General features: G+C 43.1%; 2 protein-coding genes and 1 long non-coding RNA gene across 9 annotated transcripts; 1 reads left to right on the top strand and 2 right to left on the bottom strand.

The window, feature by feature from the left end:
* Positions 1–23,621: 23,621 nt before the first annotated feature.
* Positions 23,622–44,308, bottom strand: LOC149982622 (uncharacterized). Its single transcript, XR_016497366.1, has 2 exons — positions 43,988–44,308; positions 23,622–25,010 (listed from the first exon to the last, which is right to left on the bottom strand). It is a non-coding gene; the product is annotated as an uncharacterized LOC149982622 (long non-coding RNA).
* On the top strand, positions 43,177–54,454 carry LOC110528269 (tribbles homolog 2). 2 transcript variants are annotated; one of them, XM_021610196.3, is made up of 4 exons: positions 43,177–44,034; positions 45,187–45,483; positions 50,775–51,067; positions 51,748–54,454. In XM_021610196.3, exons 2-4 carry the CDS (start codon positions 45,187–45,189, stop codon positions 52,217–52,219), a joined length of 1,062 nt encoding a protein of 353 aa, XP_021465871.3. In that variant the 5' UTR covers positions 43,177–44,034; the 3' UTR covers positions 52,220–54,454. The 2 variants fall into 2 exon arrangements, with proteins under 2 accessions (XP_021465871.3, XP_021465872.3); XM_021610197.3 differs by having other exon boundaries at positions 43,234–43,501.
* A 339-nt stretch (positions 54,455–54,793) lies between these two features.
* maf1a (MAF1 homolog, negative regulator of RNA polymerase III a) lies at positions 54,794–62,770 on the bottom strand. 6 transcript variants are annotated; one of them, XM_090241557.1, is made up of 7 exons: positions 61,268–62,770; positions 60,936–61,064; positions 60,437–60,599; positions 58,212–58,333; positions 57,835–57,978; positions 56,901–56,987; positions 54,794–56,720 (listed from the first exon to the last, which is right to left on the bottom strand). In XM_090241557.1, exons 1-7 carry the CDS (start codon positions 61,348–61,350, stop codon positions 56,693–56,695), a joined length of 756 nt encoding a protein of 251 aa, XP_090097683.1. In that variant the 5' UTR covers positions 61,351–62,770; the 3' UTR covers positions 54,794–56,692. The 6 variants fall into 6 exon arrangements, with proteins under 6 accessions (XP_090097683.1, XP_090097684.1, XP_021465873.1 ...); XM_090241558.1 differs by having other exon boundaries at positions 54,794–56,717; XM_021610198.3 differs by having other exon boundaries at positions 57,835–57,954.
* Between the last annotated feature and the right edge of the window lie 9,319 nt (positions 62,771–72,089).

Here is a 72,089-nt window from a genome sequence, read left to right as displayed (position 1 = left end):
ATGACAGAATATACTTTTATAAAGAATGTCTTCGGTGAGGTAATTGGTATTACCGAAAATAAATACAAAAACTTTGGCAGCCATGGCAAACCAAAGAAGTTTATTCTACCTGTAAGATTTATGTGAAGATTATTCCATTTAATTAGATCTGCTTTCATATTTTTCAGTAATGGAATAAAGTCATCCTTATATATTTGGTGTTTGTTTCCACTTATTAAGCATCCTAAGTATTTCAAGTGGTTCACTTAAAGGATTGCTGTAGATCGTTTTTGTTTTTCTTTATCCTTATTGCCTTTAATTTGTTTTTTTCCACATTAATTTGACTGCCTGTCTGTGTGTCTGTGTAGCCAGTGGGGCTGGAGCAGTATTTGCATGGCATTACCTCAGTCCCACTCCTCTGACACGTATCACATTCCTAGAAGAGAGTTGACTTTCAGCCACACAGACAGACTCACTCGCTTGCACCTGAAAGTGAAGGGGGGCAGCTTACGCAATGGCCTGGGGGATTGCTCAACCTCTCCCTCAACGCCAACAGGAACTGTGTCGACACACCGGGAGAGAAAACAAAAGCCAGAGCAAATAAGTCACTATAGTAACTATCAACACATGAAACCAGCAATTCAATATTTAAATGGGTCCCTCCTCCCTCTCTTCCCAAAACGAATCATTGAGAGGTTGCTGCACTAGCAGACTAGCCCGAGGCATGTTACTGTAGTTAATAATACAGGTTTCACTGTCTGTGCTGGCTTGTGGTGCATCTGTATGGACAATCTGAGTGTGTCTGGTGTGATAAATACTCATCATCACCATCATCCTCTAACCTCTTACAACCATCCAACCATGTCCTCACAGACATTTCAGGAAAGTCACACTGAGTTACAAGAACGCATCACGACAGTGGTCTGTGTAGGCCCCTTGAGGACACCCAAACCCATCTGATCCTACTCTGTTGTTTCTCGTCTGGAAGTGTTCTACACAAGGATGCTTGAACAAAGAAGAAGACCATCCAGGAGGTAAAGTGAATACCACGTCAGTGACATTAACACAATTACACCTTGCTTATTTGTTTAAACCCAGAAGTTCAGTGAAACTATGTTGTGAGGTAATAGCAGGTTGCTGAGTTTTTCCTCATAACAGGATGTTTCCTCATAATAGGGATGCTCCACAGAATTGACTTCTACCTCTGATTGCTAAAACTTCTATTTAATTAATCAGGAAAAATAAAGGCTCAAATTATCACAGGCTTCAACTAATGACAGAACCATCACCTTTCAGAATCCTACTTCTCCACAGTTCGCTAAACACTAGTGTCATTTTCATTAAGTGTATGTGATTATGTTGGAGTTACATCATGCGGTGCTTTACTAACTCTCCCCAGTGGGAGTTCCCAACAAGACAATAAAGAGACTTTTATTCAACTGTCAAAAGCGAACAAGGCCTGCAATTTGAATCAAACAGAGTGCCGATGGAAGAGGAAGATTATTTTTGACCCTGGTGTATGACCCTCTATTGAATTGACATACTGCATTACAGAGTGTTTCATCAGAGTTCCATTCCCAAGCCTGCGTTAACTGAAATGGCTGCCACTACCATAGCAGTCATCTGGGCAAGGGGAGTTGATTATTGTATAAGGAATGAGGGTGATATAAGCCTGAAATAATATGGAGAATGGGGTTGGGGGAGGAGAGGAGGTGGTGTGCAAAAAGTGGACACTTTATAAGTTAATTATTGTATATGGGAACTACAGTAACAGTACAGCTCTATTTTATCAACTGTAATCTCTGAAGTATATCATAACCTATTCATATCAGTGCATTTATTAGTATCTAGTGGATATCAAATCCCTTCCATCAATCAATCTTTAATTCTCAACTGGGAATTAATGCTGTACAACCAAGCTGACTAGTCATTATTAAAGCTGTACACTGGATGATCTCCTTCAGTTCCAGGACATTTCTCATGTATCTGTCCATACCCACCCAGCTATGCGGACAAAGTTTTTGCTTCCTTTTCCTGCCTGGTTTGCGACCCAGCTTCATGGGCAACAGGGAGTCCGATGCTGTGGCAACTGAGGGGAAGGAGCTAGGAGGAAGGAAGAGACGAGGAAATGAATCAAAGCTCAGATAAAGCACATATAGTTATATGGATTTCCTGCTCCTAGCAGGATGAAGCTCCCAGCACTGAGATGAGATGACTGATAGTTATTTTCTAATGAACGGCATTAATAGTGGGGCTTGCAAATACTTCCGACTTCTCGTTATTCAGCCCCCATTGATTTTGGTACACTGTTTGACCCAGTTAGCATAAGAACATGGCATAAGCCATGGCAAAATGTGTAGAATCCCAGAAAATTTGCTTTAAACCTGCAATTTTTTCTCTCAGCCCCTATAGCCAATAGCCCTATAGCCCTATAGCCCATATAGCCCATAATAGCCCTATAGCCCATAACAAAATGTGTAGAATTGTAGGTTTCTAGCTATTATCTGTACAGTCCTCGAGCAGTGAATTTTAAACAAAGAAGGGCACCTATACATAGACGAAAATAAGAAAAAAAGCAGACATTGAATATACCTTTGTGCATGATGAAGTTATTAGTTACATGTTGGATGTTGTATCAATATCTACACACAATACCCCATAATGACAAAACAAAAACAAGTTAAATTTTTGCAAAGTTATTAAATATAATAACTTTGCGCCCAAGATGGCGTAGCAGTGAAGACGTGTTTTGTTCGTGTCTCGTGTACTTTTGTATTTTTCGTATTTTTTGTATATATATTAAAATTTAATTTTCAATCTCTTTTCAATTTTTAATTTGATTATAACTTCCGGTAACCTGCCTCACCCAATGTGATACGGTATCACTATTTTTAATTTTAGAACACATTCAAGAACCTCCAGAAGCTAACCAGCTAATTAGCTATTCAGTCATTGTTAGCCTCTGCAAGCGGCTTTTACCTTCTGCACAGATACCAGCCCTGTTCTTAGCCTGGATAATACTCGCCAGTCTACTAGTATCGGACTGTCTCTCCACAACAACGCCGGATTCCTGCAGTAATCCCTGGACCACTACTTCTGATCTTCACAGCTAGCTTGCAGCTAGCTAGCTCACAGCTTGCAGCTAGCTAGCTCACCGTGGCACCCAGTACCAAAGCGATCCCTGAGGCCCACCTCCCGGGCCTACTCAGCTGTTCACCCGAACCCCACTCATACACGGCTAGAGCCCGATACTCCACCGGATCCTTGCTGTAAACTTTGGACCTTGGCACCGGATCACAACTGCTACCGATTGGCTATAGTGGCTAACGCCACTGCCACGAAGCTAGCACCAGTTAGCCGTGAGCCAGGCGCATCTCCCGGCCAGCAAACTAAATTCTACAATACCTCTTTCGCCATCTGGCTTGGATTCTCTGTCGACACGGCGCCCCGCCGCACCACCACGACTGGTCTGCCGACGAATACTCCATCCGCTGTGCCTTCAACCGGCCTCCGACGGAGGGCTACTAACTTTAAACGCCTTGTCGCCTGCTAACGTAGTGGTGGGTTCCCAGTTCCATCTACTGCTGCCCCCTGGACACTATGATAACTTGGCTACATAGCTGATGCCCGCTGGACTGTCCATTAATCACGGTACTCCATTCTGTTTATTAATAGTTTTATCTGTCGGCCCCAGCCGCGAACTCAGGCTCTGTGTGTAGTTAATCAGACCCTCTCTGCCTAGTCATCGCCATTTTACCTGCTGTTGTTGTGTTAGCTGATTAGCTGTTGTTGTCTCACCTGTTGTTTTAGCTAGCTCTCCCAATCAACACCTGCGATTACTTTATGCCTCGCTGTATGTCTCTCTCAAATGTCAATATGCCTTGTATACTGTTGTTCAGGTTAGTTATCATTGTTTTAGTTTACAATGGAGCCCCTAGTTCCACTCTTCATACCTCCTTTGTCCCAACTCCCACACATGCGATGACCTCACCCATTACAACCAGCATGTCCAGAGATGCAACCTCTCTTATCATCAGCTTTGTATTCTTTGTCCCCAACGCTCTAGGCAACCAGTCTTGATAGCCTTTAGCCGCACCCTCATACTACTCCTCCTCTGTTCCGCGGGTGATGTGGAGGTAAACCCAGGCCCTGCATGTCCCCAGGCACCCTCATTTGTTGACTTCTGTGATCGAAAAAGCCTTGGTTTCATACATGTCAACATCAGAAGCCTCCTCCCTACGTTTGTTTTACTCACTGCTTTAGCACACTCTGCCAACCCTGATGTCCTTGCCGTGTCTGAATCCTGGCTTTGGAAGGCCACCAAAAATTCTGAGATTTCCATACCCAACTACAACATTTTCCGTCTAGATAGAACTGCCAAAGGGGGAGGAGTTGCAGTCTACTGCAGAGATAGCCAGCAAAGTAATGTCATACTTTCCAGGTCCATAAACAAACAGTTCAAACTACTAATTTTAAAAATTACTCTCTCCAGAAATAAGTCTCTCACTGTTGCCGCCTGCGAATGGACCACCCTCAGCTCCCAGCCGTGCCCTGGACACCATTTGTGAATTGATGGCCCCCCATCTAGCTTCAGAGTTTGTTCTGTTAGGTGACCTAAACTGAGATATGCTTAACACCCCGGCAGTCCTACAATCTAAGCTAGATGCCCTCAATCTCACACAAATCATCAAGGAACCCACCAGGTACAACCCTAAATCTGTAAACAAGGGCTCCCTCATAGACGTTATCCTGACCAACTGGCCCTCCAAATACACCTCCGCTGTCTTCAACCAGGATCTCAGCGATCACTGCCTCATTGCCTGTATCCGCTACGGGTCCGCAGTCAAACGACCACCCCTCATCACTGTCAAACGCTCCCTAAAACACTTCTGCGAGCAGGCCTTTCTAGTCGACCTGGACCCATTCTGTATACTTCTGGACCTTCCTTGGACACTGTGCTACCTAACCTCCAAACGAGCTTCAATGCCATACAACACTCCTTCTGTGGCCTGCAACTGCTCTTAAACGCTAGTAAAACGAAATGCATGCTTTTCAACCGTTCGCTGCCTGCACCCGCACGCCCGACTAGCATCACCACCCTGGATGGTTCCGACCTAGAATATGTGGACAACTACAAATGCCTAGGTGTCTGGTTAGACTGTAAACTCTCCTTCCAGACTCATATCAAACATCTCCAATCCAAAATCAAATCTAGAGTCGGCTTTCTATTCCGCAACAAAGCCTCCTTCACTCACACCGCCAAACTTACCCTAGTAAAACTGACTATACTACCAAACCTCGACTTCGGCGATGTCATCTACAAAATAGCTTCCCATACTCTACTCAGCAAACTGGATGCAGTTTATCACAGTGCCATCCGTTTTGTTACTAAAGCACCTTATACCACCCACCACTGCGACCTGTATGCTCTAGTCGGCTGGCCCTCCCTACATATTCGTTACCAGACCCACTGGCTCCAGTTCATCTACAAGTCCATGCTAGGTAAAGCTCCGCCTTATCTCAGTTCACTGGTCACGATGGCAACACCCACCCGTAACACGCGCTCCAGCAGGTGTATCTCACGGATCATCCCTAAAGCCAACACCTCATTTGGCCGCCTTTCCTTCCAGTTCTCTGCTGCCTGTGAATGGAACGAATTGCAAAAATCGCTGAAGTTGGAGACTTTTATCTCCCTCACCAACTTTAAACATCTGCTATCTGAGCAGCTAACTGATCGCTGCAGCTGTACATAGTCCATAGGTAAATAGCCCACCCAATTTACTTACCTCATCCCCATACTGTTTTTATTTATTTACTTTTCTGCTCTTTTGCACACCAGTATCTCTACCTGCACATGACCATCTGATCATTTATCACTCTAGTGTTAATCTGCAAAATTTGTAATTATTCGCCTACCTCCTCATGCCTTTTGCACACAATGCAGACTCTTTTTTTCTTTTTTAAACTGTGTTATTGACTTGTTTATTGTTTACTCCATGTGTAACTCTGTGTTGTTGTCTGTTCACACTGCTATGCTTTATCTTGGCCAGGTCGCAGTTGTAAATGAGAACTAGCCTACCTGGTTAAATAAAGGTGAAATAAAAAAAAAATGAAATACACCCAGCCACTACAAAGTTCCAGTAACATAAAACACAAGGCCAAATCTACACTGGAGTTGCTTACCGAGAAGACAGTGAATGTTTCATTTCCCATCCTTTGTGGGCTTTGCCTGTCAAGCAGCAGAAGGGCGCATTTGCCGATATACAGTGCCTTGCGAAAGTATTCGGCCCCCTTGAACTTTGCGACCTTTTGCCACATTTCAGGCTTCAAACATAAAGATATAAAACTGTATTTTTTTGTGAAGAATCAACAACAAGTGGGACACAATCATGAAGTGGAACGACATTTATTGGATATTTCAAACTTTTTTAACAAATCAAAAACTGAAAAATTGGGCGTGCAAAATTATTCAGCCCCCTTAAGTTAATACTTTGTAGCGCCACCTTTTGCTGCGATTACAGCTGTAAGTCGCTTGGGGTATGTCTCTATCAGTTTTGCACATCGAGAGACTGACATTTTTTCCCATTCCTCCTTGCAAAACAGCTCGAGCTCAGTGAGGTTGGATGGAGAGCATTTGTGAACAGCAGTTTTCAGTTCTTTCCACAGATTCTCGATTGGATTCAGGTCTGGACTTTGACTTGGCCATTCTAACACCTGGATATGTTTATTTTTGAACCATTCCATTGTAGATTTTGCTTTATGTTTTGGATCATTGTCTTGTTGGAAGACAAATCTCTGTCCCAGTCTCAGGTCTTTTGCAGACTCCATCAGGTTTTCTTCCAGAATGGTCCTGTATTCACCCTGTGTTCAGGGTGATGAGCTGTGTTGCTTTTACGCCAAACATAACATTCTGCATTGTTGCCAAAAAGTTCAATTTTGGTTTCATCTGACCAGAGCACCTTCTTCCACATGTTTGGTGTGTCTCCCAGGTGGCTTGTGGCAAACTTTAAACAACACTTTTTATGGATATCTTTAAGAAATGGCTTTCTTCTTGCCACTCTTCCATAAAGGCCAGATTTGTGCAATATACAACTGATTGTTGTCCTATGGACAGAGTCTCCCACCTCAGGTGTAGATCTCTGCAGTTCATCCAGAGTGATCATGGGCCTCTTGGCTGCATCTCTGATCAGTCTTCTCCTTGTATGAGCTGAAAGTTTAGAGGGACGGCCAGGTTTTGGTAGATTTGCAGTGGTCTGATACTCCTTCCATTTCAATATTATCGCTTCCACAGTGCTGCTTGGGATGTTTAAAGCTTGGGAAATATTTTTGTATCCAAATCCGGCTTTAAACTTCTACACAACAGTATCTCGGACCTGCCTGGTGTGTTCCTTGTTCTTCATGATGCTCTCTGCGCTTTTAACGGACCTCTGAGACTATCACAGTGCAGGTGCATTTATACGGAGACTTGATTACACACAGGTGGATTGTATTTATCATCATTAGTCATTTAGGTCAACATTGGATCATTCAGAGATCCTCACTGAACTTCTGGAGAGAGTTTGCTGCACTGAAAGTAAAGGGGCTGAATAATTTTGCACGCCCAATTTTTCAGTTCTTGATTTGTTAAAAAAGTTTGAAATATCCAATAAATGTCGTTCCACTTCATGATTGTGTCCCACTTGTTGTTGATTCTTCACAAAAAAATACAGTTTTATATCTTTGTGTTTGAAGCCTGAAATGTGGCAAAAGGTCGCAAAGTTCAAGGGGGCCGAATACTTTCGCAAGGCACTGTACTATTAGCTGACGATGTTTACTTTGCAAGCTTCAGAGGGGTTTAGTTAAAAGTAGAAGGCACATTTCAGTTGAAGGCATTGAGTTGTACAACTGACTAGGTATCCCCCCTTTCCCTTTCCCTTACTGGTAGAAACTTTGTACAGTTGGCTGAATACAGTGGTTAATAGACCTAATGTACTTTTTTCTCCAACCAAACTAGGCCTACCTAGCAAAGTTAGCTAACATTATTCCTTTTTCAACATTGCTTTTAGGTTGTTTAATCACAGCTACATTGATTAATGGATCACTTCAAATTCGCTAGCTAGCTAATAACAGATCACGTCAATATGGCTAGTTAACAAGCTATCTTTCAGGGGATGAACTAGATGGCAATATTTGTTCGCCATCTACAGTGGTGATGACAGTAGTCCGACTGACAACTTTGCCAATGTCAAGCTCTTTCCAAAAGCCTAATCTCTGATGAAGCAAGCTAAATTACACGCTGTTTGCTTAGCTAGCTGGCTACATGCCAAATGGTTAGGCTACCCTCACCTATATGAAAATACATGATAAATTGATGTTTACTGATCATGAAAAGCATGCAGATATCTGCTGTATAACTCTGATAGAGCTAAATGTGAAAAAATAGGAAATATGTAGTTCTGACTATGTGTTTTAAGAGGTGATGACATTAAAACCAAATACATTGAACACAAATATAAAAGGCAACATGTTAAGTGTTGGTCCCATGTTTCATGAGCTGCAATAAAATATCCCTGAAATGTTCCATACACACATTTAACTAAAATTGTGTGCACAAATTTGTTTACATCCCTGTTAGTGAACATTTCTCCTTCACCAAGATAATCCTTCCACCTGACAGGTGTGGCATATCAAGAAGAACCTGATTAAACAGCATGATCATAACACAGGTGTACCTTGTGCTGGGGACAATAAAGTGGCACTCTAAAATGTGCAGTTTTGTCACACAACACAATGCCACAGATGTCTCAAGTTTTGGGGGAACATGCAATTGGCATGCTGACTGCAGGAATGTCCTCCAGAGTTGTTGCCAGAGAATGCAATGTTCATTTCTCTACTATAAGCTACCTCCAACGTAATTTTAGAGAATTTGGCAGTACATCCAACCGGCCTCACACCCGCAGACCCCATTTATGGCGCTGTGTGGGCGAGCGGTTTGTTGAAATCGACATTGTGAACAGAATGCCCCATGGTGGTGGTGGGGTTATGGTATGGGCGGGCATAAGCTACGGACAACGAACACAATTGCATTTTATCGATGGCAATTTGAATGCATAGAGGTATTGAAAAGATTCTGAGGCCCATTGTTGTGCCATTCATCCGCCGCCATCATCTCATGTTTCAGCATGATAATGCATGGCCCCATGTCGCAAGGATCTGTACACAATTCGTGGAAGCTGAAAATGACCCGGTTCTTCCATGGCCTGCATACTTACCAGACATGTCACACATTGAACATGTTTGGGATGCTTTGGATCGTGTTCAGGTTCCCGCCAATATCCAGCAACTTCTCACAGCCATTGAATAGGTGTGGGAAAACATTCCACAGGCCACAATCAACAGCCTGATCAACTCTATCCGAAGGAGATGTGTCGCACTGCATGAGGCAAATGGTGGACAGACCACATATTGTCTGTCTGGTTTTCTGATCCTTTTTTAAAAAGGTATCTGTGACCTACAGATGCATCTGTATTCCCAGTCAGGTGAAATTTACAGATTAGGGCTTAATTAATTTATTTAAATTGACTGTAACTCACTAAAATCTTTGAAATTGTTGCATGTTGCGTTTATGTTTTTGTTCAGTATAGTGATAACTTTTATTTAACAATTTCTTGAAAATGGCACGTAGATGTCAATGGTTTTAGCGGAGCTGGGGTCTCCTTGTCGAGCACTCTGCACTGTATTGTGACATTTTATTGATAAGGAAACAGGAAATAGGCAACACTGTCTCCACCTATAAATCCACAATAATTGAGAATTTCAATAAGCATTTTTCTACGGCTGGCCATGCTTTCCACCTGGCTACCCCTACCCCGGTCAACTGCCCTGCACCCCCCACAGCAACTCGCCCAAGCCTCCCCATTTCTCCTTCACCTAAATCCAGATAGCTGATGTTGTCACGACTTCCACTGAAGTTGGTTCCTCTCCTTGTTCGGGTGGCGTTCGGCGGTCGACGTCACCGGTCTTCTAGCCATCGCCGATCCACCTTTCATTTTCCATTTGTTTTGTTTACATTACTTGACGTGCATCTAACCCTCTGTTCCCCCCATGTCTGTGTGAGGAAGTGTTTGTTGTAAAGTGTATGTGCACTTCAGACTGGTTTGCGACGGGTTATTTCAACAAGTATTTTGTCTTTCTGGGTGAAGTTTGTTTTGCTGAAATTAAACCGCTCCGGTTGTTACACATTTCTGCTCTCCTGCACCTGATTTCCCTGCAGCCAGTTACGCACCTCTTACAGATGTTCTGAAAGAGCTGCAAAATCTGGACCCCTACAAATCAGCTGGGCTAGACAATCTGGACCCTCTCTTTCTAAAATGATCCGCCAAAATTTTTGCAACCACTGTTATGAGCCTGTTCAACCCCTCTTTCATGTCGTCTGAGATCCCCAAAGATTGGAAAGCTGCCGTAGTCATCCCCCTCTTCAAAGGGGGAGACACTCTAGACCCAAACTGCTGCAGACCTATATCTATCCTACCCTGCCTTTCTAAGGTCTTCGAAAGCCAAGTTAACAAACAAATTACTGACCATTTCGAACCCCTCCGTACCTTCTCCGCTATGCAATCTGGCTCCCGAGCTGGTCATGGCTGCACCTCAGCCACGCTAAAGGTCCTAAACGATATCTTAACTGCCATCGATAAGAGACAATACTGTGCAGCCGTATTCATCGACCTGGCCAAGGCTTTCGACTCTGTCAATCACCATATTCTTATCGGCAGACTCAACAGCCCTGGTTTCTCAAATGACTGCCTCGCCTGGTTCACCAACTACTTCTCTGATAGAGTTCAGTGTGTCAAATCGGAGGGCCTGTTGTCCGGACCTCTGGCAGTCTCTATGGGGGTGCCACAGGGTTCAATTCTCGGGCCGACTCTCTTCTCTGTATTCATCAATGATGTCGCTCTTGCTGCTGGTGATTCTCTGATCCACCTCTACGCAGACGACACCATTCTGTATACTTCTGGACCTTTGGACACTGTGCTAACTAACCTCTAGACGAGCTTCAATGCCATACATCTCTCCTTCCGTGGCCTCCAACTGCTCTTAAACGCAAGTAAAACTAAATGCATGCTCTTCAACCGATCGCTGCCCGCCCGTCCAGCATCACTACTCTGGACGGTTCTGACCTAGAATATGTGGACAACTACAAATGCCTAGGTGTCTGGTTAGATTGTAAACTCTCCTTCCAGACCCACACTAAGCATCTCCAATCCAAAATTAAATCTAGAATCGGCTTCCTATTTCGCAACAAAGTCTCCTTCACTCATGCTGCCAAACATACCCTCTTAAAACTGACTATCCTACCGTTCCTTGACTCCGGCGATGTCATTTACAAAATAACCTCCAACACTCTACTCAACAAATTGGATGCAGTCTATCACAGTGCCATCCGTTTTGTCACCAAAGCCCCATATACTACCCACGACTGCGACCTGTATGCTCTCGTTGGCTGGCCCTCGCTTCATACTCGTCGCCAAACCCACTGGCTCCAGGTCATCTACAAGTCTTTGCTAGGTAAAGCCCCACCTTATCTCAATTCACTGGTCACCATAGCAGCACCATTCCCGCAGCACGCGCTCTAGCAGGTATATTTTACTGGTCACCCCCAAAGTCAATTCTTCCTTTGGCTGCATATCCTTCCAGTTCTCTGCTGCCAATGACTGTAACGAACTGCAAAAATCGCTGAAGCTGGAGACTCTTATTTCCCTCATTAACTTCAAGCTCCAGATGTCAGAGCAGCTCACAGATCATTGCACCTGTAAATAGCCCATCCAACTACCTCATCCCCATACTGTATTTATTTATTTATTTTGCTCCTTTACACCCCAGTATCTCTACCTCCACATTCATCTTCTGCACATCTACCACTCCAGTGTTAAATTGCTTTTCAAATCTAAAATCGGAAGAAAAATACCTTCTACCGATCAAAAGATATAGCTGTTTTACAAAGTGCATCAATTACATTTCCTCTAACTTTTTATAAACAACTAAAATGTTGACGACTTTCCCAAGAATGTTAGAAAAAAAATTAGAGTGTATGGAATCTTCCTCTACCTCTCTGCTATACAAATCTGGAATAAAAAAAAAAGATATATCAGGTACCAATCTAAAGATACAGCTGTTTTAGTAACCACATTAAAACAGTTTTCCCCAACTTTTTCCAAACAGCTAAAACTTTGCAGCACTTTAGACAAAAACTTAGAAGGTACGACATCTTGGTCTACTTCTCTGCTATTCAAATCTGGAATCAGAACAGAATGATCTACTACCAATCAAAAAGTTAAGCTGTTTGTCAGAGTTTAGAGTGACAAAAATGTGCCTGTCTGTAAAGAGAAGGGCGGTGGATAGTTGATCCTGCTGCTTTGATTGGATAGATGTCTCCTTTCACTCGCTTCACCCGGTCACTTCTCCTTGTATGTTTCGGTCTGATCATTTAGATTGCTGCTGCCTCCTGAAGCCTGCTACAATGATACATCAATAGGCGAGGACGTTTTCTAGCAAGCTATCAATGTCCATAATATCTAACAAGCGAAGCGAGAGGAGGGAAAAAAGAAGAAACTTGTCCCTGCAGATACAGGGATACAGTCAGATACAGATACAGTCACACACAAACACGCACACGCCTCTGCATGCTGCTCCTAATCTGCTGCTTTTTTGGTCCATGAACCTGCAGGGAGTTCTTTACCAACATCTACTTAGGCATAATAATACATGAGTATCAACTGTCAATTTACAGATACGATTATGAGTGGGTCCCAGGTTGTCACACCCCGAATAACATCACTTTAGATTAATCTGATACATAGGCTAAAGGGGGAAAACTTCTTTCAGGGTTGTTGTTTTTTGCATGTGATAACTTATTTCAGTTTTCACATGCAACAACTGCAGTTTAGACATATTAATTTGAATAAGAGTTGTGTAGCCTATTCAGTTCAGTCAGCATCAGTGATTCATATTTTCTTGCAACTTTCTGAAATGACACAGGAATATCCGTGTGTGTGTGTGTGTGTGTGTGTGTGTGTGTGTGTGTGTGTGTGTGTGTGTGTGTGTGTGTCTAAACTTTGTGTAGCAGTTAGCAATGATACTTATGATAACCTTCCTCTGGTGGAGATGGAAAGGCTTTCCCAAAACCTTCTCAAGCCTATGCTGCTGAAATAATGATATCCTGATTATTTGCATCAATCCAATGGTCATTTGTTTGCTAAGCCATTTGTTTGCAAACAATCATATGAGCACAACAGAAACATTGCTCTCTTGCATTAAAGGGTAACTACACCCAAAAATCTAAATTTGTTTTATTTTTTCCCAGACTTAAAAAAAAGGTCTCCTGATGTGGTTTAAGCATTCTTGTAGACTTAGAACATCCAATGTGGTTTTATTTAAAAGGTGTGATTTTGAGAGCAATTTCTTTTTTTACTTGAACAAACGGAAACTTGGAAAACTAAACAGAGAAAATTGAATCAGGTGTGTATATATGCTACGCTCAGTTAATTTATGTCCCCCCCCGCCCCGGGGGACAGAGGTGCTCCGAGGGAAGGGGTAACGCCTTTCCGGCCAGTGGGTCCCTCTTCCCACTGATCCCCCTCCAGCCCAGAGAGGACTTCATGAACATCCCGCTGTCATCCAAATATGTTCTAATATGTATTTTATTTAATGCCTCATTGTCTTCTGTGCTCTATTATGACAGTTATCATATACTGTGGTATTTTGGTAGGAGAGTGTATAAAGGTGTAGTGGTCCGAGTGTAGCTATTTCTGATTAAATGTGTGATCTAACTGCCCCACAATCCAAAGTAATACGGTTGATATAGTAGTATATCAAAGTAATTAGAACAGTTATTTTACTTGACTATATGTAACTGCTTTGCTTTAAATAGTCAAATAAAACTTTTAAAACGTTTTACACTACCACAAAACTCATTTTAAAGACCAAAAGCAAGCCCCACTACGTTACTTCATGGAAAGTTACCATCTAAGTTAGTTATTATACAACATTTGAATGACCTTGTCATGAGATATCAAATGGACTTTTGACTGATCTCAAAGTGCTAGACTCATATCAATCTGTCAAATGTGTCAAAGTGCTAGTCAAGTAAAGTGTCTCTGAATAGTCTTTCTTACTTTTGCTTTTGTTTTCGCCATGGATTGTACAGCCCTCATTGCATAGTACTCGTACTCCCCATGCAGTTCTGGGGCCTGTTCTATCCGCCACTGCTTGATCTCGGTGGCCTGGTTACTCACAGGCAATCATGTGAGCAGAGAGTAGAAATGCTGGCTAAACCACAGAACTCAGCCCCACCACTCCACTCCAGTAGCCCCCCTTTCCTGCAGGCAGGGCCTTGTGGTTGCCAGTGAGACTGTGAGACTGTGAGGGGGGCTGAGGAGGGAAATCCTGACAGAGATTCAGATGGGAAGTGTCCCAGATAATTGCATCCTGATTCCTGACTATTGTCCCTGCCCTATCTCCAGGGTCCTTAGTGACATCCCCTGACCACAGACGACCTGTGGGGGAGAATCAATTATGTCGAGCCACTTTAAATCTACATCTAGATACCCACTAATGTCAGCTTATCTGAATCACAGAGAACAATTAAGCCAAAATAGTCATCTTCTCCTAAATACAGCTTGGAATGCACCCAATTAGCAACTAACTCTTATTAACTATTAGCAATATGAGTATGACAGATAGAGGGAAAGGTGCCAGGTGTAAAAGTATATGTAAAACCCACAGAACTGTATACTTTAAAGCAACATCCTCATTGGGGAATCACACAGACCGTGACATGCCTACCCAGCGAGAGGACCCACACCTACTGTTGAGCTCATCTAAAACACATATATAGTCAATATGGGGTCAACACCAAACCCTACTACCCACACTAGAGACATTTTAATCTGTACCGCAGTTACAGAAAGACTTCGTAATTTACAGTTTATTAGGTACACCAACCTGTTCACGGAAATGGCATCTCAGAACGCACAACTCATTGATCCTTGTCATGGATGGGCTATTGCAGCAGACCACCACACTGGGTTTCACTACTATCAGCTAAAAACAAGAAGAAGTGGCTCCATTGGGCACACGATCACCAACACTGGACAATTGAGGAGTGGAAAGACATTGCCTGGTCCGATGAATCCCGGTTTCTGTTGCATCATGCTGTTGGCAGAGTCAGGATTTGGCATAAGCAGCATGAGTCCAAGGCCCCATCCTGCATGGTGTCAACATGTACCCAATAAACTGACCACTGAGAGTATATCGTTACATCATTCCACACACTGACACCTTTCTGTAGTCTTCGACAGTCACTGACCAACATCTGTTAAGTCAGAGTGGCTCAATACTAGCCAGTAAATGTAAACTTTTTCAAATCAAAGAAAAGGAAAACCCAGTGTTAAAGACTATTGGATCTGAGAATCTAAAGAAATCAATAGCTAGATATTTGGGGAACTATACTGATTTGATCACAAGCCTAGGGAATCTGTCGGAAATAATGAGTGAGAGAGAAAGGCCTGTAAAATCCCCCAAATACCTCTGTTTTAATGATCAGAGTGTATCCAGACCAAGCTGTTGCTCTGTCTCTTGGTATAGCCCAGCATTAATGGCAGACCACCATTGAGTCAGAAAACTTGGCCCCTGATTTCATCACATTTTGTTATGAAAAGCATGTGATTCAGAGAGAAAACGCAGCCGACTCAAGGCCACCTTCGTGCCTGGGTGTGGAAATGCATTTGAAATGTCGCTCTCAGTATAGCGATAGCGCCGATGCACCAGCCAGCTGGGGGCCGTTTATAATGCACATCTATTGAGTCCCAAATGGCACCCTATTCTCTATATTATGCACTACTATATACGGAATAGGATGCCATTTGGGACACAGCCATAGTGGGTGAACTCTAGCTTGGACTGAAGGTTAGTGAGCCACGGCAACAAATACATTTCATTTGGTTGACCCCAATCCTGCCTTGTACTACAGTGCCAGTGAAAATTCCATATTCATTTTGTGTTCTGTTGAAAATAGGGAATTGCTGATGTGTCATGTGTAAATCTTGTGTACTTGTTTGTGGTTTGCCGTAATGGTAGAAACACAAATAGAGCAGACTAGAGGGAAATGTGTGGCCTTATCAGCCAGAACCAAAATACCTTTCTCAGTATTTCACTGGGCCTTAGTTAATTCTCCATTGACTTGGGCATCCACTGGCTCTCTTCTAGTACACCCAGGCTCATTGGCTTCTATGCCAGTTTAGTATGATTTCATTTAGCCCACGTTATGATTTTATTACAGTCATAAGGCTCTCATTGAGATTGTATCTGTTGCCCTCGACTACCGGCTCTGCTCGCTTGCGAAAGGTCATTTCAGTTTCAGAGGCCTCATGCTATGTTTACACAAGACTCGAAGACATGTGTTTGACATGACTCACATAACCACGTAGGCAGGAGTTCTTTGTGAAGACAGGGGTTTATTGTTTTGATAGAAAAGGGCAAAAGACAGTACTAGGGGTATCAAAAACAGATTGTCTGTACCTTTCCATTGGCTAAAGTTAAGCAATAGCCTGCAGCAGGAGAATTAAAAGGTTCAAGCAGTTGTTCAAAGTTCATAGACTTTTCTTCTTTCTTTTGATGGTACCAAAAAAAAGTTACATGAGAAAAAAGAAAGTCTAATAATATATCAAAGAAATGTGTATTTGTCACACGCTTCGTAAACAACATGTGTAGACTAACAGTGAAATGCTTACAGTACTTACGGACCCTTCCCAACAATGCAGTGACAAAAAAAGAGAAATAATAAAAACATGAATAATAATAAATACACAATGAGTAACGACAACTTGGCTATATACACGTGGTACCAGTACCGAGTCGATGTGCTGGGCTACAAGGTAATTGAGTTAGATATGCACATGTAGGTAGGGATAAAGTGACTAGGCAACAGGATAGATAATGAACAGTAACAGCAGCGTATGTGATGCGTCAAAAGAGTTAGTGCAAAAAGGTTCAATGTAGATACTCCGGGTAGCTATTGGCTAACTATTTAGCAGCCTTATGGCTTGGGGGTAGAAGCTGTTCAGGGTCCTGTTGGTTCCAAACTTTGGTCCAGTTTGCCATGCAGTACCAGAAAGAACAGTCTTGGGTGGCTGGAGACCATTTTTAGGGCCTTCCTCTGACACCGCCTGGTATAGAGGTCCTTGATGTCAGGGAGCTCGGCCCCAGTGATATATTGGGCCGTACACACTACCCGGTCAGATGCCAAGCAGTTGCCATACCAAGCGGTGATGCAGCCAGTCAAGATGCTCTTAATGGTGCAGCTGTAAAACCTTTTGAGGATCTGAGGCCCCATGTCGAATCTTTTCAGCCTCCAGTGGGGGAAGAGGCATTGTTTTGCCCTCTTGCAACTGTGATGGTGTGTGTGAACCATGATAATTCATATGTGATGTGAAAAACAAGGAGCTCTCGACCTTCTCCAGAAGAGCCCCGTCGATTTGGATGGTGGCGTGCTCAGCCCTCCATTTCCTGTAGTCCACGATCAGCTCCTTTGTCTTGCTGACGTTGAGGGAGAGGTTGTTGTCCTGGCACCCCACTGCCATGTCCCAGTCCTCCTCCCTGAAGGCGGTCTCATCGTCATCAGTGATCAGGCCATCACAGTCATGTCGTAGGCAAACTTTAAGGGGAATTTCACCCTTGGGGAATCTGGGCATGTTATCGTCATGTCTGAGGCATCAACACAAATTTGACAATGGAGCATCTATTAGCTACATGGAGACATTCAACCATACATGTTTCAACCGGAATATAGCAAATAGGATTCAAAACAAAGAGTTGGAGTTCGCTAACGTTAGAAGCTCAGCTAAAGTCGATGCCAGCAACAAGAGGGCAGATTACAAATACGGTGCCTAGTTAAGTAAGTTATTTTTCCTGCAAGCCACCTGGCTAACTAACTTAATTTAATCTACTGAAACCCATATTTTGTATTTCTGGCTAACATAGTACTGTGTTACAGTGGGGGGTAATCAAATTATTTTTCTGTTTGCAAACTTAGCTAGCTATGTAGCTAGCTATGTAGCTAGCTAACCAGCTAAGTAAGCTAGCTAAACAACTACCGGTAGCCATATCTATGACTAAAAATAGAAGAGGTTTACAATCGGAGATCTTTTGTATCTTGATTGTAAAACCTCTTCTCTTTTTAGTTGTAGATATGGCTAGCTATTAAACAAAAAGCTACAATTTTACAACCAGCCACCTAATGCTAGGTTTGCCAGCAAACGTTAGCACATGACTGGAGTTGACTAGCTAGTTAGCCTGATGCCTGTTAACGTCAGCAACTGTAAATAATGTTACTAGCTAGCTATGTAACATCATTGACAAGGGTTGACATTGGTTATGATGACAATCTTGGATTAAGGTTACCAGACTTCTGAAATGAAAACCGGGGCCATTTCCAGTTCAGCGGTCAGTATATCATTAAAATATCCAATGTTATTATCTATGAAATAAAAAAGTGGGACAATTCCGGTTTCATGTATTTAGTCTAACAGGCACACTGTGATAGAGAAAACAACTATATTACAGAAACATTACAGACAAGACAGAACTGTCCAATCTGAACAGCCATTCAGTGGTCCTGCTAGTCTGGGTAGAACTGATCTGAACAGGCATTCAGTGGTCCTGGTAGTCTGGGTAGAATAAGAGCAGAAGAGAACATGAGCAAAATTGAAAAAACAGACGCAAGAGTAAATGTGAAATACTTAACATAATAAAGAAATAAGATGATGATGAAATTGGTAACTACATAATATACATATACCAACCTAATCTGTATATTTCTCAGAAGAATGTATTTTCTTCAGGATTCCACTGTCTTTGGCCAGCTTCTCCATGAACTTCTGGCAGGGGAGGTTGAAGTTTGTCTTCACAATAAGCATGACCTTGATGGTAGGAACAGTGAAGCGATTTCTTGCTGCTGTCCAAATATCATTGGGGTGGCAGGTAGCCTAGTGGTTAGAGCGATGGCCTTGTAACCTGGCCTTGCAAGATCAAATCCCCGAGCTAACAAGGTAAAAATCTGTCTTTCTGCCCCTGAACAAGGCAGTTAACCCACTGTTCCTAGGCCATCATTGAAAATAAGAATTTGTTCTTAATTGACTAACCACCTAGTTAAATAATTAATTTGGGAGAACACTCTCTTGACATTACTTCCAGGTAAGCACATGACAACAGATGCTAATCTAGCCAGATTAGTGTGTGGGATGTCTTTCTCTTTGAAGTGGGTAACCTTCTTAGATTTTTTATTTTAAAGTAAAGGCCTCGGTGTAACGCTCATTCCTTCGACGATATTTATTTATTTTATTTTATTTAACCTTTATTTAACTAAGCAAGTCAGTTAAGAACAAATTCTTATTTACAATGACGGACCTTTTTTTTCACCTTTATTTAACCAGGTAGGCTAGTTGAGAACAAGTTCTCGTTTACAATTGTGACCTGGGCAAGATAAAGCAAAGCAGTGCGACAGAAACAACAACACAGAGTTACACATAGAATAAATAAGAATACAGTCAATAACACAATAGAAAAAAAGAAAGTCTATATACAGTGTGTGCAAATGGCGTGAGGAGGTAAGGCAATAAATAGGCCATAGTAGCAAAGTAATTACAATTTAGCAGATTAACACTGGAGTGATAAATGAGCAGATGATGATGAGCAGATGATGGTGTGTAAGTAGTGATACTGGTGTGTAAAAGAGCAGCAAAGTAAATAAAAACAATATGGGGATGAGGTAGGTAGATTGGGCTATTTACAGCTACAGCGATCGGTTAGCTGCTCAGATAAGTCTCTAACTTCAGCAAGTTTTGCTATTCGTTCCAGTCACTGGCAACAGAGAACTGGAAGGAAAGGCGGCCCTGCCTTGTTCAGGGGCAGAACAACTTTACCTTGTCAGCTCAGGGATTCGATCTAGCACCCTTTCAGTTACTGGCCCAACGCTCTAACCACTAGGCTACTTGCCGCCCCAAATATATTCCATTCTTCAAGCGATCCCACCTTTAGGAACTCTTGCAGGCCAGTAACCTCATCAAACAATGCATCCTCATTGATGGTTGGGGCATTTTTCCTGCAGTGTGGCTGCTGGATCTCTTCACGCTGACGTTTCCTTTTTAAAAGGAGACAATGTAAATATTTTAGATTATCGGTGTGCTTTCCCCATGCTTGCAAGTAGTTCATAGCCATAGTGAAGAATGATTGGGGATGTTTTGAGAAAGCTCTCTTTAGACATGGCTCCATTTCCCTCTAGCTCTCTCAGAAGTCCTCTGACCAAAACTGGAAATGGAACGAAGTTGTCATCACGTCTTGCAGTCAATTTCGCCTCAACTTTTCTCAGAATTGCATCTGACTTCAAAGCACAGCGGTCCTGGCCTTCAAGCATCTTGATCATGTCACTGAATACGGTCAGGTTGCCATGGACGAAGGTTAGCCAAAGTTTAGTTAGTGGATCTTCAAACATTGTTCACAGGACAACAGGGCATTTGACTTCCGAAAGAAAAAAAGATTTCAATGGCACATACATTTTCAGCACTCTTTCTAGAGCAGGGAGCATGGACAGCCAGCGAACATTGTTGTGTAATAAAATGTTATGGTACTCCTGGCCAACAAACTCACAAAAGCTCTTCAGTCTTTCTACTCTGATGGTGAAAATATAAAAAAATCCAAATATCTTTGTGAGCAGGTACTCAACATCAAGGGGAATCATATCCAAAGCTGTTCTGGCTGTGTTATGAATGATGTGGGCAGGACAACCTATGCTAATCATCTCCCGCTGCAGAGCATTTTTAACTTTGGTATGGACATTGACCTTCCCCTGCCTATTCAGTCCTCCAAACTTGGTATTTGTGTTGTCGGCAAAGAATGCCACGACTTTGTTATCCAGGTAAAATTTTGGGATGACCCCCAGGACCTCAGCTACAATTTCCTCTGGTGTTTCCCCTTTCAATTAAAAAAATCAAGCAGTTTTGTTTCTACACATGTGCACATGTGCACATTTTTTGTGAAGAATCAACAACAAGTTGGACACAATCATGAAGTGGAACGACATTTATTGGAACGACATTTATTGGATATTTCAAACTTTTTTAACAAATCAAAAACTGAACAATTGGGCGTGCAAAATTATTCAGCCCCCTTAAGTTAATACTTTGTAGTGCCACCTTTTGCTGCGATTACAGCTGTAAGTCGCTTGGGGTATGTCTCTATCAGTTTTGCACATCGAGAGACTGAATTTTTTTCCCATTCCTCCTTGCAAAACAGCTCGAGCTCAGTGAGGTTGGATGGAGAGCATTTGTGAACAGCAGTTTTCAGTTCTTTCCACAGATTCTCGATTGGATTCAGGTCTGGACTTTGACTTGGCCATTCTAACACCTGGATATGTTTATTTTTGAACCATTCCATTGTAGATTTTGCTTTATGTTTTGGATCATTGTCTTGTTGGAAGACAAATCTCCGTCCCAGTCTCAGGTCTTTTGCAGACTCCATCAGGTTTTCTTCCAGAATGGTCCTGTATTTGGCTCCATTCATCTTCATAACCAATTTTAACCATCTTCCCTGTCCCTGCTGAAGAAAAGCTGGCCCAAACCATGATGCTGCCACCACCATGTTTGACAGTGGGGATGGTGTGTTCACCTGTGTTGCTTTTACGCCAAACATAACGTTTTGCATTGTTGCCAAAATGTTCAATTTTGGTTTCATCTGACCAGAGCACCTTCTTCCACATGTTTGGTGTGTCTCCCAGGTGGCTTGTGGCAAACTTTAAACGACACTTTTTATGGATATCTTTAAGAAATGGCTTTCTTCTTGCCACTATTCCATAAAGGCCAGACTTGTGCAATATACGACTGATTGTTGTCCTATGGACAGAGTCTCCCACCTCAGCTGTAGATCTCTGCAGTTCATCCAGAGTGATCATGGGCCTCTTGGCTGCATCTCTGATCAGTCTTCTCCTTGTATGAGCTGAAAGGTTCAAATCAAATCAAATCAAATCAAATCAAATTTGTCACATACACATGGTTAGCAGATGTTAATGCGAGTGTAGCGAAATGCTTGTGCTTCTAGTTCCGACAATGCAGTAATAACAAGTAATCTAACTAACAATTCCAAAACTACTGTCTTGTACACAGTGTAAGGGGATAAAGAATATGTACATAAGGATATATGAATGAGTGATGGTACAGAGCAGCATAGGCAAGATACAGTAGATGGTATCGGGTACAGTATGTACAAATGAGATGAGTATGTAAACAAAGTGGCATAGTATAGTATAAAGTGGCTAGTGATACATGTATTACATAAGGATACCGTCGATGATATAGAGTACAGTATATACGTATGCATATGAGATGAATAATGTAGGGTAAGTAACATTTATATAAGGTAGCATTGTTTAAAGTGGCTAGTGATATATTTACATCATTTCCCATCAATTCCCATTATTAAAGTGGCTGGAGTTGAGTCAGTGTCAGTGTGTTGGCAGCAGCCACTCAGTGTTAGTGGTGGCTGTTTAACAGTCTGATGGCCTTGAGATAGAAGCTGTTTTTCAGTCTCTCGGTCCCAGCTTTGATGCACCTGTACTGACCTCGCCTTCTGGATGATAGCGGGGTGAACAGGCAGTGGCTCGGGTGGTTGATGTCCTTGATGATCTTTATGGCCTTCCTGTGACATCGGGTGGTGTAGGTGTCCTGGAGGGCAGGTAGTTTGCCCCCGGTGATGCGTTGTGCAGACCTCACTACCCTCTGGAGAGCCTTACGGTTGAGGGCGGTGCAGGTTAGAGGGACGGCCAGGTCTTGGTAGATTTGCAGTGGTCTGATACTCCTTCCATTTCAATATTATGCTTGCACAGTGCTCCTTGGGATGTTTAAAGCTTGGGAAATCTTTTTGTATCCAAATCCGGCTTTAAACTTCTTCACAACAGTATCTCGGACCTGCCTGGTGTGTTCCTTGTTCTTCATGATGCTCTCTGAGCTTTTAACGGACCTCTGAGACTATCACAGTGCAGGTGCATTTATACAGAGACTTGATTACACACAGGTGGATTGTATTTATCATCATTAGTCATTTAGGTCAACATTGGATCATTCAGAGATCCTCACTGAACTTCTGGAGAGAGTTTGCTGCACTGAAAGTAAAGGGGCTGAATAATTTTGCACGCCCAATTTTTCAGTTTTTGATTTGTTAAAAAAGTTTGAAATATCCAATAAATGTCGTTCCACTTCATGATTGTGTCCCACTTGTTGTTGATTCTTCACAAAAAAATACAGTTTTATATCTTTATGTTTGAAGCCTGAAATGTGGCAAAAGGTCGCAAAGTTCAAGGGGGCCGAATACTTTCGCAAGGCACTGTATATCTCACAATATCTGACTACTCTTGTCAGCAGCTTTACATGTCCATGATTGGATGCATCAATGGACAGGAACACAAATTCAACCTGGTCTAGGTCCTGTGTTACCAATGTAGTTGCCCATGGTGCTAACACGTTACTCTGGCGTCACATTTTGTCCTAGCACATATAAACTTTGTCTCGTAAAGCTTCTGTGTCAGTTGTGCTGTGCTCAGCAAAAAAAGAAAGGTCCTCTCACTGTCAACTGCATTTATTTTCAGCAAACTTAACACGTGTAAATATTTGTATGAACATATAAAGATTCAACAATTGAGACATAAACTGAACAAGTTCCACAGATATGTGACTAACAGAAATGAAATAATGTGTGGCCACTAGCTGCATTAAGTACGGTAGTGAATGCACAGAATGAGCGGTATGGCTGGTCGCATTGTCATACTGGAGGGTCATGTCAGGATGAGCCTGCAGGAAGGGTACCACATGAGGGAGGAGGATGTCTTCCCTGTAACGCACAGCGTTGAGACTGCCGGCAACGACAACAAGCTCAGTCCAATGATGTTGTGACACACCGCCCCAGACCATGATGGACCCTCCACCTCCAAATCGATCCTGCTCCAGAGTAAAGGCCTCGATGTAATGCTCATTCCTTCGACGATAAACGCGAATCCGACAATCACCCCTGGTGAGACAAAACCGCAACTCGTCAGTGAAGATAACTTTTTGCCAGTCCTGTCTGGTCCAGCGAAGGTCGGTTTGTGCCCATAGGCAACGTTGTTGCCGATGATGTCTGGTGAGGACCTGCCTTACAACAGGCCTACAAGCCCTCAGTCCAGCCTCTCCCAGCCTATTGCGGACAGTCTGAGCACTGATGTAGAGATTGTGCGTTCCTGGTGTAACTCAGGCAGTTGTTGATGACATCCTGTACCTGTCCCGCAGGTGTGATGTTCGGATGTACCAATCCTGTGCAGGTGTTGTCACACGTGGTCTGCCACTGCAAGGATGATCAGCTGTCCGTCCTGTATCCCTGTAGCACTGTCTTAGGCATCTCACAGTACAGACATTGCCATTTATTGCCCTGGCCACATTGCCATTTATTGCCCTGGCCTCAAATCAAATGTATTTATATAGCCCTTCTTACATCAGCTGAAATATCAAAGTTCTGTACAGAAACCCAGCCTAAAACCCCAAACAGCAAGCAATGCAGGTGTAGAAGCAAAGAAAAACTCCCTAGAAAGCCCAAAACCTAGAAAGAAACCTAGAGAGGAACCAGGCTATGAGGGGTGGCCAGACCTCTTCTAGCTGTGCCTGGTGGAGATTATAACAGAACATGACCAGCATGGTCAAATAATAATAATCAGAGGGTGCAACAAGTCAGCACCTCAGGAGTAAATGTCAGTTGGCTTTCCATAGCCAATCATTTAGAGTATCTCTACCACTCCTGCTGTCTCTAGAGAGTTGAAAACAGCAGGTCCGGGACAGGTAGCACATCCGGTGAACAGGTCAGGGTTCCATAGCCACAGGCAGAAAAGTTGAAACTGGAGCAGCAGCAAGGCCAGGTGGACTGGGGACAGCAAGGAGTCATCATGCCAGGTAGTCCTGAGACATGGTCCTAGGGCTCAGGTCCTCCAAGAGAGAGAAAGAAAGAAAGAGAGAATTAGAGAGAGCATACTTAAATTCACAGAAGACAGGAGAAATGCACCAGATATAACACACACTCCAAGATCGCATAGCAGTTCAGACGTCTTTTGTCCTCGTCTTGTCGTGTCCTGTATATATATATATATATTTACAACTTTTTTCACATACATTTTATTTTTATTTTCCATCAACTCATCTTCAAAACACTCTCCTGCAACCAGCCTCACCAATTTATATTTATAAAAAAGTATTATTTACCTCAGATCTGTAATCCTCCAAGAAGCTAGCCAGAAACTCCAAGAAGCTTGCCAGAAACTAGCCAGAAGCTAGCCAGGAGCTAGCCCAGAAGCTAATCCAGAAGCTAATCAGAAGCTAGTTAGCTTCTTTACTGGCAAATCGTTAGTATTCAGCTAACCACGGTTTGTGGTCATCAGCTATCCTTTAGCTCGAAAATCTATCGAAAATCTATCGCCAGTTTTGTACGGGGCAGCGCGGCTCGGAACGGAACATACCGGACCAATTTTTCTCTCCATGTCCCTGGATTTCAACTGCTCTCTGGACATTCATACCCGGATCTCACAGCTAGCTAGCTGCTATCCGTGTGACAGTCGGCTTTCGTCGATTCCGGAGCAAACATTGATTGTTCCGGTGCTAGCCAGCTCCGTCAATCACTCCTGAGTTCCATCATTCACTCCTGGGCTGCAGTCACCTATCCGGACCCGTTTTACTGCCTACGCGGAGCCCCACCGGGCCTTCACAACTGGACTGCCGACGTTATCTACCTGAAGGAGATCCGGCTGGCTCCTCCGTCGCGACGTTACCTGAACGCCCATCTGCGGCCCGCTAAACGTTAGCTGTCTTACCGGCTGCTATCTGAATAGACAAATCGGACAATTTATTTATTTTTATTATTATTATGTTTTCTTCTCGGGCCTCTATAACTTTATCTATTGTTCTTATCTTTGTTGTTTTTGTGTGATTTGGATTAATCCCCTCTACCACACGGAACCCCACTAATCTACTGACCGAACGCAAGAGGTGGCTAACAACATACCTCCATCCTATGCTAGCTTGCTACCGATGGCCTGGCTAGCTGTCTAAATCGCTGTGACCCTCAACCAACCTCTCCACTCACTGGACCCTTTTGATCACTCGACTAAGCATGCCTCTCCTTAATGTCAACATGTCTTGTCCATTGCTGTTCTGGTTAGTGTTTATTGGCTTATTTCACTGTAGAGCCTCTAGTCCTGCTCACTATACCTTATCCAACCTATTAGTTCCACCACCCACACATGCAATGATATCTCCTGGTTTCAATGATGTTTCTAGAGACAATATCTCTCTCTTCATCACTCAATACCTAGGTTTACCTCCACTGTATTCACATCCTACCTTACCTTTGTCTGTACATTATACCTTGATGCTATTTTATCGCCCCCAGAAACCTACTTTTACTCTCTGTTCCAGACGTTCTAGACGACCAATTCTTATTGCTTTTAGCCACACCCTTATTCTACTCCTCCTATGTTCCTCTGGCGATGTAGAGGTGAATCCAGGCCCTGCAGTGCCTAGCTCCACTCCTATTCCCCAGGCGCTCTCTTTTGACGACTTCTGTAACCGTAATAGCCTTGGTTTCATGCATGTTAACATCAGAAGCCTCCTCCCTAAGTTTGTTCTATTCACTGCTCTAGCACACTCTGCCAACCCGGATGTTCTAGCTGTGTCTGAATCCTGGCTTAGGAAGACCACCAAAAATTCAGACATTTTAATTCCAAACTACAACATTTTCAGACAAGATAGAACTGCCAAAGGGGGCGGTGTTGCAATCTACTGCAAAGATAGCCTGCAGAGTTCTGTCCTACTATCCAGGTCTGTACCCAAACAATTTGAACTTCTACTTTTAAAAATCCACCTCTCTAAAAACAAGTCTCTCACCGTTGCCGCCTGCTATAGACCACCCTCTGCCCCCAGCTGTGCTCTGGACACCATATGTGAACTGATTGCCCCCCATCTATCTTCAGAGCTCGTGCTGCTAGGCGACCTAAACTGGAACATGCTTAACACCCCAGCCATCCTACAATCTAAACTTGATGCCCTCAATCTCACACAAATTATCAATGAACCTACCAGGTACCTCCCCAAAGCCTTAAACACGGGCACCCTCATAGATATCATCCTAACCAACTTCCCCTCTAAATACACCTCTGCTGTCTTCAACCAAGATCTCAGCGATCACTGCCTCATTGCCTGCATCCGTAATGGGTCAGCGGTCAAACGACCTCCTCTCATCACTGTAAAACGCTCCCTGAAACACTTCAGCGAGCAGGCCTTTCTAATCGACCTGGCCGGGGTATCCTGGAAGGATATTGACCTCATCCCGTCAGTAGAGGATGCCTGGATATTTTTTTTAAATGCCTTCCTAACCATCTTAAATAAACATGCCCCATTCAAGAAATTTAGAACCAGGAACAGATATAGCCCTTGGTTCTCCCCAGACCTGACTGCCCTTAACCAACACAAAAACATCCTATGGCGTTCTGCATTAGCATCGAACAGCCCCCGTGATATGCAGCTGTTCAGGGAAGCTAGAAACCATTATACACAGGCAGTTAGAAAAGCCAAGGCTAGCTTTTTCAAGCAGAAATTTGCTTCTTGCAACACTAACTCAAAAAAGTTCTGGGACACTGTAAAGTCCATGGAGAATAAGAACACCTCCTCCCAGCTGCCCACTGCACTGAAGATAGGAAACACTGTCACCACTGATAAATCCACCATAATTGAACATTTCAATAAGCATTTTTCTACTGATGGCCATGCTTTCCACCTGGCTACTCCTACCCCTGTCAACAGCACTGCACCCCCAACAGCAACTCGCCCAAGCCTTCCCCATTTCTCCTTCTCCCAAATCCATTCAGCTGATGTTCTGAAAGAGCTGCAAAATCTGGACCCCTACAAATCAGCCGGGCTAGACAATCTGGACCCTTTCTTTCTAAAATTATCTGCCGAAATTGTTGCCACCCCTGAGATTCCCAAAGATTGGAAAGCAGCTGCGGTCATCCCCCTCTTCAAAGGGGGGGACACTCTTGACCCAAACTGCTACAGACCTATATCTGTCCTACCATGCCTTTCTAAGGTCTTCAAAAGCCTAGTCAACAAACAGATTACCGACCATTTCGAATCTCACCATACCTTCTCTGCTATGCAATCTGGTTTCAGAGCTGGTCATGGGTGCACCTCAGCCACGCTCAAGGTCCTAAACGATATCTTAACCGCCATCGATAAGAAACATTACTGTGCAGCCGTATTCATTGATCTGGCCAAGGCTTTCGACTCTGTCAATCACCACATCCTCATCGGCAGACTCAACAGCCTTGGTTTCTCAAATGATTGCCTCGCCTGGTTCACCAACTACTTCTCTGATAGAGTTCAGTGTGTCAAATCGGAGGGTCTGTTGTCCGGACCTCTGGCAGTCTCTATGGGGGTGCCACAGGGTTCAATTCTTGGACCGACTCTCTTCTCTGTATACATCAATGAGGTCGCTCTTGCTGCTGGTGAGTCTCTGATCCACCTCTACGCAGACGACACCATTCTGTATACTTCCGGCCCTTCTTTGGACACTGTGTTAACAACCCTCCAGGCAAGCTTCAATGCCATACAACTCTCCTTCCGTGGCCTCCAATTGCTCTTAAATACAAGTAAAACTAAATGCATGCTCTTCAACCGATCGCTACCTGCACCTACCCGCCTGTCCAACATCACTACTCTGGACGGCTCTGACTTAGAATACGTGGACAACTACAAATACTTAGGTGTCTGGTTAGACTGTAAACTCTCCTTCCAGACCCATATCAAACATCTCCAATCCAAAGTTAAATCTAGAATTGGCTTCCTATTTCGCAACAAAGCATCCTTCACTCATGCTGCCAAACATACCCTTGTAAAACTGACCATCCTACCAATCCTCGACTTTGGCGATGTCATTTACAAAATAGCCTCCAATACCCTACTCAACAAATTGGATGCAGTCTATCACAGTGCAATACGTTTTGTCACCAAAGCCCCATATACTACCCACCATTGCGACCTGTACGCTCTCGTTGGCTGGCCCTCGCTTCATACTCGTCGCCAAACCCACTGGCTCCATGTCATCTACAAGACCCTGCTAGGTAAAGTCCCCCCTTATCTCAGCTCGCTGGTCACCATAGCATCTCCCACCTGTAGCACACGCTCTAGCAGGTATATCTCTCTAGTCACCCCCAAAACCAATTCTTTCTTTGGCCTCTTTCCAGTTCTCTGCTGCCAATGACTGGAACGAGCTACAAAAATCTCTGAAACTGGAAACACTTATCTCCCTCACTAGCTTTAAGCACCAACTGTCAGAGCAGCTCACAGATTACTGCACCTGTACATAGCCCACCTATAATTTAGCCCAAACAACTACCTCTTTCCCAACTGTATTTAATTTATTTATTTATTTTGCTCCTTTGCACCCCATTATTTTTATTTCTACTTTGCACATTCTTCCATTGCAAAACTACCATTCCAGTGTTTTACTTGCTATATTGTATTTACCTTGCCACCATGGTCTTTTTTGCCTTTACCTCCCTCCTCATTTGCTCACATTGTATATAGACTTGTTTATACTGTATTATTGACTGTATGTTTGTTTTACTCCATGTGTAACTCTGTGTCGTTGTATCTGTCGAACTGCTTTGCTTTATCTTGGCCAGGTCGCAATTGTAAATGAGAACTTGTTCTCAACTTGCCTACCTGGTTAAATAAAGGTAAAATAAATAAATAAAAAAGATAACAGACTGACCCTAGCCCCCCGACACATAAACTACTGCAGCATAAATACTGGAGGGGTCAGGAGACACTGTGGCACCATCCGATGATACCCCCGGACAGGGCCAAACAGGCAGGATATAACCCCACCCACTTGGTCAAAGCACAGCCCCCACACCACTAGAGAGATATCTTCAACCACCAACTTACTATCCTGAGACAAGGCCGAGTATAGCCCACAAAGATCTCCGCCACGTAACAACCCAAGGGGGGGTGCCAACCCAGACAGGAAGACCACGTCAGCGACTCAACCCACTAAAGTGACGCACCCCTCCTAGGGATGGCATGGAAGAGTACCAGTAAGCCAGTGACTCAGCCCCTGTAATAGGGTTAGAAGCAGAGAATCCCAGTGGAGAGAGGGGAACCGGCCAGGCAGAGACAGCAAGGGCGGTTCGTTGCTCCAGAGCCTTTCCGTTCACCTTCACACTCCTGGGCCAGACTACACTCGATCATATGACCTACTGAAGAGATGAGTCTTCAGTAAAGACTTAAAGGTTGAGACCGAGTCTGCGTCTCTCAAATGGGTAGGCAGACCATTCCATAAAAATGGAGCTCTATAGGAGAAAGCCCTGCCTCCAGCTGTTTGCTTAGAAATTCTAGGGACAATTAGGAGGCCTGCGTCTTGTGACCGTACGTGTAGGTATGTACGGCAGGACCAAATCGGAAAGATAGGTAGGAGCAAGCCCATGTAATACTTTGTATGTTAGCAGTAAAACCTTGAAATCAGCCCTTGCCTTAACAGGAAGCCAGTTTAGGGAGGCAAGCACTGGAGTAATATGACACATTTTTGGGGTTCTAGTCAGGATTCTAGCAGCCGTATTTAGCACTAACTGACGTTTATTTAGTGCTTTATCGGCGTAGCCGCAAAGTAGAGCAGTTCAGTAGACTAACCTAGAAGTAACAAAAGCATGGATTAATTTTTCTGCGTCAATTTTGGACTGAAAGTTTCTGATTTTTGCAATGTTACGTAGACGGAAAACAGCTGTCCTTGATATGTTCATCAAAAGAGAGATCAGGTTCCACAGTAACGCCGAGGTCCTTTGCAGTTTTATTTGAGACGACTGTACAACCATCAAGATTAATTGTCAGATTCAACAGAAGATCTCTTTGTTTCTTGGGACCTAGAACAAGCATCTCTGTTTTGTCCGAGTTTAAAAGTAGAAAGTTTGCAGCCATCCACTTCCTTATGTCTGAAACACAGGCTTCTAGCGAGGACAATTTTGGGGCTTCACCATGTTTCATTGAAATGTACAGCTGTGTGTCATCCGCATAGCAGTGAAAGTTTCGAATGACATCCCCAAGAGGTAAAAATATATAGTATACACAATAGTGGTCTTAAAACGGAACCTTGAGGAACACCGAAATTTACAGTTGATTTGTCAGAGGACAAACCATTCACAGAGACAAATTGATATCTTTCCGACAGATAAGATCTAAACCAGGCAATAACTTGTCTGTGTAGAACAATTTGGGTTTCAAATCTCTCCAAAAGAATGTGGTAATCGATGGTATCAAAAGCAGCACTAAGGTCTAGGAGCACGAGGACAGATGCAGAGCCTCGGTCTGACGCCATTAAAAGGTAATTTACCACCTTCACAAGTGCAGTCTCAGTGCTATGATGGGGTCTAAAACCAGACTGAAGCATTTCGTATACATTGTTTGTATTCAGGAAGGCAGTGAGTTGCTGTGCAACAGCTTTTTCAAACATTTTAGAGAGGAATGGTAGATTCGACATAGGCCGATAGTTTTTTATATTTTCTGGGTCAAGGTTTGGCTTTTTCAAGAGAGGCTTTATTACTGCCACTTTTAGTGAGTTTGGTTCACATCCGGTGGATAGAGAGCCGTTTATTATGTTCAACATAGGAGGACCAAGCACAGGGAGCAGCTCTTTCAGTAGTTTAGTTGGAATATGGTCCAGTATGCAGCTTGAAGGTTTAGAGGCCATGATTATTTTGATCATTGTGTCAAGAGATATAGTACTAAAACACTTAAGTGTCTCCCTTGATCCTAGGTCCTGGCAGAGTTGTGCAGACTCAGGACAACTGAGCTTTGGAGGAATACGCCGATTTAAAGAGGAGTCTGTAATTTGCTTTCTAATGATCATGATCTTTTCCTCAAAGAAGTTCATGAATGTTTTACTACTGAAGTGAAAGCCATCCTCTCTTGGGGAATGCTGCTTTTTAGTTAGCTTTGCTATTTATCAAAAATACAGTGCCTTGCAAAAGTATTCGGCCCCCTTGAACTTTGCGACCTTTTGCCACATTTCAGGCTTCATTTACAACAATATCTGGCCTAAAAGAAAGAAATATGTCATAATTCCCAACCTTTGCACAGAGACTAGGTAGTTAGGTAGACAGTATCTACCTACAGTCATGTCTATCAGGCATGCTTAGGCAAATATGTTTTATAGTAAAACCAGGTTCAGTTTTAGAGATTTACAACAGTAAATTGTTGTATTATTGTTTCTCCTCACTGTTTGGTAGTAAACTTAGCTAGCTAGCTTGCTGGATATGCAATACTTGTTATTTACATCTGTTTGGAATCCTATCTTGCGTCTTGCCTATAATTTTGTGAGATTGAAATACATCCAAGTTAGGATGACCAGACATCCCCATTTTCCGGGGACAGTCCCCGTTTTTGGTGGCCTGCCTCCGGCTGGAACTGTCCCCCGGGAAATGTCCCCTTTTTTAACTGTGCGTTAAAAACAGACCGCAAATTGAAATAATATTTTACGTGGCAAGAAAGACCGGGCTGCAGAGCCTAACAGTTGACGTCTCAATCGCGTTGTGCTTGTTTTGGCCAAAAACTAAAAACATTTGTGATAAGAAACTAGCTCCCTGGTATACAGAAAATACCCAAGCTCTGAAGCAAGCTTCCAGAAAATTGGAACGGAAATGACACCACATCAAACTGGAAGTCTTCCGACTAGCTTGGAAGGAAAGTATCGAAGAGCCCTCACTGCTGCTCGATCATCCTATTTTTCCAACTTAATTGAGGAAAATAAGAACAATCCGAAATGTACAGTGCCTTGCGAAAGTATTCGGCCCCCTTGAACTTTGCGAACTTTTGCCACATTTCAGGCTTCAAACATAAAGATATAAAACTGTATTTTTTTGTGAAGAATCAACAACAAGTGGGACACAATCATGAAGTGGAACTTTTTTAACAAATCAAAAACTGAAAAATTGGGCGTGCAAAATTATTCAGCCCCTTTACTTTCAGTGCAGCAAACTCTCTACAGAAGTTCAGTGAGGATCTCTGAATGATCCAATGTTGACCTAAATGACTAATGATGATAAATACAATCCACCTGTGTGTAATCAAGTCTCCGTATAAATGCACCTGCACTGTGATAGTCTCAGAGGTGCGTCAAAAGCGCAGAGAGCATCATGAAGAACAAGGAACACACCAGGCAGGTCCGAGATACTGTTGTGAAGAAGTTTAAAGCCGGATTTGGATACAAAAAGATTTCCCAAGCTTTAAACATCCCAAGGAGCACTGTGCAAGCGATAATATTGAAATGGAAGGAGTATCAGACCACTGCAAATCTACCAAGACCTGGCCGTCCCTCTAAACTTTCAGCTCATACAAGGAGAAGACTGATCAGAGATGCAGCCAAGAGGCCCATGACCACTCTGGATGAACTGCAGAGATCTATAGCTGAGGTGGGAGACTCTGTCCATAGGACAACAATCAGTCGTATATTGCACAAATCTGGCCTTTATGGAAGAGTGGCAAGAAGAAAGCCATTTCTTAAAGATATCCATAAAAAGTGTTGTTTACAGTTTGCCACAAGCCACCTGGGAGACACACCAAACATGTGGAAGAAGGTGCTCTGGGCAGATTAAACCAAAATTGAACATTTTGGCAACAATGCAAAACGTTATGTTTGGCGTAAAAGCAACACAGCTGAACACACCATCCCCACTGTCAAACATGGTGGTGGCAGCATCATGGTTTGGGCCTGCTTTTCTTCAGCAGGGACAGGGAAGATGGTTAAAATTGATGGGAAGATGGATGGAGCCAAATACAGGACCATTCTGGAAGAAAACCTGATGGAGTCTGCAAAAGACCTGAGACTGGGACGGAGATTTGTCTTCCAACAAGACAATGATCCAAAACATAAAGCAAAATCTACAATGGAATGGTTCAAAAATAAACATATCCAGGTGTTAGAATGGCCAATTCAAAGTCCAGACCTGAATCCAATCGAGAATCTGTGGAAAGAACTGAAAACTGCTGTTCACAAATGCTCTCCATCCAACCTCACTGAGCTCGAGCTGTTTTGCAAGGAGGAATGGGAAAAAATGTCAGTCTCTCGATGTGCAAAACTGATAGAGACATACCCCAAGCGACTTACAGCTGTAATCGCAGCAAAAGGCGGCGCTACAAAGTATTAACTTAAGGGGGCTGAATAATTTTGCACGCCCAATTTTTCAGTTTTTGATTTGTTAAAAAAGTTTGAAATATCCAATAAATGTCGTTCCACTTCATGATTGTGTCCCACTTGTTGTTGATTCTTCACAAAAAAATACAGTTTTATATCTTTATGTTTGAAGCCTGAAATGTGGCAAAAGTTCGCAAAGTTCAAGGGGGCCGAATACTTTCGCAAGGCACTGTACATTTCGGATTGTTCTTATTTTCCTCAATTAAGTTGGAAAAATAGGATGATCGAGCAGCAGTGAGGGCTCTTCGATACTTTCCTTCCAAGCTAGTCGGAAGACTTCCAGTTTGATGTGGTGTCATTTCCGTTCCAATTTTCTGGAAGCTTGCTTCAGAGCTTGGGTATTTTCTGTATACCAGGGAGCTAGTTTCTTATCACAAATGTTTTTAGTTTTTGGCCAAAACAAGCACAACGCGATTGAGACGTCAACTGTTAGGCTCTGCAGCCCGGTCTTTCTTGCCACGTAAAATATTATTTCAATTTGCGGTCTGTTTTTAACGCACAGTTAAAAAAGGGGACATTTCCCGGGGGACAGTTCCAGCCGGAGGCAGGCCACCAAAAACGGGGACTGTCCCCGGAAAATGGGGATGTCTGGTCATCCTAACTTGGATGTATTTCAATCTCACAAAATTATAGGCAAGACGCAAGATAGGATTCCAAACAGATGTAAATAACAAGTATTGCATATCCAGCAAGCTAGCTAGCTAAGTTTACTACCAAACAGTGAGGAGAAACAATAATACAACAATTTACTGTTGTAAATCTCTAAAACTGAACCTGGTTTTACTATAAAACATATTTGCCTAAGCATGCCTGATAGACATGACTGTAGGTAGATACTGTCTACCTAACTACCTAGTCTCTGTGCAAAGGTTGGGAATTATGACATATTTCTTTCTTTTAGGCCAGATATTGTTGTAAATGTAATCTCTGTTCCTGTGCACATGTATGCATGTTCAACTAGTCAACCCTAATCTTTATGTTATGCTGGCACGGTTCAACAGTTGTTCAAACTGTACAACAGTGTATCATTATTTTAGTTTTTTGTCTTACAGACAATACTGTGTAGTGCCTGGGCTTCTTTCTGGAGTGGATACAGAAACAGAATTCCTTTGACCTGCGTGTGCCATTGTAGCAGAGCTGTATCCCATGAATTATATCCCTCTCGAGGGATTAGACATTATGCAAGATTTCAAGCAGATGACTCATGAGGAGCTGAATGGCAGTTTGATCATGACAACACTCCTCCCACAGCTTTACAAGAATTCCCTGAACTTACTGTATGTTTCTTTGGAATGGTAATTTCATCATGAACACCTCTAGTATCATCTGCTGATCACCAATTCTCTTAGCTACAGATTGTTATACCAAATAATGTGATTTAACCAAAGATTTTTGGTATCCATTACTGGGAGTTACAGGATAGGTACTGTTTAGTGTAGCACAGAAAATGTTCAACCAACCTTAGCAATGCCGTCTTCGTCTGGGAAACAGGAGTCTCATTAAATGTCTGTGTCCAGTTGCACGGGATCAGTTTGAATTTAGAAAATGCTCCGTTATTAAAATACATATATTTTTTTGGTCTATAAAGCAATCCAACAATATGTGCGCCGCCATAGTGTCTATTTCAAGTCTTCTCATTAATTGATCGAGACAGGTCTCTGTCATCATGACATGCAGCAATGAGAGAGGAATTGAAATAGACAAAAGTCTTTGGGTAAATCACATTATCTGGTGTAACAATCTAGTTTTCTGCACTTGTGTGTCTCTACACCTGAAACATACTCAGACACTGTTTGATGCTACAGAGCTCTGTACAGCTTATATAAATATCTCCTGTGAATTTGGACATTTCAAACCTGTTCCTGGAGTGGGAGATTGAGGAGAAATGGCATCTCAATCACTCTCATACACAACAATACATTTACTGTCTAAGCACAACCCTGCACAACCAAAAAAAAAAAATCCCATCTCAAAGTACTGTCCATAAACCTCCCCAGCCCACTGACTTAGAGAAATCATTCTTGTCAATACTAGCCCTTTGCAGTGGAATTGTAGATGTCTTTGTATTGTGTTTTGAGAATCTGCAGAGAGAATAATGAGGTGGTTGTGTCATTACTGTTGTAGTCTTGATTTTATATATTTCAGTGTCCCTTGATGGTTTCTGTTCCACAATCTTGTTGTGCTCCATAAGCACAAGGTGTGTCCACTCCCTCATGCTTGTGTGCCCAAAATCACCCAACTTTGGGATATCAACAGGGCACTGTGGAATGACTCATAATAACCAGAGCCAGGATGAAATTCCCCGTTAATGATGGTGTTGGAGCCGTGTGCGGCCAAACAGACATGGGTGAACAGGGAATACAGGAGGGGACTAAGCACCCAACCCTGAGGGGCCCCCCATGTTGAGGGTCAGCATAGCGGATGTGTTGTTGCCTACCCTCACCACCTGGGGGGTGGCCCGTCAGGATGTCCAGGATCCAGTTGCAGAGGGAGGGATTTAATCCCAGGGTCTTTAGTTTAGTGAAGAGCTTGGAGGGCACTATGGTTTTGAACGCTGAGTTGTAGTCAATGAACAACATTCTTACGTAGGTGTTCCTTTTGTCCAGGTGGCTAAGGGCAGTGTGAAGTGCAAATGAGATTGCGTCATCTGTGGGTCTGTTGGGGCGGTATGCGAATTGGAGTGGGTCCAGGGTGTCTGGGATGTGAGCCATGACCAGCCTTTCAAAGCATTTCATGGCTACAGATGTGAGTGCTACAGGGCGATAGTCATTTAGACAGGTTACCTTGGTGTTCTTGGGCACAGGGACTATGGTGGTCTGCTTGAAACATGTAGGTATTACATACTGGGTCAGGGAGAGGTTGAAAATAGTAAAAACCCTTGCCAGAGCATGCTTTGAGTATGCACTCTGCTAATCCGTCTGGCTTTGCGGCCTTGTGAATGTTAACCTGTCTTACTCACATCGGCTATGGCGTGCGTGATCCCACAGTCATCTGGAACAGCTGGTGCTCTCATGCATGGTTGAGTGTTGCTAGCCTCGACATGAGCATAGTAGGTATTTAGCTTGTCTGGTAGGCTTGCGTCTCTGGACAGCTTGGGGCTGGGTTTCCCTTTGTTATCCGTGATAGTTTGCGCATGCCCTGCCACATCCAACGAGCGTCAGAGCCAGTGTAGTAGAATTCGATCTTGGTCCTGTATTGACGCTTTGCCTGTTGGATGGTTCGTTGGAGGCCGTAGTGGGATTTCTAAGTGTCCGGATTAGTGTTCCGCTCATTAAAAGTGGCAGTCCAAGCTTTTAGCGCAGAGCGGATGTTGTCGCTTCATCAGACCACTTTGGTATTGAGCATGTCACTGGTACTTCCCGTTTGAGATTTGTAAGCAGGAATCAGGATGATAGAGTTATGGTCAGATTTGCCAAATGGAGGGCGAGGCAGTGCTTTTTATGCATCCCGGTGTGTGGAGTAAAGATGATCTAGAGTTTTTTTCACCTCTAGTTGCACAGGTGACATGCTGATACAAATTTGATTAAATGGATTTCAGTTTTCCTGCATTAAAGTCACCGGCCACCAGGAGTGTCGCCTCTGTATTTTCTTGTTTACTTATGGCCCTATATAGCTCGTTGACTGCAATCTTAGCACCAGCCTCAGTTTGTGGTGGTAAAATAGACAGCTACGAAAAATATAGATGAAAAGTCTCTTGATAAATAGAACGGTCTACAGCTTATCATGAGGTATTCTAACTCAAGCGAGCAGAACCTCGAGACTTCCTCAATATTAGAGATCAGACACCAACTGTGATTAACAAAGAGACACACACACACCCTCCCCTGAGCTTCCCGACACTGCTGCTATGTCCTGCCGATGGATAGAAAAACAGCTAGATTTATATTTACCAGGTCCTTGTTCAGCCACGACTCTGAGAAACATAGGACATTACAGTTCTTCAGAACACATTGATAGGATAGTCTTGAATGGAGCTTATCCCGGAGCTCATCCAGTTTATTCTCCAGTGATTGCACGTACGCCAATAGAATGGAGGGTAGAGGTGGATTATCCACTCTCTGACGTAGTCTCGTATGTGCCCACACGCCGGCATCTATAGGGCCGTCTCCTCTTTCTTTGAGTGTTGGGATTTGGGCCTGGTCCGAGATAATCAATATGTCATTTAATTCCAACTCATTGAAGTTGAAGTCCTCGTCCAAATCGAGGTTAGTGATAGCTGTTCTGATGTCCAGAAGCTCTTTTCGGTCACAGATGGAAGAAATATTATGTACAAAGAAAGTTCAGCGCAAAATAAAAAAAAACACAAAATACACAAACACAAAAAAACACAAAATTGGTCTGAAGCCAGTAAAACAGGCGTTATTCCCTCCAGTGCCATTCTCAGCAAGTTAGTCATTATTAACCAAGAAATACCCAGCTAAAATACCAGGCTAAAATACCCAGCTAAGCCAAGAAACTTGCCAATAGCCTGGAGAGACTGAAGCAAAGCTTTCTGACTTTCAGTTTCCTTCATGGTCATCACTTCAGAATATTTATTGCATTGTTAGGGATGTGACTTCTTATTGAGAAATCTTTCACAAGAACCACTCAACTCAGCATTTTCCACTTTGTTTGTGAGTTAAGTAATCCCTCACATTTCTTCTGAAATAAACAAATAAGGGGAAGGAATAGGGAAGTCCCTGTAATAGGTAATTGGGTGTCATGCTATGCTACCAATGTGAGTGATTGAGTTGAACTCGCTTGGGTTTTTCTTCAATATTTAATTATGTAGTACACACTCTATGGAGTGCTTTCGCAATCCTTTAAGTTAAGCTATGCTACACCACCTGTAGCTAAAATCGTTAAAACTGTGAAAACTTCTCCCCTTGACCATCTTCTGTTTCCCCCATATTGACATTCACAGGCTACACAGAGGCAGAATGTTGAGTGTTGAGGCAGGCTTCTAGGATTTGCAGTAAATTCCAGAAGACACTGGAGGGAGAGAGAATCTAAGCAACTGGGCCAGTAGGCACTGGGAAGCCCTGGTCGATAAAGGGGTCAAATTCCCTTCACTCACTCACGCACGCACGCACGCACGCACACACACACACACACACACACAGCATCCGACTACGCCACATGTCAGACCGCCAACCAACCTGATCCTTTCAGAGGATTGCTCCACAGAGTAGAGTGCACACCAACTGTGCAACGGTCTTAGAAGTCTGGGACGCTTCCGGGGCCACAGATGAGACAGGATCCTGTGTAATATGGTAACCTCTGAGTGGCCTTGAGATTGGGTTTACTATTGTATTGGTTGTGTGCACTAGCATTGCATAGATGTTAACCTATTCAAAAAGAACTGGTCAAGAGAAGCATGACCATTCCTAGTGAAACACAGTCCATACAATGGATGGCTGTTAGCGGAGGCTCTGGTTGCTAGCACTGACTGGTGTTTGACATTGATGTGACTGACCTAGTAGCTCCACAGGCAGCAGCACACTACAATATATAATGGATTGTGGATTAGCCAGAGGTGGCAGTGCCCTTAAGCCTTCCTCCTTCCTTCAAGTGTTAGCAGACACTAAGCTCCCACCAGACAGAAGCATTCAATTCTGTCAATACCCAGAACAGCTGTTAGCCAAAACTACATGAGGGCGTAGGTTTAAAACGATCAAATGTCTCTGACGATTTGTTTAGGGGACAATATATAAAGATGGGTTGTGTAAGGTTCATGAAATCTATTTAAAACGGTATAGGCTCTGACTTGAGACTGTGTTTACACGACAGCATTTAAGAATGTGTCACTCTTTAGAAATGGTTTGAACTGCCATTAAATGTAATGTGCAGGTAATACAGTAGGCACAAAGGACTGAAATCACAACTCTCTCGTCACTGAGCTAGAATAAAGAAATCAATAGGGACCGGTGATGAGGGAAGGCCTTGGGGATCTACAGCTTCCTCAAAGGGCAGGGCCCCTCCTTCCTGATTAGACATTAATGACACATTAGAAACAAACTGAAATATACAAACTGTGCCTCCCTACACAATATACAAACACCCACGGCCCTGCTATGTTTTGTGGAGCTGCTCCACTGTCCCACAGTCAGCAGTAAGAAGTCTTAAAGGACAGTCATAATGTAACCCGACACCTACGACTTCTGAGATTAGATCTCAAAGCCAATCAAATTTTATTGGTCACATACACATGGTTAGCAGATGTTAACGCGAGTGTAGCGAAATGCTTGTGCTTATAGTTCCGACAGTGCAGTAATATCTAATAGGTCATCTAACAATTCCCAACAACTACCTAATACACACAAATCTAAACGGGTGAATGAAAATATGTACATTTAAATATATGGATGGCCGATCAGCAAGGTGCAATAGATGGTATAAAATACCACATATATGATATGAGTAATGTAAGATGTGTAAACATTATTAAAGTGGCATTATTTTAGCAGATGTTATTGTGGGTGTAGCGAAATGCTTGTGGTGGCGTCTTGGAGCAGCCTCTGTGATAAGTTCAATTGCGAACAAAGGATCCAATTCGGGAAAGTCGTATTCCTGTTCATAATGCTGGTGAGTTCCACCACATTAACAGAACCCAGCTAATTGAATCTCCTCTTCATTGAAAGGCTAGAGGAAGGTGACAGGTACTTTGTTGCGCCTACTTCAAGGGACAAATCTTTAACGTGATTAATAAAAGAGCAAAGCAGATGGCATCTTCAGGTTAAGTGAATAAGTGAATCAAAGTATGAAGCTTTATTTGAACTGTTCTGTTCATTTAAATTAGGCTTTTCTTTTTTCTTTGGCTCTTTCAGTTTTTTTTATCTGTCTGTCCATCTATCTGTCTAAAGTAGAAGCTTTGTCAACTGTCCTTGGGTAGCCTGAAAACAGGAGCACAGTCAGAGCAGCAGGTACTGCCTGCCTAAGAAGAACACCACTGTCTAACTTGTTTATGCAAAAAGGACCTGTCGCTACAATGGAATTTCTGCTTTCGTAATCTCCTGCAATGCGCTGGCCGTGCCAGAGCGAGGCCAGGCCAACTATGGTTGGCTCTGCTGTTATTTATTTTCCTGGCCGCAGTTAAGAAGTCCTGCCAATGTTTTCCCTAACAGAGAACCATCCACCTCAAAAGCTGTGTGATGATGAAATACCCCAAACTCGCCCTTTTCTTTCCACTGACTGAATCACGATTACAGTAGTGGGAACAGACCTGATTTCTGGAAGCGTCTGTCTGTTGTGAATGCCAGGAACTTCACTGTACTGCTCTCTGTGGTCTGATAGTTGAAGGGCCAAACTCCAAAGGAGCCACTGAAACCCCTAGAAGCACTGCTAATCCAATTACCCACAGACATATAAGCTATAGCCTCTTTGTAAACTAGGCTAATTCCTAGCTAGCCCCCTCACCTATGCGACTGACATGGATGGACAGCAAGTGACCTCCAAACCCAGTAGTGGTGGCCCCCTATCAGTTATGATAGCAATCTCTTGAAAAGACATGGCTGGAGCGAATACCCACTTGACAAGCAGCCCCATTGCCTCCAGTCGTCATGACATTTTGTATCATAGGTTACCAAGACAGCCATGTCTACATGACTCCAACATCAGGCCACGCCACTGCACTATTTATTGGACTAAGACAGTTGTTGGTTTATCATTGCACTATTCACAGACTGCTATGTTCCCAACAGAAATGATGGTGTTTCATAATCCTTCCATGTCAGTGTTGATACAGAGGGTGATTCATTCAACATCAAACTGTGACTCTCAGAGGGCAGAGTTAGTGTAGGGAGATTGAGGCAGCAGGCAGGCAGGGGGAGAAATGCTCCCAGAGAATATTTAGGGATATTTAGTGCTGTCAAGTTACATTGCGAAGACTGACAATTTCACAGCTGTAGCCTCAGGCAATGTCTCTAGCAGCAATGCAGCACTGTGTGTGCGGCTGAAATGTTTCCATTTTAAGGCAAAAATGATCTCCGACTCCCACTCATAGGGCTGTCTAGAAATCACCATGGCACAGGCACAGGAAGCTGCCCTCACCCACATGCTTACACACACTTACACACATACGCACACACAAACACACACACCATCTGACTCCACACCAATACTGAAGCAGTACATCCTCTCTTTGGTCACACAAAGACATGACTTTGAAGGGAACATTTATCAATTATTTTTCACATGTGCAACTCAAGCACAAGCTCAGGCCATTAAAAGCTGTCTGTGCAGAACTAATGAACATTGACATGAATAATGTGAAATGCTCCTCTGTGTGTGTATGTAAGTGATGCATACCGGGGGAAGTTATATCAATAGCTGAACAAAAGGCCTTGCCCACTTAATTTCCATCCTTTTGGAGCTTTGTCATCAATGTTAGGCAATCTTTTCCTGATACTTGAAATGTGTAGCTAACGATAATGCTCTTCTAATTTTCAAATCCTTTTCTCTCCTTTTCCATGGTTGCAACATCAAACAGAAATGTTATAACCCATATAATAACCCATTCCATGTGCATGCCATCCAGAGAGCATGCATTGTGAGAAATGGTGCAATACCATTACTGCTATTGAGTCATAGGAGGGGTGTGGCAAACCCTGTCCAACATATAGTTGGGTTTATAGTGACATGTTTTCTGTTATTAAATAACATTCCCAATGTCCTTTTGGACAAATTAAATGACATGTACCAACTCTGGCATGTGGACACGATTGTTTAGAAAACGTGTGGTCAGAGCAAATTTAGATTTTGTCAAAGAATTACTATATAGCCAATGACATGCAATACACCTTGTTGTACGATTATTTTGTTCCATATGTAAACTGCCCGAGTGACGATTGCGAGGTTCACCCGCCGATGTCGTCAAACCAGGGGGTGGAGCTACGATGTTGCAATCATGCTCAGTTGCGCATTATCAACTTCACTGGCGTAACAGAAAGGATATTTGAAGCCACTGCGCTCTCTGGTCTATTCTCAATCAGACGGGCAGTCGGTGGGGGCACGTCTGATTAGAAATCTACTTTTTAGGGACTCAATTGACACATTAAAGGATTACTACGCAAGTGACCAAATAAGGGAACGTGTAGCCTACTCTACACTTTGACCAATAATTATTTATTATACGAGGTTCCATACTTTGGATGAGTATGCTCTTTTTTTTCCATTATTGTGCAAGAGCCTTTAAACAACTTTAAAGGTTTGTGTTTTCTCTGTTTATAAAACGTTTCTAAGGTTTTCTAATAACCTCATTTTTAGAAAACCTGTCATCGCAAGGAAAAACGTTCGATACACAAGTCGCTGCCACACAGCGGGAATAAGGACAAAAGCATCTGTACCAACAACACAGGCGGTGTTGCCGCCACACTTCAAAGCGAAATAACCTGTTAAATGTGTCAATGACTTTCATACATATTCTGCTTTGGCTAAGTGAACAGACATCCTGAGCAAGAACCAACGAAAACTAATTTGAACTATTATGCATACATAGCTAATTTTGTAACTGTTTAAGTTAAAGACTCCCTTGAACCACTACGCTATTTATTTTAGAAAGGAAGAATAACTTTTGTCTGAAGCTCTCCAACCTCTGGTTTCCTCTACACCGCATGTGTTTTTGCTGAGTTTACTGCACATATCGTGTTTCTTGACAAGCAAAGCACTACACACGAAGCTGGAGTTACCATACCATTGTTCTGTTTTGAAGAGCGGACCCCTTTGTCTTCCACGGCCAAGGTAACAGTTGTTCATATTTTTCGCCCAACCTCAAAGTATCCATGTTTTTATCATTAGGCTACAATTGAAGGGGTTGCTTGTAGTCCCGACTCGCATTGATAATTCATTGATTTTTAACGTGTAGGCAGGCCTATGTTGTGAAACAACAAGGTTAAACTTTAGAAAGTGATGGTGCAACTCTTCCTACAAGTCACGACCTACCACTCCTCGCAGCCGGAGTATGTCTATCGCAACATTGTATCCCCCTCGCGCACACTGTTTCTCGGAATTGCGCACTGCCTGATCCTTTTCACCCGGTTCAACAAATATTTATTTTGACTAATAACATGACCCCCCATGTGACCTCGTGTTTTTAATGCCAATTTATCATCATCCTTTACCTGAACCTCTGGCGTTATTTGGTGCTTTCAAAACTACTGAACTCGGGAAAAACTAGGTCAACTCAAGACCTCTGATCTTCAGAAAGTCGGTGCTCTATAAAGATGCCCCAGATTCCGACTTGGAATTCCGAGTTGGGTGAATATTCAAAAGATTTTCCCTGTCGCGAGGTCGTTTTTTCGAGTTCCCAGTTGTCTTGAACGCTCGTAAGTCGGATATTTCCGCGTTCCCAGTTGTTTTGAACGCGGCATTAGAGCAATCTAATGGAAACCTGACGTCACTTTCATGACGTTCGCCCATGATCTTATTTGGGTGGCTGTGAATGACTCACTGAGTCACAGCCACATTTCGAAAGAGACAGACAGTAATTTGAGTAATGCATAACCTATTACAGGCAACACTGCTCATCAGTCGAGACTCCATGGCATCATCCAAGCTCTTTTTAACCTATTATTTGGCACTGTTTAATGGTGGATATGATTCACATGTCTGCTATTCAAGTTCCCCTTGTCACAGATGCATTGTGTGTGTGTGTGTGTGTGTGTGTGTGTGTGTGTGTGTGTGTGTGTGTGTGTGTGTGTGTGTGTGTGTGTGTGTGTGTGTGCACTAAAAAGGGGATTTGCAGACACCAAGTTCTTCTAGCTAGTTCTGTCACTATGCATTTGAAATGTTGTCTTTATGTAACATGCATTTTCAGTGTATCCAATCTGTGGTTTAGTCACATCCTAGGCATAGCTCAATGAAACATACTAAAACAACTTATGTGACTTTCAGATGAGTGTGAACATCTCCTCTCCCGCCCCGGCGCCTACTCGTCCCCTGCGGCTGAAGCGGCTGGAGCTGGACGACCCTCAGGATGACACGGAAGCCCTGAAATGCAAGCGTCCTCGGCTGAGCCTTCCACCCTCGTCCCCTGGCCTGGCCCCCTGCCTAAGGCCCCTGAGCCACAGCCCAGACTCCGACCAGCACTGTGTGTCCTGCATTGGGCCCTACGTCCTGCTAGAACCCACCGAGGGGACAGAGACCTACAGGGCCTTCCACAGGGTTACGGAGCAGGAGTACACCTGCAAGGTATGTATTATAGCCTGCTCCATCACAGTATGGCTCCCGAGTGGTGCAACAGTCTAAGGCACTGCATCTCAGTGCCATAGGTGTCACTATAGTCCCTGGTTTGAATCCAGGCTGTATCACATCCGGCCATGATTGGGAGTCCCATAGGGCAGCGCATAATTGGCCCAGCATCGTCCGTGTTTGGCTGTGGTAGGCCGTCATTGTAAATAAGAATTTGTTAACTGACTTGCCTAGTTAAAGGTTAAATATAACAAAAATGGAGTGCAGTGGTGTACTGCAGTTTCACGGGGCCCCTGCAAGGTCTGTGCTAGGGCCCCCAACACCCAATATACACTGAGTGTAAAAAACATGAGGAACTCTTTCCATGACAGCCTGACCAGGTAAAATATATGATATCTTACTAATGTCACCTGTTAAATCCACTTCAATCAGTGTAGTTGAAGGGGAGGAGACAGGTTAAAGAAAGATTTTTAAACCTTGAGACAAAAGAGATATGGAATGTGTATGTGTGCCATTCAGAGGGTGCCTTTGAACGGGGTATGGTAGTAGGTGCCAGAGACAAAGGTTTGAGTGTGGCAAGAACGGCAATGCTGCTGGGTTTTTCACGCTCAACAGTTTCCCATGTGTATAAAGAATGGCTCACCACCCAAATGACATCCAGCCAATTGACACAACTGTAGGCCAGCATCCCTGTGGAATGCTTTTGATCCCTTGTAGAGTCCATGCCCCAACAAATTGATGCTGTTTTGAGGGCAAAGGTGGTGCAACTATATATTAGGAAGGTGTTCCTAATGTTTTGTAGTGTGTGTGTGTGTGTGCTCTTAACAAAAAAGTTAAACACAATATATAAAGTGTTTCATAAGCTGAATTACAGATCCCAGAAATGTTCCATATGCACAAAAAGCTTCTTTCTCTAAAATGTTGTGCACAAATTTGTTTACATCTGTTAGTGAGCATTTCTCCTTTGCCAAGATAATCCATCCACCTGACAGGTGTGGTATATCAAGAAGCTGGTTAAACAGCATTATCATTACAGGTTTACCTTGTACTGGGGACTATAAAAGGCCACTTTAAAATGTGCAGTTTTGTCACACAACACAATTCCATAGATGTCTCAAGTTTTGAGGTATGCTGACTGCAGGAATGTCCACCAGAGCTGTTGGCAGAGAATTTAATGTTAATTTCTCTACCATAAGCCGCCACCCATGTCTTTTGGGAGAATTTGGCAGTAGGTTCAACCGGCCTCACAACCGCAGACCGTGTGTAACCACGCCAGCCCAGGACCTCCACATCCGGCTTCTTCACCTGCGGGATCGTCTGAGACCAGCCACCCGGACAGCTGATGAAACCGAGGAGTATTTCTGTCTGTAATAGAGCCCTTTTGTGGGGAAAAACTCATTCTGATTGGCTGGGCCTGGCTCCCTAGTTGGTGGGCCTGGCTCCCAAGTGGGTTAGCCTATGCCCTCCCAGGCCCACCCATGGTTGCGCCCCTGCCCAGTCATGTGAAAACCATAGATTAGGACCTAATTCATTTATTTCCTTACATGAACTGTAACTCAGTAAAATAATTGAAATTGTTGCATTTATATATTTTTGTTCAGTGTATACACTGTCGACATGCCTTCAAATTAAAGGATTCGGCTATTTCAGCCACACCCGTTGCTGACAAGTGTATAAAATCAATCACACAGCCATGTGATCGCCATAGACAAACATTGGCAGTAGAATGGCCCCTACTGAAGAGCTCAGTGACTTTCAACGTGGTACCGTCATAGCATGCCACCTTTCCAACAAGTCAGTTCGTCAAATTTCTACTCTGCTAGAGCTGCCCGGTCAACTGTAAGTGCTGTTATTGTGAAGTGGACATGTCTAGGAGCAACAACATCTCAGCCGCAAAGTGGAAGACCACACAAGCTCACAGAACGGGAGTGCTGAAGCATGTAAAATATATTTTTTAAATAAATAATGTCTGTCATTGGTTGTATCACTCGATACCGATTTTCCAAACTGCCTCTGGAAGCTACATCAACACAAGAACTGTTTGTCAGGAGCGTCATAAAATAGGTTCCCATGGCCAAGCAGCGGCACACAGGCCTAAGATCACCATGTGCAATGCCAAGCGTCGGCTGGAGTGGTGTAAAGGTCACCACTATTGGACTCTGGAGTAGTGGAAATGCATTCTCTGGAGTGATGAATCATGCTTCACCATCTGGCAGTCCGACGGAGAAATCTGGGTTTGGTGGATACCAGGAGAACACTACCTGCCTGTAAAGTTTGGAGGAGGCGGAATAATGGTCTGGGGCTGTTTTTCATAGTTTGCGCTAGGCCCCTTAGCTTCAGTGAAGGGAAATCTTAACAGTACAGCATACAATGACCTTCTAAATTCTGTGCTTCCAACTTTGTGGCAACAGTTTGGGGAAGGCCCTTTCCTGTTTCACAAAAAGGCCCTTTCCTGTGCACAAAGCAAGGTCCATACAGAAATGGTTTGTGGAAGAACTTAACCGGCCTGCACTGAGCCCTGACCTCAACCCTATTGAATCCCTGTGATGAATTGGAATGCTGACTGCGAGCCAGGCCTAATCACCCAGCATCACTGCCCAACCTCACTAATGCTCTTGTGGCTGAATGGAAGCAAGTCCATGCAGCAATGTTCCAACATCTAGTGGAAAGAATGGATGCTGTTATAGCAGCAAAAGGGGGACCAACTCCACATTAATGGCCATGATTTTGGAATGGGAGATGGGAGAACCTTCCAGAAGGACAACCATCACTGCAGCACTACACCAATCAGGCCTTTTATGGTAGCCACTCCTCAGTAAAAGGCACATGACAGACTTCTTGGAGTTTGCCAAGAGGCACGATTCTCTGGCCTGATAAAACCAAGATTGAACTCTGGCCTGAATGCCAAGTGTCACATCTGGAGGAAACCTGGCAACATCCCTACAGTGAAACATGGTGGTGGCAGCATCATGCTGTGGGGATGTTTTTCAGCGGCAGGGACTGGGAGACTAGTCAGGATCGAGGCAAAGATGAACATCGCAAAGTACAGAGAGATCCTTGATGAAAACCTGCTCCAGGACCTCAGGCTGGGACGAGGGTTCATCTTCAAACAGTACAATGACCCTAAGCAAACAGCCAAGACAAGGCAGGAGTGGCTTCGGGACAAGACTGAATGTCCTTGAGTGGGCCAGCCAGAGCCTGAACTTGAACCCTATCAGAGATCTCCGGAGAGACTTGAAAATAACTGTGCAGAAACTCTCCCCATCCAACCTGACAGCTTGAGAGGATCTGCAGAGAAGAATGGGAGAAACTCCCCAAATACAGGTGTGCCAAGCTTATAGCACCATACCCAAGAAGACTCGAGGCTGCAATCACTGCCAAAGGTGCTTCAACAAAGTACCCAGTAAAGTGTCTGAATGCTGTTCATTGACTACAGCTCAGCATTTAACACCATAGTACCCTCCAAACTCGTCATCAAGCTCGAGACCCTGGGTCTCGACCCCGCCCTGTGCAACTGGGTACTGGACTTCCTGACGGGCCGTCCCCAGGTGGTGAGGGTAGGTAACAACATCTCCACCCCGCTGATCATCAACACTGGGGCCCCACAAGGGTGCGTTCTGAGCCCTCTCCTGTACTCCCTGTTCACCCACGACTGCGTGGCCATGCACGCCTCCAACTCAATCATCAAGTTTGCGGACGACACTACAGTGGAAGGCTTGATTACCAACAACGACGAGACGGCCTACAGGGAGGAGGTGAGGGCCCTTGGAGTGTGGTGTCAGGAAAATAACCTCACACTCAACGTCAACAAAACAAAGGAGATGATTGTGGACTTCAGGAAACAGCAGAGGGAGCCCCCCCTATCCACATCGACGGGACATTAGTGGAGAGGGTAGTAAGTTTTAAGTTCCTCGGTGTACACATCACGGACAAACTGAATTGGTCCACCCACACAGACAGGGTCGTGAAGAAGGCGCAGCAGCTCCTCTTCAACCTCAGAAGGCTGAAGAAATTTGGCTTGTCACCAAAAGCACTCACAAACTTCTACAGATGCACAATCGAGAGCATCCTGGCGGGCTGTATCACCGCCTGGTACGGCAACTGCTCCGCCCACAACCGTAAGGCTCTCCAGAGGGTAGTGAGGTCTGCACAACGCATCACCGGGGGCAAACTACCTGCCCTCCAGGACACCTACACCACCCGATGTCACAGGAAGGCCATAAAGATCATCAAGGACAACAACCACCCGAGCCACTGCCTGTTCATCCCGCTATCATCCAGAAGGCGAGGTCAGTACAGGTGCATCAAAGCAGGGACCGAGAGACTGAAAAACAGCTTCTATCTCAAGGCCATCAGACTGTTAAACAGCCACCACTAAGACTGAGTGGCTGCTGCCAACACACTGACTCAACTCCAGCCACTTTAATCATGGAAATTGATGGAAATTGATGTAAAAATATATCACTAGCCACTTTAAACAATGCTACTTAATATAATTTTTACATACCCTACATTACTCATCTCATATGTATATGTATATACTGTACTCTATATCATCTACTGCATCTTTATGTAATACATGTATCACTAGCCGCTTTAAACTATGCCACTTTGTTTACATAACCTACATTACTCATCTCATATGTATATACTGTACTCGATACCATCTACTGCATTTTGCCTATGCCGTTCTGTACCATCACTCATTCATATATCTTTATGTACATATTCTTTATCCCTTTACACTTGTGTGTATAAGGTAGTAGTTTTGGAATTGTTAGGTTAGATTACTCGTTGGTTATTACTGCATTGTCGGAACTAGAAGCACAAGCATTTCGCTACACTCGCATTAACATCTGCTAACCATGTGTATGTGAGGGGAGAGGGGGGGGGGGTTGGCGGACCTTCCTTGTGGGGTGTGTGGTTCCAGTAATGGCGTGGCGTGCACAATGAGCATGCTGTGTTGGCTTAGTCAAGTCATTTAATTGTCACTACTGGCTTATAGCAGGGTTTCCCAAACTTGGTCCTGGGGTCTCCCTGGGTGCACATTTTTGGCTTATGCCGAAAACCAAAACGTGCACCCAGGTGGGGCCCCAGGACAAAGTTTGGGAAACCTTGGCTCACAGTGAGGTTGACCTATGCACATATATTTTTGGTGTGACTTTGTTTGACAACGAGTTCACTCGTTGGGTACATTACCCTCAGGAGAAGACATTCATATAGTTTGTAATTTGACCATGACCTTATGAACTATGACCTCTAACCTAACTCTAACCCGTCTCCACTACCAGGTGTTCTCTATGAGGCGGTACCAGGAGTTCACCGCCCCCTACGTCCGCCTGCTGCCCCACAACAACATTTGCCGCATCGCCGAGGTGATAACAGGCGAACAAAGCGTCTTTGTCTTCTTTCAGCGCAACTACGGCGACATGCACTCGTACGTGCGCACATGCAAGCGGCTCCAGGAGGAAGAGGCGGTGCTTCTCTTCCGCCAGATGGCGGTGGCGGTGACACACTGTCACAAGCATGGGGTGGTCCTGCGCGATCTCAAGCTGCGCAAGTTTGTCTTCGTAGACCAGCAGAGGTTAGTAGTTTATGCGCTTCATTTAAAGTGGCAATCAGCAGTTGAAACGATAACAAAACTCCTCAGTAAAAAGCTGAGGGATTAATAAATGTAACGACTGACCATATATTATATAAATATTCTAGTTTTAACCATATTTTGAGGAAATACAGTGTTTGTTTATATTGACTTTGTTTACTATCATTGGAGTAAAACAGGCTATTATTTTGTGTTCTGATGAGATGTTATGTTCTTCAGGAACCAATGAATCTGGTTGCCCCTTAACTTAATTAACTTAACCTAATTTTAGCTGAGCAACATGGTCATTGGATGTTCTGTTTGCAGGTTGGATTGACTTACAGTAGTGACTGAGACGTGGCCCAAATTCGTCATCTAAATGTTTACTTGAGACACATCAGCCAGGCATATGTCGACTAAGTTCAGTTGCATTATGTCACTGCTAAAGAAGGCCATTAAAGTTCCTCATGATGCCTTTATCACACCATCATAACAGCTATGTCATATGACTAGGGCTATATTTCTCCCACCCCGTAAACACAGGTGTCATTCCAGACAGTTATGTAAGGTGTATTATGCATATGACCCAGTGCACCATCAATGAATAACACAAAGCAGAAAACATGTCGCACCATGGGGGTATGATGATGACTATATCTCTCTCTGGTTTTCCTTCCTTTCAGGACCAAACTTGTTCTTCAGAACCTGGAAGACTCCTGTCTGCTCCACGGGGACGACGACTCTCTTACGGACAAGCACGGCTGCCCGGCCTACGTGGGCCCAGAGATCCTCAACTCGCACCACTCGTACTCAGGGAAGGCTGCTGATGTCTGGAGCCTGGGCGTGGTGCTCTACACCATGCTGGTGGGTCGCTACCCGTTCCAGGATGTGGAACCTGCCGCTCTCTTTAGTAAGATCCGCCGGGGGACCTTCACAGTGCCAGAGTCGCTCTCGGTGCGGGCTAAGTCGCTGGTGTGCTGCATGCTGCGTAAAGCACCCTTGGAGAGACTGGAGGCCTCAGAATTGCTGCTCCACCCGTGGCTGAACTGTTCCAATAACACAACACCTCCCAACATGCACCTCAACCCCAGGAACTGCACTGACCAAGTGGTCCCCAACTACACAGAAGATACTAAGGACACAGGCTGTTTCTAGAATAAAAATAAAAATGTCCTCTGTCCCAGTGATGCAAGTAGAGCAGTATCATCTCCATAGAGGGACTACTGGTAATGCAGGGTTTTTTCCTACCTACCTGACACTTAAGAAACATAACATAGTCACATGGCATTACATATTTCCAAAGTAAACCTCTTATGCTAATGTCTAACTGCAGTTTGGTATCAAAGCAGTCAAGCTTTGTTAATCTGTTGTTAGACATTAGCATGTATAGATGTTGAAGTTGTGCTTTTGAAGAAGTTGTGAACGTGTTATGCAGGGCCCTTAATCCAAATTGTTACCAAATGTATTATATAGTTCGGTGTCATGAAGCATGTATTTGTTTAGGTAGTGACATTGCGGTTACGCAAAGCAGTAACTACTAACTACTGGATCTCCTGGCAACGTGTAACAGACGCCTCCTTCGAGTTAGATGTATATCTGCTTGTCAAGGGTCCAATGCAGTTATTTCCACACTGCAGTGTAACCTCAAGAAAAGCGCTTTTCAAAAGCTACCCAACTATTGTGCTTTAACCAATGGACATTGTTTTGTTGACTCAATGGGAATAACAGGTGAAAACAGTCCTCGGGATCCCTTGCCCCATATAGAAGCAGACTGTCTAGCAGTATTCCCTTTTTGCTGGAAGCAGTAATTTGACCCATATTTGATTGTGAGCAACTCTGTTGGGACACTAAATTGAAGCTGTATACTGAACAAAAATGTAAACACAACAATTTCAAAGATTTTACTGAGTTACAGTTCATAGAAGGAAATCAGTCAACTGAAATAATTTAATTTGTCCCTAATCTATGGATTTCACATGACTGGGCAGGGGCGCAGGAGGAGCCCACTGCAGAGCCAGGCCTAGCCAATCAGAATGAGGTTTTCTCCACAAAAGAGCTTAATTACAGACAGAAATAGTCCTCAGCACCCCCTCCCCCCTCAGACGATTCCGCAGGTGAAGAAGCCGGATGTGGCGGTCGTGGGCTGGCGTGGTTACATGAGGTCTGCGGTTCTGAGGCCGGTTAGACGTACTGCCAAATGTTTTAAAATTACTTTGGAGGCGGCTTATGATAGAGAAATGAACATTTTATCTCTGGCAACAGCTCTGTTGGACATTTCTTCAGTCAGCATGCAAATTGTACATCTGTGGCGTTGTGTGACAAAACTACATTGTATTGTCCTCAGCAGCAGGTGCACCTGTGTTATCATCATGCTGTTTAATCAGCTTCTTGATATGACACACAGGAGAAATGCTCACCAACAGGAATGTAAACAAATTTGTGCACAAGATTTGAGAAAAGCATTTTGTCTTATGGAAAATGTCTGGGATCTTTTATTTCAGCTCATGAACTGTAACCTTTATTTAACTAGGCAAGTCAATTAAGAACAAATTGTTATTTACAATGACAGCTGACCCCGGCCAAACCAGGACAATGCTGGGCCAATTGTGCACATGAAACATGTGATCTTCTTTACATGTTGCGTTTTTATTTTTGTTCAGTATATATCTGACAGGATTGATACCTGATGCCTCTGAACTTGACAAAATCCTAGAATACTTGAAGCACGTTTTGTGCCTTTGTTTGTGTGTACTGTTGTTTACATATTTGAGTGACAAATCTGGATCGTTTCAACCATTAAAGTGCCTTGTTTTCATAACCACAGTTTGTTGTAGACCCCCTCCCCTCTCTTATATCCCTATCAGAAGTTCACCAAGCTTTTCTTTACCAAAGAATTAAGCTACCCTCATTTATTACGTATCGTGTGATGATCCAGGTTTAGTGAGCTGTGATTCAGTGATAGTTCAGCGTGGTGTCCTAGATCCCAAGACAAGTGTAGTCGTCATGACCTCAAGGTTAGATCCTGAAGGATACAGTGCTGTAGTGTACTTTAAACACCCATATAATGGTGAGACTGTTTAGTATCTGTTGAACTGAACAAGGGCATCACATACATTACACAGTAATGTGTGGTGTTAGTCGTGATGCCTGCATGCAGTTCGCTAACCCTAAATAGATCGCAGATCCTACTTCACTATGCCATAGATCTTGTGAGACTTTAAATACTTTTTTATATATATTTATATATGATGCAAAAGAAAGTACACTACATTTGTTTTTCTTAGGTTGGAGGGTTGGTGGATGTACTTATGTAAAAGTATTGTCATTTTCCAGTAAAAAATAAATCCTTCAAACGGTTTGCCAATAAATGTTTTTTGTAATAAGACCAAACTTTGTCGTTGGAGATTGTAACTCACTTGTTCATTACCCATCTCTATTTCTGTTTTCAGGGTCAGATAAATATCAGTCAGATTAATACTAGGATGTACAGGCGACCTGAATATTATCAAGAGTAGCGTACAAGGACAGAGGTTATGACCAATTCATATTAAAGATATGATTATTGCTACTATTCACAATTTATAGTACTGATCTACTAGCTAGTCCCAAACCCTGTACTGGTTGGATTACACCAATTTTGAAAGGAAAACAAATCTCACCCAAGTTTGTCAAAAGAATTACACATCTACATGATTTAATCCGTGTAATAAAAACAGGGAAGTGAGGCAGTTTTAGTCAAGACCTTTATTATACATGGTGACAAATCAAATGGATACAAGTTTAGTGAAATAAAACCACAAGTATGAGGTCGTGTAAGCTGCCAGTCATTAGCACAAGACTAAAATAAATGTGCCAATGATGCAAGAGTTCCGCAACAATATTATCTCGCTTCTTAGTATTTAATTGGCCCATATCATCCGGAAGTGGGAGGCAATAAGCTTGCATGTCCTTGCCATGACAACCACCTTATTTTCACACATGGGCCACATTGAACACAAATCAATGTTGAAAGTCTAAAACAGCTGCTCTGTCGACAAAGATAATCAACAAGAAAATGTGTACTGTAGACATGTCTACCTGCACAAAGTGTTTGTCAAAAGTCAATATGCTGATAACTTAGGATGTTGCTGACATTTGAAATCAAATTCAGGAATAGGTTTGTGGTTTCAACGTCACTAGAGGCAGATAGATATACATCACATAGAAGGGACTAAATGAAACTTTACAATACCTACTGTATCATTCTACCATTTTGTACCTAATGTACGAAGGATATGAGTCTTTCACATTTTACTTATACAAAAAAGGTGCAAGAGCAAGATGTATGCCACATACAGTAACACTGTCCAGCTGGTAGTCAATAGGACAACCAAAATACTGATACAGGAGCTGTGACCATTGAAAGACGACTAACCAACCACTCACTACTGAGCCTAAATAGGTATCCTTGCTCTTCAGTCCACCCATTAGTCACAAATGCATTATTGTATATTCAGTACATGCTTCATTTGATCAGGAAAGTTGGACCATAGGCATCACTGATCTCTACAGGGAGTTTTTGCAGTGGAAATTATAAATCAGACTTTAGATGTCTTGAGACTGTCTAAAATTACATTTAAAAATGCCACACACCGGGGGCACTGCTCTAACTAAACACACACAAAAAATGCTTCAACTAAAGCAATACCTAAAAAAGGCTTTAAGTTATATTAAAATACAAGATATGTCAATTCAAACAGTATACTCTACAAGCAGAGTTTGTACTACATATGAGAAGTCACATAAGTCCTTAAAACACACAATGGAATTCAGAATCTAGTCTTGATTCTCGAGTGCTTTTGGAACAGATACAGCAGAATCGTATTTGCTGGCTTGACCCATAAAACTATAGACTGCACTTGTCGCTAAATAAAAACAAATAAACAATTGTAGGCTTGAGTAGCATTGGTATGGAAGGTAGAACATCACCAAGAGGCAGACTGATTCAAGCTGTGATATGACTTTTCCATCAGCTGAGATTGAAGTGACAGTATTGGTTGGCCAACTGCAAACAGCAGTTTTATGGATGTAGCTACAGTGGAGGAAACCTAAATTGAGTCTGCCCCCTGGTGTTCAAACATGCGCTCAAGCATGCAGTCAGAGAATGGTCCTATACCTAAACCTTGAGTGCCAATTTGGTATGAGAACAGCTCACACTTTGGAATGGTAAAGCTTGAAAAACATAATACAAATCTAAAACTTTGCTTAATTAATGTATTATCAAAACCAGCAAAGAGAATGTAAAATAAGTTGCAAATGAATGAGTGCCAGGACATGCTCGAATACCAGGTCAAACACACCAAACAAAGCTTTTGCTTCTGATAATCAAGGTAAGGAGAACGTAGCGATGGAAAATTAAAATGCTAAACACAAATACATGGGAATAATCCTCATCTGAACATGAGTAACAGATCTCCAAGCTCAGTCTGATTTCCGCAGTAAGAGGTTCACCACACAAAGTCAGAAAAAAAACAGAAGTATAATCCCAACACGAAATATGATGAGTTTAAGATGAGTTGTATAAGAAATGGTGATGTGGGTACAGACAGACATCCAGTATACTGTCTGGTCCTGTATGAGACTGGGACTTCACTGGGCACACAGGGCACCATACCTGCTGATCGAAAAAATACATGGTTTAGATTAAAGGATTAGACAGACCCAAATGATGCATCCATGAACAGTACTAATTCAACATACAAAATAACTTTGACACTTAAAAGAAAGTAAAACAGTTTCATGCTTTATCATATTTTAGGGTTTTCTATGAAGAATCCAGGCTGTGTGTCCTCCTCACCTCTCTTCATCCATGTTCTCATAATCTTCATCCAGCTCCAGGTCCAGTTCGTTGCCAATGCCAGAGTCCCGTGGGGCCATGAATAAACTAACACACGAGGACAAAAGCAAACGTTGCTCACTATAGACCACTTCAATGTACAAGCAATTACAGTGCCTTGCGAAAGTATTCGGCCCCCTTGAACTTTGCGACCTTTTGCCACATTTCAGGCTTCAAACATAAAGATATAAAACTGTATTTTTTTGTGAAGAATCAACAACAAGTGGGACACAATCATGAAGTGGAACGACATTTATTGGATATTTCAAACTTTTTTAACAAATCAAAAACTGAAAAATTTATTTTGAATGACTGCCTAGGACACTTATACATGTATCCATTTAGCTTTGAGCAAAGTATTTATTGCTCCCGAGTGAAGCGGTGGTCTAAGGCACTGCATCTCAGTGCTAAAGGCATCACTACTGACCCTGGTTTGATTCCAGGCTGTATCACAACCAGCCGTGAATGGGAGTCTCAGAGCGGAGCACAATTGGCCCAGCATCATTCGGGTTAGAGTTTGGCCGGGGTAGGCCATCATTGTAAATAGGAATTTGTTCTTAACTGACATGCCTAGTTAAATAAAGGTACAATTAAATGTAAACATATTTTGTCAGTATGCAGTTAGATTGTCTATGACCAACCATGTACAGATTATAAACAGATGATTTCCACTCAGATAAAAGAATACCATACCCAGATAACCGACACGTCCAATGGACATTAGAAGTTAAAAAGGTATAGTTCACTCAAAAACATAGTGGTTTATTTTGTTCCTATGTTAACTGTTAATACAATCCCAAATCATTGTGTAGTCAGCAGTCAACTTTTCAAGGTGGAGCACTTTCAGTACAGAGGAAAAAACGGTGGTGATGTGTTTTTCAGTCTTCAGTCTTACCTGACCGAGCGGCACGTGAAGAAGACGATCCTCTTCAGCCTTGTGTTGTAGAAGAAGTAGTTGAAGGACCACATGTTGCCCTCCTCTCCGTACGGGTCAGAGTCCAGGTCTGGGTTGTAGCTGCAACGTCCAAAACAATACGGCCTGTACATTCAGGTTTACAAATGGCATTCATGCCTCCCCTCAAGGGAAAACAAAATAACACAGAAAATTGATTATTGCTTGTCATATATCTGAAAGGATTGGATGGGTGTAAGCAATATGGTAGTGGCTCCACCTAGCACGCTGATGCTTGTGCCAGAGTTTCTAGTAATAGTTCTGCCAACTCCGGACCAAAAATACCCTCTCTATGGTTAATAAAAAGTGGCGTTGCTCACCTGTAGATGTCACACTCGGACAGGCAGATCTCAGCGTCGATGGCCTCCCACAGCTGGGGCTGAAGCAGACTATAATCCTCCCCGGCCGCCGCCGACAGACTACTGTTCACCGCGTTGAACACCTGAGGTCACACACTATGTTAATAATGGCATACAAAATGCATAACTTCCGTGTATATCCAGCCAGGTAAGAATTCAGCCAAGACTGTCCATGACTAGACATATAGTTTCAAGCACTGTGTGCTATACTTTACATTTTTGAGTTAATATGTTAGTCCCCTTCTGTAGCCTTTTGTCCTCCAGGTAATGGATTACAGACTCATTCCATATAAGACCAGACATGCTTTGGGTTGTGTACAAGCTGCCTCGGCACATCAAGCCCAATCAACTCATGCTGCTGTGTACCAGTCTGCTGTTCCCACATGCTTCAAGAGGGCCACCATTGTTCCTGTTCCCAAGAAAGCTAAGGTAACTGAGCTAAACGACTACCTTTGAGAGACTAGTCAAGGACCATATCACCTCCACCCTACCTGACACCCTAGACCCACTCCAATTTGCTTACCGCCCATATAGGTCCACAGACGATGCAATCTCAACCACACTGCACACTGCCCTAACCCATCTGGACAAGAGGAATACCTATGTGAGAATGCTGTTCATCGACTACAGCTCAGCATTTAACACCATAGTACCCTCCAAACTCGTCATCAAGCTGGGTACTGGACTTCCTGAAGGGCCGCCGCCAGGTGGTGAGGGTAGGCAACAACATCTCCACCCCGCTGATCCTCAACACTGGGGCCCCACAAGGGTGCGTTCTGAGCCCTCTCCTGTACTCCCTGTTCACCCACGACTGCGTGGCCACGCACGCCTCCAACTCAATCATCAAGTTTGCGGACGACACAACAGTGGTAGGCTTGATTACCAACAACGACGAGACGGCCTACAGGGAGGAGGTGAGGGCCCTCGGAGTGTGGTGTCAGGAAAATAACCTCACACTCAACGTCAACAAAACTAAGGAGATGATTGTGGACTTCAGGAAACAGCAGAGGGAACACCCCCCTATCCACATCGATGGAACAGTAGTGGAGAGGGTAGCAAGTTTTAAGTTCCTCGGCATACACATCACAGACAAACTGAATTGGTCCACTCACACAGACAGTATCGTGAAGAAGGCGCAGCAGCGCCTCTTCAACCTCAGGAGGCTGAAGAAATTCGGTTTGTCACCAAAAGCACTCACAAACTTCTACAGATGCACAATCGAGAGCATCCTGGCGGGCTGTATCACCGCCTGGTACGGCAACTGCTCCGCCCACAACCGTAAGGCTCTCCAGAGGGTAGTGAGGTCTGCACAACGCATCACCGGGGGCAAACTACCTGCCCTCCAGGACACCTACACCACCCGATGTTACAGGAAGGCCATAAAGATCATCAAGGACATCAACCACCCGAGCCACTGCCTGTTCACCCCGCTATCATCCAGAAGGTGAGGTCAGTACAGGTGCATCAAAGCTGGGACCGAGAGACTGAAAAACAGCTTCTATCTCAAGGCCATCAGACTGTTAAACAGCCACCACTAACATTGAGTGGCTGCTGCCAACACACTGACACTGACTCAACTCCAGCCACTTTAATAATGGGAATTGATGGGAAATTATGTAAATATATCACTAGCCACTTTAAACAATGCTACCTTATATAATGTTACTTACCCTACATTATTCATCTCATGTGCATACGTATATACTGTACTCTATATCATCGACTGCATCCTTATGTAATACATGTATCACTAGCCACTAACTATGCCACTGTTTACATACTCACCTCATGTATATACTGTACTCGATACCATCTACTGTATCCTGCCTATGCTGCTCTGTACCATCACTCATTCATATATCCTTATGTACATATTCTTTATCCCCTTACACTGTGTATAAGACAGTAGTTTTGGAATTGTTAGTTAGATTACTTGTTGGTTATTACTGCATTGTCGGAACTAGAAGCACAAGCATTTCGCTACACTCGCATTAACATCTGCTAACCATGTGTATGTGACAAATAAAATTTGATTTTGAATTTGATTTGATTTGATTTAGGGAAAGCCACGATGCAAAACCAGCAGAATATGCTGGTTCAGGTGTAAGCAATTCATAACAGCAATGCGAGACATGTACAGGTACAGGCACTGTTGTGTAGGTATGAGATGTTAATTAGATCCTCACCCAGTTAACGCTGGGCTCTCTGCTAAAGTCGTGGCTCTTGGTGCGGCTGAAGTCATAGTCGGGGCGGAAGGATTCGTTGAGGGTGGCGATCAGGTAAAAGAGGGTCTTCCTGCTGCACTTGTCAGAGAGAGGCCCTTCCCCCTCGTCTCCACTCTGACTCAACCTGCAACCACAGCACAAAACCAGACACACACTTGTTAGTGTTATGAACATGCTCAGTCCAAACTCGTTCATACTAATGCATTCTTGTCATTTGAACTGTGCTTGACAGGAACTTCAGGATTCTTCATGTGACCAGTCCATGGGCATTACATAATACAGATAGAAGTCTAATGACTAGAACATATTCAATTCACTATCACTATGTTATGCATCTACTTTAGTGTGTTCTCTACATGCATTAGCTACATTTATCTACAAAACACTGACCATTTTTCCCCATTACTGAATAGACCTCTGAGTTCCTATGGTGGTGGTGTAGTGTGGACTGAAGTCTTACTTGTTGGGGCTTATTCCTAAGGACTGTGGAGGGGACAGGGCTTCCAGGACATGAGGCAGTCCCTCCTGACAGAACTGCTTGAACATCTGCTTGTCCTCGCCTGCCATCTTGCAAGAGTAGCTCTCGATCCTGAGAAAAGACATGGTTCATCACATCATGCATACACTTAAACTATGTGGTTGCTGAAAATCTATTTCCTGTGTAGCAGTTCAGTTATGTTAGATCTTCATAGCGAGGCATTGAAGTGTTGGCCAATTCTGTGCAAATATTGTTCATTTGGAGGTCTACATAGCAAATTGGCTATTGGCACCATCTACCTGTTGATAACTTACCTTCCTATTATCTGACAGTCCCCCGTTTCAATGGTGAGTCTGGTGTTTATGGCTTCAAAACTAGAATTCTCCAGGAGTTTCATCTTGACAGTTTATTTATTTTTATCATGCAAAATATTAAGTGTTTAAAATGCATATACTCATTCCCTATCTAGCCCCTAGGCTTAGAGACGACCGTAAAAGGCTACAATCTGCCACCACCAGGAGGTCATGTAGCCAATTCTGATAAACAAAATGACACTTGTCTTTTTCGCAATCCTCTGTCTTACACGTTAGTTAGATATGCAACAATGGTCGAACGAATTTAACTAACCTAACAATTAACTATGCACTGGCCCACATCAAATAAACTCGGTCAAATGTGTCGTTCAAAAACAGCGAACACACAAACTTTTCAGGCCTTACTGTATCCAACTGGAAACATTTCGTGCAATAACAATGATTACCTTGAATTTAAATACCTCCGACCACAGAGCTAACTGGTCGTGGAGATCCTCATCTCCCGCGCACAAAACAGTCTGTTGTATCTAGCGCTCACTCAATGCAATACCAAAGTAATCAATTTCAATCACAAACTTTAAATTCAATTTCAATTTCACAAACTTTAAATTCATTTACGGATGATGTAAAGATCTTTGTCGAGGGCTTATGGCACTTATATGTCTGATAAAAATGTCTTCCTTTTTACTGTGAAATTTCCAATATCTGCCATTAAATAAACTGAAATTAGATAGACAGTTCTTCATCCCAGCTTTTGTATCAGAATTTGAAGAGAAATCCCAGGCTTCTCGAAGCCTTTCGCCTTCGCTATGCACCTGAATTTGTCTGTAAAAACGGCAACCCAGTTTTGATGTTTTGATCCTTCCTCAATGTAACTGCACTTCCTTCTTCTCTCCAAGGCCAGTTCCTCTTTTACCGGATTTTTCCTCGAGAGGGCGCCATGGGGGCCAGATAAACATGCAATGACGTAGCTAGTAATTATAACACCCCCTTGCTCATCTTCCAGCTACATTCTCACTTGCGTTAGTTAGTTAAAACACATACACAAATATATTTAAATTATTAAAATACGTATTGGTCGATATTGATGTCATTAAACGGCAGTATGCCATCACTATATATGTACAGTACTGATCTGTCATAAATTGGAATGTGCAAATGGCTCCTTTAAAACGTATTTCCTGAATATAGTTACGTTTCGTTTCGCTTTTCATTTAGACTTCTGATCAGTGGCGTGTATTCATTGATGCAAAGGGAAGGCTTCCCCCCCCCAAAAATGGACCAATACTAAAATAAAATAATGTATATTTCGTCTGTCTGTGTTTCATAATTTGCCTTCATTTCGCAAGAGGCTGAATGTGTCTCACACGAGAAAGCATTCGGCGAGCAAAACAGCGCCCCTCTGTCTCTCTACGTGTAAGCCATCTATCTGATGCTGTCTGGTCCAAACGAGTATGGCATTGCTGCCGCCCTAAGCATCGAAGCCCACGGAAGCCAGGAAGCATCCGGTCTCCCTTGACAAAAAAAAAATATACAAAAATGAGCCAATCAGCGTTGAGATAAACTGAGCGAGCACAAATGTGAATGGTCCTGGCCGTTGCAAAAAAAAGATGTCAAAGGAAGCCAGCTTGGATTTGGCCTCACTCCTATCATACCTCATTTATTGAAAAAATTGAATTGTTGCATCTCGTTGTGTTGTTGTCCTCCAGTGGCTGGCTAGCCATCTAGCTACAATTGGCCCTTTCCTAAATTAACTATGGATGGAGATAGTGATTTGGACTTCTGGTTTTACGTAATTCCCCATACTGGCCAATGACTATAATGCGATTCTGATCCAACCATTAATTCATACATTGTTGTGCCCCTGGCCTGAGAGGATGGAAGTGCAATATGTAGCTAGATGTAGAAGGCTAATGTTAACTAGCTAAAGTTGCCCATTCATGGAGGTTAGGTTAGAGAGCAAGCATTTTAGCCAGGTAGCCTAGGACAACAAAACATATAAGTATTTTACAGTATGACAGAGTGATAGACCGTTTCATCAACATCAAAGAGAGGAGGATGGCATTGGCCTTTCTCTACAAGTAGGGTGAGTCAACATGTTTTCTACTTGCACAAATGCGCACACGCACACAGAAATCAGAATCATGGACAGCCACATCATATGTAGCTTATGTTGATTGGACTAAAATGGGTGTATCTTTTAATTGTCACTGTATTTGTTAAGAGAATTATGTTTTCAATGTTCATAAACTGAACTTCAATTAAACTACTCGGTCTGTTACCAAGAATTTGTAAGGTTCTTGTTGAAATGAAACAGACAGAGGCCAGTCTACAATAGTCAGCAACGTTTTTTTTACGAGAACTCTGGCCATCGTTACATGTACATTGGTTTATATACCTCTCATTTCATCATAAATGTCCCTCCTCCTCTCAGACAATGACAATATAGTTTACAAGTCTTCATACATTGCTTATCACATCCTACAACATGTTACATAATCTACTGCAAGTCCAATGTTTCTCCCCTCCCTAGGTGGGGAGACTTCCTTCCCTGTTATCAGTTTCACAGTGGTCACAAGTTGTCTGTCACAAGTTAACTTGCTTGACCATGATGTAGGTCATGTAACTGTTTGTTACTGTACAGTACATGCAATATGCTTTGTGGACTTCACTGGACAGAGGTTGGCTTCACCAGTGATTTTACCCACTCACCGCTACTGCTTCTGATCTTGATAATAGCTACACACATAAAGAGAAGGTTCAAGTTCTATAATTACATTCAAATGTTGAGGCAAAGGAAAGGTTTTCTATTGTCAACAGTTGTGGAAACTGTACGAAGAAGTCTGATAGCCATATTACGTAACTGAAAGCTGATCAGCTGAGAATCCCCTTTGCACCCCTTTGCACTTTTATAGCTAAAGTATACTTATGGCTAAAATATCACGTTATTTAGTTTACAATACAATATAAATATTGTCCTTAGTGTGCTGTCAAAGTGAAAGGGTACTGTCAAAGTGAACGTTTCCATTTTGCATAATGTTGTTTTTCACTTTGTTATTCTTCTGTATCATGATTTTCTTTTGCTTGTAATTTCATAAAATAGGTCAAACTATGTCTTCTCATGAGGTGACGTTCACAAGCAATTTAAGATTAAAAGGAGGGTAAGAATAAAGGTTATTCATAATAAAGTTAGGCATAGCCTATGTTTGTGTGGTTCTCATTTCTGATTTCCTGATAATGTCTAAATAGGCAGGTCAATAAAGGGCCAAAGAGCAATGATAGTGACACATAATATGACATACTGTAATATGTGAAAATCAGCACATGCAATATCTGGTCTCTGACCAAGTTTAAATTAGCATTGTTCTATGCATTGATGAAAAGGTAATTTTTCTACTGCAGTGGAGGAGCTAGCCCAGTTGTTGAGTGAGGCCATCAGCTGTGGTGACAAAGAGGAAGCCAAGAGGTGTTTGGAGCAGCTGGCAGAGTTGTGTGTGCCAATGTCTGTCAGGATCTCCCACAAGGCTTACTCCCAGGACTCTATTCGGTATGTGGAATCATTTAGTAGTGTTCTGTTGGTCATACTTAACATTACATAGGATTGTCCTATACTGTATATGAGAGCAAACACAAGTGGAATAATCGACATGACAATAATCGACCACGAGGTACAAGGGATTGTGGATGACTTACTTTACACTTTAGCTCCCACCTTTCTCTTGAAAAACTGAATGAATAGTAAAACCTTTGTAAATGTGTTTAAGTGCAGAGTAATTCAGACCCAGTTACCTTTTCTGGTTGCTTTGCTGCAGTTTGAAGTTGGGAGTCGGGGATGCACATTCAGATAACTATGTTCCTGTTGCCTTGTTGGTAACACCCGACATGACCATTTCAGATCTGAAAGAGAAGGTAAAACAAATGATTGATGCAACTCTATTTTCACCAACAGCAATTAAACAATATCATATTTATTTTTTAAATATGTCATATATTTTTTCTCTATTTATTCAGTGTCTTTAATACACATATTTGTATGAAAACAAGTAGAGACAAAGCTCCCATGTATTCTTGAATCTCTCCACAGATCAATACCAACCATGAATTTAATCCATCTCTGCAGAGCTGGGTGATCAGGAAGCGTCTGGCCGAGGACTAACACTCAGCCATTGTTTGAGGAATAATGAAGACCAGGCCTACTTGTACATCAAGTCTGCCCATGCTGTCAACCTCAGCTGGGATCAACTGAACCAGGAGGAGCACCATCGGCTAGACCGTAAGGACACTCCACCCTACAGCACCATTTGGTCTTCCAAAAATAACCTATTATACTGAGCAAGGCCCACAGGTTGTCAGTATATCAGCTTGTGACACACACATGCACACTTAAAGGATAGGTAGCCTAAATGTAACCACATGTATTATATGGATTTGCATTAGTATATGCATCAAAAGTCCCAATGAAAGGTTACACCTTCCTTTAACATCTTTTGAGTTCTTAAATAAAACTGATCAAAATTCCGAAGAATGCCGAAGTCAGATTTTTTTTTTTGCAGGATGTGACATAATATGGAAGACCCGGCAAGCCAGCATATTCTCTCTGTGTAAACTCCAACAGAAATACCTTCAACTGTATAACTTCAAATAAAACAAAAACAAATAGTTTCCACCAAGGTTATTGTAGTTTTATTATAGTTTTTATATTTATATTTGAAATTCAGTTTAGTTTCAGTTAGATTTCAGAATTGGTTGACTAGTTTTTATTGATTTTGAGTTCATATAATTATTTATATTTTGTGATTATATTATCAAGTTTCAGTTTTAGTGTGCTGTAGGCCTATAGTTATGTCACGCCTACTCCCGCTCTCTCACACCAGGTCTACTAACCACCGGTCCAGGCAACCCACATTATGCACAGCTAGCAGCCATTATTGCGCACACCTTCTACCCTTTGTTACGCACACCTGGACTTCATTATCACCCTGATTACGCCCCCTTTATTTAGCCTTCAGTAGCCTCAATCTTCAGGCAGTATTGGTTTTGTTTATGTTCTGTACATTACTCCTGTTTTGATTATCTTCATGTTTCTTAGTATTAAACTCACCTTCTGCACCTGCTTCCTGACTCCCTGCGTATATGTTACAAGTTTTTTTCAGTCACCCCCAAAGCCAATTCGTTCCAGTCATTGGCAGCAGAGAACTGGAAGGAAAGGGGGCCAAAGGAGGAATTGGGCGTGACCAGTGAAATATACCTGCTGGAGCGCGTGCTATGGGTGGGTGCTGCTTTGGTGACCAGTGAGCTGCGATAAGGTGGGGCTTTACCTAGCAAGGACTTATAGATGACCCGGAGCCAGTGGGTTTGGCGACAAATATGAAGCGAGGGCCAGCCAACGAGAGCATACAGGTCACAGTGGTGGGTAGTATATGGGGCTTTGGTGGCAAAACAGATGGCACTATATTAGACTGCATCCAATTTTCTGAGTAGAGTGTTGGAGGCTATTTTGTAAATGACATTGCCGAAGTCGAGGATCGGTAGGATAGTCAGCTTTACGAGGGTGTGTTTGGCAGCATGAGTGAAGGATGCTTTGTTGCACAATTCTAGATTTAATTTCGGATTGGAGATGCTTAATATGAGTCTGGAATGGGAGTTTACAGTCTAACCAGACACCTGGGTATTTGTAGTTGTCCACATATTCTAAGTCAGAACCGTCCAGAGTAGTGATGCTAGGCGGGCGGGAAGGTGCGGGCAGCGATCAGTTGAAGAGCATGCATTTAGTTTTACTTGCATTTAAGAGCAGTTGGAGGCCACGGAAGGAGAGTTGTATGGCATTGAAGCTCATCTGGAGGTTAGTTAACACAGTGTCCAAAGAAGGGCCAGAAGTATACAGAATGATGTCATCTGCGAAGAGGTGGATCAGAGAATCACCAGCCGCAAGAGCGACATCTTTGATGTATACAGAGAAAAGAGTCGGCCCAAGAATTGAACCCTGTGGAACCCCCATAGAGACTGCCAGAGGTCCGGACAACAGGCCCTCCGATTTGACACACTGAACTCTGTCTGAGAAGTAGTTGGTGAACCAGGCGAGGCAGACATTTGAGAAACCAAGGCAGTTGAGTCTGCTGATAAGAATGCTGTGATTGACAGACTCGAAAGCCTTGGCCAGGTCAATCATTGCGGCTGCACAGTATTGTCTTTTGTCGGTGCCGATTATGATATTGTTTAGGATCTTGAGCGTGGCTGAGGTGCACCCATGACCAGCTCGGAAACCAGATTGCATAGAGGAGTATAGGTACGGTGGGATTCGAAATGGTCGGTGATCTGTTATGCCTTGCCTATGCTGTGCCTTGTTGGAGGAGGGGTGATAGAAGCAGACTGATACGCACATAAAAGACGCAGTCAGTCCTTTCTTGCTCCATCCGTAAACACACAGGGTTGTTTTTCATGCCTCTTTCGGAATCTCCTTAACTTTAAGGGTTGCTGTATCCATTTGCAAAGCAATCAAACCGTGCCAGGACTTTTACATTTGGGATCAAGTGTTTGGTTGAATTTTCTGAATGCTGTCTCACCGCACAGTCTTGCCAGACTGGATGAATAAACTAACTATTGCTTTTATTTTGTAAACTCATTTGAATGAGGTTGCCATGTTTCTGCTCTTTTCATGCAAACTGTTCAAGTTGGTTGTCCTGATGTGCAGCTACGAATAGCTGTTGGCTGTCTCACCTTGTCTTTATTCTGAAACTGTTTGTATGATTCTTTGTGGGCGCTGTATAGATGAACTTTGAGGTAGGTTGGGTTTTCCTTTTATCTCTGTTCCACACACGCTACCATCTTCTGACACTACAATACATTTTATTTTGTCCTTTCCAGCAATGTACTCAAAACAATCCCATACAGGGCTTTACCTTTTGCTGCCGCTATTGTTCACGCCTATGGTTCACTCTCTGCGCATGCCCACAGATTTCTTCCCTTAGCTACTGATAGCGGGTGAACAAGTTTTTATGACTCCAATCTAAGTGTATGTAAACTTCCGACTTGTATATTGCAAAGTTTGGTAACAGAATGACGGCACAAACAGCCCAAACCGTCATTCTGTCATGCTGTTATCAAGCTTTATATCTGCACTGTTCTTAAATATGTTAATGTAAAATTTTCGGTGGAAATTGTTATAAGTAGTCCTTGTGCATAGAGTTGTATGGTTTGTTTAACTTTGCAATCATTAGTTTTTGTTTGGCATACATTTTAAAGTGAAAAATCGCATCACTCTGTTACTGTGGAATTGCCCTAAACAAAATATATTTATCTGAGCAATTGTATTAGTTTAAAATAATATCATTTCCCCAAAATGTTGAGCATTTATACTGTCTTTTTTTCTCATCTTCATCAAGGGTGCCAATAATTATGGACGCCACTGTATATACAATAACCATTTGTTTCTACAATAATGTTTGTGCGTGCGTGTGTGGGTGCTTGCGTGTGTGTGTGTGTGTGTGTGGACAACCAGGTGGGCTGGTCATGCCCTGTGTACACCTATGCTAACAAGCCAATGCGGCCGGGCGTGTGGGTCTGAGAGATCAGCAGGTTATAAAGTACCCAAGGTTTACCAGCCTGATAAGCAGAAGGGCCAGAGACTCCAGCTAGAGAAGATGGCCCCTTTACAGTACCAGCAGGTGAATGCTTTTTACTGTAAAAAGCTGGATGCAAGATATAAGATCATGTCATCATTAAATATAGCTAAATAGAGACTTGTGTGGGTTTTTCTTATTCCACCACTATACTGAGCAAAAATATGCAACATGCAACAATTTCAAAGATTTTACTAAGTTATAGTTCATGTAAGGACATCAGTCAATTGAAATAAATAAATTAGGCCGGATCTATGAATTTCACATGACTGGGCAGGGGTACAGCCATGGGTGGGCTTGGGAGGGCATAGCGACTGGAACGAGCTGCAAAAAACACTCAAACTGGACCATTTTATCTTCATCTCTTCATTCAAAGACTCAGTCTTGAGCTTACTGACAGTTGTAGCTGCTTCGTGTGATGTATTGTTGTCTTTACCTTCTTGCCCTTTGTGCTGCTGTCTATAATGTTTGCAACATGTTTTGTGCTGCCACCATGTTGTGCTGCTGCCATGTTGTGTTGCAACCATGTTGGTGTCATGTTGTGTTTTGATGCGTTGCTGTCATGCTATGTTGTTGTCTTACTATAGATATCTCTATGTAGTGGTGTGGTGTCTCTCTTGTCGTGATGTGTGTTTGTCCTATATTTGTATTTTATTTTTTATATTTAATCCCGGCCCCCGTCCCCGCTGGAGGCCTTTTGGTAGGCCGTTATTGTAAATAAGAATTTGTTCTTAACTGACTTGCCTTGTTAACTAAAGGTTAAATACAAACAAACAAAAAAAACACTTGGCAGCCTGTCCCACCCACTGGTGAGCCAGGCCCAGCCAATCAGAATGAGTTTAACCCCCACGAAAGGGCTTTATTACAGACATAAACACTCCTCGGCACCCCCACCCACCCTCAGACAATCACACACGTGAAGAAGCCGGATGTGGAGGTCCTAGGCTGGTGTGGTTACATGAGGTCTGCGGTTGTGAGGCCGGTTGAATGTACTGCTAAATTCTCTAAAATTACGTTGGAGGCAGCTTATGGTAGAGAAATTAACAATAAATTATCTGGCAACAGTTCTGGTGGACATTCCTGCAGTCAGCATGCCAATTGCACGCTCCCTCAAATCTTCAGACATCTGTGGCTTTGTGTTGTGTGACAAAACTGCACATTTTAAAGTGGCCTTTTATTGTCCCCCAGCACAAGGTGCACCTACGTAATGATCATGCTGTTTAATCAGCTTCTTGATATGCCATACCTGTCAGGTGGATGGATTATCTTGGCAAAGAAGAAAGGCTCATTAACAGGGATATAAACACATTTGCTGCTGTGGAAAACGTACCCATACTTGAGTAAAAGTAAAGATACCTTAATAGAAAATGACTCAAGTAAAAGTGAGTCACCCAGTAAAATACTATTTGAGTAAAAGTCTAAAAGTATTTGGTTTACAATGTACTTAAGTCTCAAAAGTAAATGTAATCGCTAAAATATACTTAAGTAAGTGAGATGATAAAGGCTTTGGAGGAAGAGCGGGAGAAGAATGTCTTGAGTGGTGGAAACGGACGCCCACAGCCTCGTCTCCAACACGGAGGAGCTGGACTGTCCTATCTGCTACTGCTCCCTTCCGCCAGTGGAGGGAGCCACACTGCGGTAGTGCCTGCATGTTTTCTGCAGGTATGACTCATCTTGACTAGGTTCCATTGTCTCATGCACAAATAAATAAAGCTACAACTATTGAGACAAAGCCCTGGCTGGTATTCTCTTGAGTAGATCACTGTCGCTCCACTGCTATTAATAATATAGACATGAAATACTAATTTATGTTTAATCTGAAATAAATGGAAATCTAATAGGATTGTTGTCTTACTCACCTTGTATCAATATTAAATATGTTTCTGTGAATGTTTCATCTGTAATAAATAAAAAACTAACACAACTGCCATCTAAATAATAAAGTAATTAGAGATGGGTTCAGGTTAAATGCCTTCTTATTTGGGTGTGTTTTCTAAGCTGGTAGTGTCTTAAAGGAACCATAGTGAACAACATGTATGCAGAGGTGACCTGCCCTTATGAGGACGAAAACTACAGCTGTGATAGCAAGCTGCATGACCGGGAGATCAAATCTGTGAGTCCTGCTGGTGCTCTCACTCTTAGCCTGGCAGCCAGTCTGTTTATGCTTTGTTGGCTAAGGAAAAAAACAACCTGTACCCAGGCTATCTCACGATGGTTATCTGTATTAAGTGATGACATTACCTTGTATAATTTATGAAGGGTGCTTTAAAAGACCCAAAGATGCTTTTGTGAAAGATACACATCACCATAACACATATTTAGTCAATGATGTTGTACTTTACACAGTGACCTGTTCTTTGTCTCTTTAGCTTCTCTCTCGGGAGGAGAACCAGAAGTTTCTAGAGCTGAGGCTCAGTATCACTGAGACATGGAGTGAGAACAGCTACCAGTGCAAAACTCCTGACTACGCTGGCTGGGGCATCTTTGAGGATGAAGTCAACGAGTTTATGTGTAAGCTCTGCAGAGAACAACTGTCTCCTCTGCAAGGTATGTCAACTTTCTCTCTCACTCCTCCTCCCTGGTCCCCCCTTGAATGCTAAAATAAATTATGAAGATAAAGATGTGTGCCTGGACAACAACCTTTTTGTCTACCTCCTTTTAAGGCCATCCACAAAGACAGGAACTGCAAGGAGTTTCAAGACGATTTCTGGATCAGAGCTGAGAAAGACTGTAAAACAGACCACACAGATGCTGGAGGTAATGTGGAAATATACAGATAGTTATTTCCCTCTAAGTGGTAGAGCCCTGTTTCTGCTCACCATTTCAATCAATCAGCTGATGTCACAAAGTGCTGTATAGAAACCCAGCCTAAAACCCCAAACAGCAAGCAATGCAGGTGTAGAAGCATGTGGCTAGGAAAAACTCCCTAGAAAGGCCGGAACCTAGGAAGAAACCTAGAGAGGAACCAGGCTATGAGGGGTGGCCAGTCCTCTTCTGGCTGTGCCGGGTGGAGATTATAACAGAACATGGCCAAGATGTTCAAATGTTCATAGATGACCAGCAGAGTCAAATAATAATAATCACAGTGGTTGTAGAGGGTGCAACAGGTCAGCACCTCAGGAGTAAATGTCAGTTGGCTTTACATAGCCGATCATTCAAAGTATTTTTTAATCTCTACCACTCCTGCTGTCTCTAGAGAGTTG

Source organism: Oncorhynchus mykiss, chromosome 7, assembly GCF_057628025.1.
Source record: "Oncorhynchus mykiss isolate SJ-2025 chromosome 7, ASM5762802v1, whole genome shotgun sequence".
Classification (NCBI taxonomy): domain Eukaryota; kingdom Metazoa; phylum Chordata; class Actinopteri; order Salmoniformes; family Salmonidae; genus Oncorhynchus; species Oncorhynchus mykiss.
Note: the sequence above shows the minus strand (reverse complement) of the source record. Positions and strands in the feature narration are given on the sequence as shown.

What these genes read in the sequence shown, in the direction of transcription:
- LOC110528269 (XM_021610196.3), top strand. Translation starts at nt 45,187, where the DNA reads ATGAGTGTGAACATCTCCTCTCCCGCCCCGGCGCCTACTCGTCCCCTG. An exon ending in AGCAGGAGTACACCTGCAAG is followed by an intron (nt 45,484 to 50,774) that starts GTATGTATTATA and finishes CTCCACTACCAG; the next exon opens with GTGTTCTCTATGAGGCGGTA. An exon ending in GTCTTCGTAGACCAGCAGAG is followed by an intron (nt 51,068 to 51,747) that starts GTTAGTAGTTTA and finishes CCTTCCTTTCAG; the next exon opens with GACCAAACTTGTTCTTCAGA.
- maf1a (XM_090241557.1), bottom strand. Translation starts at nt 61,350, where the DNA reads ATGAAACTCCTGGAGAATTCTAGTTTTGAAGCCATAAACACCAGACTC. An exon ending in GACTGTCAGATAATAGGAAG is followed by an intron (nt 61,065 to 61,267) that starts GTAAGTTATCAA and finishes GTCTTTTCTCAG; the next exon opens with GATCGAGAGCTACTCTTGCA. An exon ending in TTAGGAATAAGCCCCAACAA is followed by an intron (nt 60,600 to 60,935) that starts GTAAGACTTCAG and finishes CTGTGGTTGCAG; the next exon opens with GTTGAGTCAGAGTGGAGACG.